Source organism: Meriones unguiculatus, chromosome 6, assembly GCF_030254825.1.
Source record: "Meriones unguiculatus strain TT.TT164.6M chromosome 6, Bangor_MerUng_6.1, whole genome shotgun sequence".
NCBI lineage: Eukaryota > Metazoa > Chordata > Mammalia > Rodentia > Muridae > Meriones > Meriones unguiculatus.
Genome location: NC_083354.1, coordinates 31,572,666 through 31,641,420, shown reverse-complemented (window position 1 = coordinate 31,641,420; position 68,755 = coordinate 31,572,666). Strand labels below are relative to the sequence as shown.

At 56.3% G+C, this 68,755-nt stretch overlaps 2 protein-coding genes across 4 annotated transcripts; one reads left to right on the top strand and one right to left on the bottom strand.

Annotated features, from left to right (window-relative positions):
- Positions 1 to 19,933: 19,933 nt before the first annotated feature.
- LOC132654837 (collagen alpha-1(I) chain-like) lies at positions 19,934 to 39,523 on the bottom strand. Its single transcript, XM_060386120.1, has 3 exons — positions 39,328 to 39,523; positions 38,637 to 39,274; positions 19,934 to 23,796 (listed from the first exon to the last, which is right to left on the bottom strand). The coding sequence occupies exons 1-3, from the start codon at positions 39,521 to 39,523 to the stop codon at positions 23,575 to 23,577; spliced, it is 1,056 nt and encodes a 351-aa protein (XP_060242103.1). The 3' UTR covers positions 19,934 to 23,574.
- Vipr1 (vasoactive intestinal peptide receptor 1) lies at positions 39,418 to 67,075 on the top strand. Of its 3 annotated transcripts, none has more exons than XM_021647426.2 (13): positions 39,418 to 39,599; positions 48,703 to 48,808; positions 52,726 to 52,830; positions 54,690 to 54,796; positions 55,473 to 55,576; positions 55,886 to 56,018; positions 59,028 to 59,181; positions 59,600 to 59,660; positions 59,898 to 59,964; positions 60,290 to 60,381; positions 62,696 to 62,825; positions 63,004 to 63,045; positions 63,526 to 67,075. In XM_021647426.2, exons 1-13 carry the CDS (start codon positions 39,522 to 39,524, stop codon positions 63,715 to 63,717), a joined length of 1,371 nt encoding a protein of 456 aa, XP_021503101.1. In that variant the 5' UTR covers positions 39,418 to 39,521; the 3' UTR covers positions 63,718 to 67,075. The 3 variants fall into 3 exon arrangements, with proteins under 3 accessions (XP_021503101.1, XP_021503102.1, XP_021503100.1); XM_021647427.2 differs by having other exon boundaries at positions 55,470 to 55,576; positions 59,061 to 59,181; XM_021647425.2 differs by having other exon boundaries at positions 55,470 to 55,576.
- Positions 67,076 to 68,755: the final 1,680 nt, after the last annotated feature.

The window sequence follows — 68,755 nt, the reverse complement described above, 5'->3', positions numbered from 1 at the left end:
AATGGAAAAGCCTCTGCCAGGAGTGAGATAGCTGACGCTAAGCCAGTGTCCCCACCACATCTCAGTTAGGAGCACCCACGTTTGGACAGCACGCAATTCTCTGACTCCCACACTTGGCACTGAAGGGGCAGCTGGCACCATCACAGCCCCCTCGAGAAGCCAGGCTTCTGGCGGTGACGGGCGGGGGAGAGGAAGCTGAGAATGGCCAGTCCCCTGCCAGACACAGCCTGACAGCTGTGACAGCGGTGCCCCGGCGGCCATGGAGACATACGCTGCAGGAGGAAGAGGGCTGGGCAGGGGGGGACCCTGCCTGGGCAGCGGGGAACCACTGGGACACTTGGGGACGTCTTCCCCGAATCTGAGCTCCCTCCATCAAGAAACCCTGCAGGGATCTGAGCAGGACCAGGAGCCAAAGCCTGACCCAAGTTTTGAGTTTTTTATTTATATTTGTTTTTTGAGACAGGATTTCTCTGTGTAGCCCTGGCTGTCCTGGACTCACTTTGTAGACCAGGCTGGCCTTGAACTCACAGAGATCCACTTACCTCTGCCTCCCGAGGGCTGGGATCACAGGCGTGCCCACCACCGCCTAGCTTATTTTATCTGCCAGTGTCTCACGTGGCCCAGGCTGGCCTCACGCTTGCTATGTAGCCAAGGATAACCTTACATTTCTGATCCCCTGCGTCTACCTCCCAAACACGGAGGTTGTGGGCCTGCACCACCACTCCTGAGCTTACTTGGTGCTCCGCGTGTGCTGGGCAGGAGCTGAATCCGAGCACGGAGGCGCAGGGTTTCTGCAGAGTTCAGGAAACGCCAGCTGGTGGCTGAGGTACAAGCTGGGCGGGCGTGAGTGACGGTGAGTGACCAAGCTCCTTGTAGGACACCTCGTCATCGCAAGGAGCACCTAACAGGTTCGCTGGAGCCCAGATCCCTCCAGGGACTAGCTGTTGGTAGAGTCAGCAACGGAATAAGTATGGCTGCCCACCGATTCCTCAAAGCTGACGGTACTGGGGGCGTGGCACCGTCTGCGGAATGCTTGCCTAGCCCTCACTGCCCCTAGGCTTGATCCCTAGCATGGAGTAAAATCAGATGTGACAGTTCAAGTTTGCCACCTTCATCAGGCTCAGGGCCATCCTTAGCTACAAGGAATGTGGCCATCCTGGGCTACTTGAGACACTGTCTAAAAGAAGCAGGGAAGGAGAGGATGCAGAAGGGAGAAAAGAAAAAAAAGGGAATGAGGGAGGGAGGGAGGGAGATGAAGGGAAGGAAGGGGAAGAAAGGAGGAAAGGAGGGACGGGGCGTGAGGGAGGGAGAGAGGGAGATGAAGGGAAGGAGGGAGGAGGAAAGGAGAGGAGGAGGGAAGAGGGGAGGGAGGGGGGCAAGGAGGAAGGGAGAGGGAGAGAGAGATGAAGGGAAGGAGGGGAGGCAAGGAGGGAGGAGAGGAAAGGGTGCTAGACTGAAGGCTGAGATACAGGCCCGCAGCCACCTGTGGTGCACGCCCAGACTCAGCAGGTAGGGATGTGAGGCAGGAGGACCTCAAGTCTGAGCTGCACAGTAAAGGCCTGTCCCCTCCTATCCATCCCCCACTCTGATGACACTGCCACACACCTTCCCTCTTCTAATTTTTGTTACATTTACTTACTGTGGGCTCATGCAAGTGTTCCAGGCCCGCGCATGGAGACCACACGGCCCACAAGAGTCGGTCCTCCTTCCAACATGTGTCCTGGGCACCGAACCCGTGTGCTCAGGCCTGGTGGATGGCGCAGCTTCTGTCACCGTAGGTGGGGCTTTTTTTTTAGGGCTACAAAGAAGTAGAAGCACAGAGTCCTCTCCCCAGGCACTCGGTCCCCGCAGAGCGGCCTCTTGCCCACTGCTGCTCAGGTACAGTTTGCTTGCGGGTCCATTCGTGTTCCGAGCGGCTTGTACACGCTCCCCATCTCAGCTGCTCTCACGTTGAGCTCATTGCTTTTCACCACTCTTGGCTAAATCACAATTAGAACCACAGGACAGAGAGACCTGAGCCGTGGGGCACAGAGACATCCGACGTCCTGTGTAACTGTGAAATTGTTCTCTAAATGTGGCTTTGTGTCTTTTCTCACTCCAGAGGCGGGCGTGCACGCACCCCGCTGCTCACCCCGGGAGCTCTGGGAAGGGCCTGACTGTCACTCTGTCCTCTGGACCTGGGGGCCAGGCAGGATGAGGAGGTGGAGCTTCAGCCTGCGTGTGGAATGCTCTGGGGGCTCCGGTGTCTGTGGGGTACCACCAGAGTTCTGGATTGGAGCCCAAGAGTGGCACAATAGCCTCCCATAGCAGTTAGGTGACATGGCACCGAGCAGAGCCACCTGGGATGCCGGAGCCTCAGTAAAGAAATTGCTTCCTCTGGCTTCCCTGTGGGACGTCTTGATTGCCGCCTGGTGTGGGCTGTCCCGACCACTGTGGGCAGTGCCAGCCTAGGCAGGTGCTCCTGGGCTATGTTGGAAAGCTATCTGAGCAGGAGCCGGGGTGGGGCAGCCAGTCAGCCTTTCTCTGTGGTGTCTGCCTCAATAGCCTCTGAGTCCCTGGCTTGGCTTCACTCAGTGACGGGCTGTGACCTGTCCATCTCAGCCTACTTTATCTCTGCCCAGAAGCCCCTCCTCCCAAGTGGATCTGGGTCACGGTGTTCATCACCAAAACAGAAAGCAAACTAGGACACCAGCCGTGACCCCAAGAGCCCAGGGCTTGGCAAGGTCAGCAAGTAGAACCTCAGGACCTGCAGAGCAGTGAAGAGCAGTGGAGAGCAGTGGAGAGCAGTGGAGAGCAGTGGAGAGCAGTGGAGAGCAGTGCAGGGCAGTGGAGAGCAGTGGAGAGCAGTGCAGGGCAGTGGAGAGCAGTGCAGGGCAGTGCAGAGCAGTGGAGAGCAGTGCAGGGCAGTGCAGAGCAGTGGAGAGCAGTGCAGGGCAGTGCAGAGCAGTGGAGAGCAGTGCAGGGCAGTGGAGAGCAGTGCAGGGCAGTGGAGAGCAGTGCAGGGCAGTGCAGAGCAGTGGAGAGCAGTGCAGGGCAGTGCAGAGCAGTGCAGGGCAGTGGAGAGCATATGGAGAGCAGTGCAGAGCAGTGCAGGGCAGTGGAGAGCAGTGCAGGGCAGTGGAGAGCAGTGCAGGGCAGTGGAGAGCAGTGCAGGGCAGTGGAGAGCAGTGCAGGGCAGTGCAGAGCAGTGGAGAGCAGTGGAGAGCAGTGGAGAGCAGTGGAGAGCAGTGGAGAGCAGTGCAGGGCAGTGGAGAGCAGTGGAGAGCAGTGCAGGGCAGTGGAGAGCAGTGCAGGGCAGTGGAGAGCAGTGGAGAGCAGTGCAGGGCAGTGGAGAGCAGTGCAGGGCAGTGCAGAGCAGTGGAGAGCAGTGCAGGGCAGTGGAGAGCAGTGGAGAGCAGTGGAGAGCAGTGCAGGGCAGTGCAGGGCAGTGGAGAGCAGTGCAGGGCAGTGGAGAGCAGTGGAGAGCAGTGCAGGGCAGTGGAGAGCAGTGCAGGGCAGTGGAGAGCAGTGGAGAGCAGTGCAGGGCAGTGGAGAGCAGTGCAGGGCAGTGGAGAGCAGTGGAGAGCAGTGCAGGGCAGTGGAGAGCAGTGCAGGGCAGTGCAGAGCAGTGGAGAGCAGTGGAGAGCAGTGGAGAGCAGTGGAGAGCAGTGCAGGGCAGTGGAGAGCAGTGGAGAGCAGTGCAGGGCAGTGGAGAGCAGTGCAGGGCAGTGCAGGGCAGTGGAGAGCAGTGCAGGGCAGTGGAGAGCAGTGGAGAGCAGTGCAGGGCAGTGGAGAGCAGTGGAGAGCAGTGCAGGGCAGTGGAGAGCAGTGCAGGGCAGTGGAGAGCAGTGGAGAGCAGTGGAGAGCAGTGCAGGGCAGTGCAGGGCAGTGGAGAGCAGTGCAGGGCAGTGGAGAGCAGTGGAGAGCAGTGCAGGGCAGTGGAGAGCATATGGAGAGCAGTGCAGAGCAGTGCAGGGCAGTGGAGAGCAGTGCAGGGCAGTGGAGAGCAGTGCAGGGCAGTGGAGAGCAGTGCAGGGCAGTGGAGAGCAGTGCAGGGCAGTGGAGAGCAGTGCAGGGCAGTGGAGAGCAGTGCAGGGCAGTGGAGAGCAGTGCAGGGCAGTGGAGAGCAGTGCAGGGCAGTGGAGAGCAGTGCAGGGCAGTGGAGAGCATATGGAGAGCAGTGCAGGGCAGTGCAGACAGTGAAGTCTTGCAGTTGCACACCCCTTCGTTATGCCCGGGTCGGGGCTGTGGCAGGGGCAGGCTGTGTGTGCAGGGCAGCCTGAGGGAGCCGCACTGTCCTCACTCCTCCTGGCTTTGCAGCCTTGTCCCTGGAAGCAGCCTCTGCGTGGTGTTTAATGACAGTGGCATGGAGACGTGTAGCTCCCCAATGTCAGAGACGCTTCTGCAGCCAGCCTGGTTCCTGGTTCAAATCCCAGCTCTGCTTAGCCCAGGGTACCACCCGTGGCTCTGAAATTCTCTGTGACCCAGTTTCCCTGTCTAGAATATTGGGGTGATAACAAGATTCCATCACAGGCTTTTCTGAAGTCAACATGAATAGGCTGAACATATGTGAAAGTTTGGGAGTAGATAAGTCTTAAAGTTTTTGTGTGCATGGATGCACAAGTGTGTTCAGGTGCTCACATATGTGTGTGTGTGCAGATGTACATGTGTGCATAGATGCTCACATATGTGTGTGTTCATGGATGTACATGTGTGCACAGGTGCTCACATATGTGTGTGTTCATGGATGCACATGTGTGCACAGGTGCTCACATATGTGTGTGTTCATGGATGCACATGTGTGCACAGGTGCTTACATATGTGTGTGTTCATGGATGCACATGTGTGCACAGGTGCTTACATATGTGTGTGTTCATGGATGCACATGTGTGCACAGGTGCTCACATATGTGTGTGTGCAGATGTACATGTGTGCACAGGTGTGTGTGCATGGATGTACCTGTGTGCACAGGTGCTCATATATGTGTGAGCGCATCTGTGTTGGGCTCGGGTGCTTGTGGGGATCAGAGAAAGCCCTGAGTGAACCAAGAAGTGGATGGAGGCCTGGGGGAGTGGGCACAGCCATGGCAAGGACCCGGTGCCCCAGCCTGGTGGGACGTGGAAAGCCTCCCTCTGGCCCCAAGTGCAAGCGTTTATTAACAACTGACAGACAGTGCAAGAACTAGCGAGTGCTCGCCTCCCGGGAGGACGACTGCTGGCTGGGAGTGCTCCCTCGAGAGCACTTGGAGGCCAGCCCCTCCTCCCCACGTTGCACGGATGAGTGTGGAGTGCGCCAGGCTTTGTGAGAGAGAGAGAGTCCACCTGACCCCAGCTTCTCTGCACAGGCGTCCCTGTGCGGCTTCCTTCACTCGGCACCCCGGGCGGTTTCAGGACCAAGCACGCAGGACAGCTCCTCAGGAGCCACCGCCTGGTTTTCTACACAGACTCTAGCTGACTGCCTGGAACCGCAAGTGTGCACCATCACGCCCAGATTCTTGTCTGGGTTCTGGGCGTGCAAAGAAACCTGGCCACGTGGATAACTGTGCTCACTGGCATGCCAACCTGCATGCTGGCCTCCAGGCTCACCACATCCTGCCGCTCCTCAACTCTTTGCCCCTCCCTCCCCTAAGCTCAGCTGCTGGGCTTCACTTCCTCAGCTTCTCATTCCTGCACAACCCTGCCGGTCAGCCGCTCCGGCTCCTGCTGCCTAGGCTCGCTCGCAAGGGCCCTGTTGTCTGTCCTCTCTCTCTCTCTCCCTCTCTGTCTCTCTCTCTCACCCTCTCTCTCCCTCCCCTCTCTCTACCAGCCCCCATCTTGTCTCTCTCTTTTTGCTCTTGCTCTCCAGACCCTCACCCCTACCCCTCCACGGCCCAGTTCAGTCCACCAGTCATGTTTAGTCTGCTATATTCTCACCCTGCTCTGGACTCCCCAAAGGCCTCTGTCTGTTCTCTCCCTCAGATCTACAGTAAAAACCGTATGGCAGAGAGACCATGTCCTCCTCTCATGCCTTCGTGCTCTTGCATCAAGCACGTGAACTCCTGGACTGTCTTCCTAGTCCTCGGGACAGATCTACACAGGCGGGAGAGACGGCTGGGGGCTGATAATGCACACTGCCCTGCAGAGTTCAATTCCCAGCACCCACACTGGGGGGTCCACAGCCAGCTGCAACTCCAGTTCCGGCTACCCAACAGCCTCTTCTGGGCTTTTCAGGCACCGTGCACACATGCACAAACCCACAGGAGTATACACACAATGTCAAAAACGTTTAGAACACAAACTACGCAGAGGCTGAGAGCCCGTACAAGCCCTCAGTAAAGCATGAGCCTGGATGTGCATAAAACTAACGTGCACATACTTGTGACTGGCACTCCCTGCTGGCCACAGAGCCTGGCTTCCTGGGGACTTACGAGCAAGGTGACACTGCCACCTGCTGGGTGTCCTGCCACACAGCCAGCGCTGCCTCTGGGGACAGGCACAGGGATGCCCTCAGCACCAGGATTGCATAGGCTGACACGAATAAAACTGAGTCCCTCGTGGAGGGCAAGAGTGGAGACAGGGCTGTGGGCAGCCGGCCATGCTGGTCTCACAGTGAGGACGCAGACAGAGACAGACGCTGCCATCCCCCAGGCCCAGGTAGGTGCCAGACACCTGCAAGGTGGGTCTTCCTCGGCCAAATCCCTTCACAGGACGTGTCTCCCAGGTGACTGCAAATCCAGTCCAGCTGACAAGGAGGAGCAACCAGCTCAGGGCACTGAAGTGACGGACAGCCCTCAGTCACGTGTCATCTTTGGCTCTTCTATGACAACTCCCCAACTCGGGATAGTACAGGAGGGAGGACATGACCCTTTGGATCCTGCCAACATGCTCATACTCATATCCCCCCCCCGCCACCTCACACCTAGGACAGTGCCACACTAGGGATGTGTGTGATGCAGTGGTCACTCGGCTTTTAGCTCACAACCTTTGCCCTCTGTTCTCCCTGTGTAGCCTACTGCAAAGGAATTTTGCATTCAGCTCCCTCACAAATGCCACCTCTGGGTGCAGCCTTCCGATTGGCACTTGGTCAGTGGCTCTGCAGATTGTGCCACGTGGCACTGACTGCTTTGCCAATCACCAGCACAAATGGGAGGTGGACCTGGCCCCCTGGCCAAGGTTGACAAGACTGATAGAGATTTTAATTGCACAGCTAATCAGCTTCCACCTTCAAGAGACGTCGAAGGAAGCAGTCCTCAGCCTGCAGACACTCCGGGTGTGTCTGGGTGCCCCGGCCCCACCCCCCTGCAGGGCGGGCGTCCACCCCCAGGCTCCATGCCACATTCTCAGGCTGCCCCTTCCCTGGAAACTGCACAGCAGAGTGCCCCCTCCCAGCCACCCCAGCTCTCAAATACCCTGTCAACAGTCTCCTCCAGACAACCCAGCACGGACTCACACTCCGTCTGCCCTAGGAAGGGCCGATGCCGTTAACATTGTTTAGCGCCTTGGTGGGACCTAGAATCACCCTGGAGACAGCTCCTGGGCATGACAGTGCTGGGTTATCTAGACCACGTTAACGTCTGTGCACTCCTGTGCGTGAGGGGAGAGTCACAGCAATGGCAGGAGGTCCAGTTCCTGGGCTGAGAGCCTGGGCCGCTAGAGCGAGAATGGGGCTGAGCAGAGGTGTGGGCATAGTGACCAGCTGCTTCAGCTGCCGCCATGCCTTCCTCACCACGGGGGCTGTGCCCCAGGGCTGTGTCACAATCAGTGTTCATTGCTTTGACGCAAACCAAGACACAGCTGGAAAGAGGGACTCTCCACTGGGAAGCAGCCTCCATCGGACTGGCCTGTGGGCGTGGATGCTGGTGTCTTCTTCGCTGCTGTGGCGTGAGAGGGTCCAGCCCGCTCCGTTTCCCATGAAAAGCCACACAGCAAGCACGTATAAATTGTCACTCTCAATAGGACGAAGATAAAATCTGTAAAGCAAAACTCACCCGGAGAGTTCGACAGAGCGCTGGTTTTCCCCTGGAGGCTGGACGGTTGGCTGAGCATGCTCAAGGAGGCGGTGTGTCTTTGTCAAACTGGCACGTCGGTGAGGGCTGATGGGTTCTTTGTGGGTGTCTTCGAGGACCCGAGGCCTCTGCTACGGCATTCGTGGCAGCTCCGCCAGGGTGATGGCAGCGTCTGTCCGCTGGGGTCTCTACCACTGGTGGCTTCTCAGCTATGTCATCCCCCCAGGCTACCCACAACAGCAGCTCAGTCTCTGTGTGGTTGTGCTGATCTTCAAGGAGCTGGGAAAGCCGCCAGGACCACCAGGTGTAATCAATGCAGACGATGGATACAAAAAGAATATATATAGATTGTCATGTGAGTGTGTGTGTGTGTGTGTGTGTGTGTGTGTGTCCTTGGTTTTGTTTTTTGTCAACCTGACACAAAGCTACAGTTACTTGGGAAGAGGAGCCTCAGCCGAGAAAATGTCCCCATCAGATTGCCTGTAGACATATTGTGGGGCGTTTCCTCGATTAAAGACTCACGTGGAAGAGTGCAGCCAGCTTGGGCAGTTTTGACTCTGCGCAGGTGGTCCCGGGGAAGAAAAAAAGTTGAACAAGCCACGGGCAGCAAACCAGTGACCCCGGCTCTGCTTCAGTTCCTGCTCCAGGTTTCTGCCACGAGTACCTGCCCTGACGTTCTGGATGATAAACAGTGATGTGGAAGTGTGAGAAACCAAACCAAAGCAAACCTTTGCCTCCCCACGTTGCCTTTGGGCATGGTGTTTTATCATAGCAATAGAAACCTTAACTAAGACAATCACACATGCGCGCACACACACACAGAGGCACACGCACATGCCAGCCAGGTCCACTGTCACAGCTCCTTTTCCACACGGTCCCCGTGTCAGCTTGAAATAACTGAGAGGGCAGATCAGACAGACGACACTCGGCAAACGCATGAGGAAAATGATGCCCGCTTCCTCGCCTCATGCCTGGGCTTTCTTCTTCCAGGGCCGCTGCTCATTTCATGGTGTCGGATAGTGAGGTGGGCACAGACTGCATTAGGTGTGACTTCAGCTTGTCCTGACGCACAAACACCCAGAGGATGCTCTACACACTTGGGAAATGTCGTAGTCAGCGTTTCTATCACTGTCAAACACGGCGACCACACAGCTGGGGAGGAAAGGATTTATTTCACCCTAAGGCCTGAGGTCAACCAGCCGAGAGGTCAGGAACCTGGAGCTGACTGCTTACGGGCTCACTCCCCATGGCTTGCTCAGCTGCTTTCATATGGCACCGGGACCACCAGCCCAGGGGTGGCTCCACCCACAGTGGGCGGGCCCTCCCCCATCAGCCATCAATGAAGACATCTACCACAGGCTAGCCCACAAACAATCTGTTGGGAGCATTTTTCGGCTGAGGTGCCCTGCTCCCAAACGACTCTGGCTTGTGTTGAGTTGACATACAACCAGACAGTACAGAAAAGAAGGGTCAGCCTTGACCAAAGCGTTGGCCTGTTGCCTCTGGCTTCTGAAAGGCTCTGCCTGAGTGTCCTTGCTCACCCTGGGATCTGTCGCCCACTGGGTTGTCCAGCCGCCCCAGTGACTAACCTGGGGAACCTTGGGTCACAGTGTCACCTGTTGAGTGCGAACAGCCATGCCAGGTAAGGGTGGTGGTTGGCACTGCTTCTTGTTGTTAGAAATGAGCACTGTCCGTGTCTCTCCTGAAGGAGCACAGCGAGAGCCCCCCTCCACCCCACACGACCTCTCTTGGGCTTTGCTGCAGACATCTCTCCCTATTCCTGATTATAACCTGTACCTCCTCGCTGTGACAAAAGACAGCCATGAATGGCAGAGCTTTGCGGATCCTTCCATCAAATGAGTGGAACGGAATGGTCATGGAGCTTAATCATTTCCACCTGCAGCTTCCTCCTCCCACTGTACCCCGGAACCACCAGCATGCCCCGCTCTGACCCACTGACCCACCTCTACCCAATTATTTTCTCTCTCTCTCTCTCTCTCTCTCTCTCTCTCAACCAACTGGTCCAGTCAGTGCTGCATGTTAGAAGATGACTCATTGCCTGGGCATAGTGGCACATGCCTTTAATCCCAGCACTCAGGGAGGCAGAGACAGGCAGATCGCCAGCCTGGTCTACAAAGCAAGCCCAGGACAGCCACAGCCACACGGAGAAACCCTGTTTCAAAGAAAAAAAAAAAAGAAGAGGAAGAAGAAGAGGAAGAGAAAGAAGAAGGAGGAAGAGGAAGGAAAAGGAGGAGGAAGAAGAGGGAGAGGAAGGAGAAGAGAAAAGGAAAAGGAAGAAGAAGGAGAAGAGAAGAGGAGGAAGAGGAAGGAGAAGAAGAGGGGAGGAAGAAGAGGAGAAGGAGGGAGAAGAAGAGGAAGGAGAAGAAGAGGGGAGGAAGAAGAGGAGAAGGAGGGAGAAGAAGAGGAAGGAGAAGAGGAAGAAGAAGAGGAAAGAGAAGAGGAGGAGGAGAGGGGGAGGAAGAAAAAAAGGGAGGAGGAGAGGAGGAGAGGAAGAAGAAAGCTGACTGGTCTTGTTGCTGTACTCTTGTGCAGGTGACCACAGCTGCTTAGATGTGGCCAGGTCTGAGTCCCTGAAGAGGTGGCTGGAAATAGCTGTGCAGTGTCCTAACGGCACCTGATGGCACCATCATCCCTCCCCGGCCCCTTTCTTAAACTTAATTTTATTTATGTACGTGAGAGTTTTGACCGCATGCATGTCTGTGTACCGCAGCATGCCTGGTATCCATGGAGACCAGAAGATGGTGTCAGATCCCTGGGGCTGGAGTTGCAGACAATGGCAAACTACCACATGTATGCGGAGACTGAACCCTGGTCCTCTGGAAAGCACCCGCATCATCTCTCTAGCCCTCTATTCTTCTAACCGGAACAGAATGCAAGACTGGAAAGACGCTGGAAGGAGGATTGAGGAACGCCCGCAGTGAGTCCTTTTGTTCCCTCATTGGCTCTCACATCTCCTGGACTGGGTACTACAAACATTTCCAACCCGAGCTGTTAACAGGCACAGGCAAACAATTCCAAGAAAAGTCTTTTCTCTGTAGCGGAGAACCAGAGGCTAAAAGTGGCTTAACAATAGAAAACTTTAGCAATAACCTCCTCACTCCAGCCAAACACAACCTGCCCTTGGCAGTTTCTGCAGAACCACTTGAGGGGGGCTGTTTCGCCCACCGCCTCCTTTCACGGAAGTCAGGCACAATTGGGTCATCATGTTAGGTGACACTAGTAAGAATGAACAGGGATAGTCCCCTCTCTGCCCCGCAGGAGCAGGCAGCACTCCAACTTCCCTAAAAGGTAGCGTCCAGCTGGGAACTGAAGCTCTGCCACGCAGCAGCAAGACTCAATGAGGTGGTGCAAAGCGAGGCTTGACACCAGGAGGCTTCACCTCCCCTTCTGTGCCAGGCAGCTTCAGAAGGGCACTGAACTCCCAGCCGTGTCCCGAGTCAGTGAAACCCAACAAGCCCTTGTGAGATGGAGGTTGTCACCATTTGGCTTCCCTTCCATCTCTGGAGACTGTGAGGCCTCCCTGGGAGTGGAATCGTCGCTTGTGCCCAGCAGCCATGAGCCTGAATGAGGCTGTGTGGAGGAGAGCAAGGAATGTGTGTCACCACTGTGCGCCTCCTTAGAGCCCAGGGAAGAGGGAGATCCACCTCTACCCCCAGCAGGCTACTATGGCCAGTGGGACTAGGGCGTGGTTTGGAGGTAAGATGCCTGTTTCATATGTGCGGGGACCTTGGTTCACTTCCTAGAATGAAGAGAGACGAGGGGAAGATAGAGAGAGAAAACCGCTCTGCTCTCGCATCGGTGGGGAACTGAGCTCAAACTCTGAGCGAGGCAATGTGAGCTGGTCCCTGCGGTGATCACTTCTCCATTGCCGTGCTGAAACCCTGCGACCACAGTGAGAGAAGCGTTTGTCCTGGCTGATGAGGGTTCGTGATGGTGAGAGGCAGGCAGCTGGAGCAGGATGGTGGATGCGAAGCAGAGAGGGCACTGGAACTGGCAGGAATCTTCTGGCTCAGAAATCCGCGCCCACTGACATGTCTCCTCCAGCAGGGCCACACCTAAACATCCCCCAAGCAACACCCACTGTCTCAGCCACTGCTCCGTGGCTGTGAAGAGACGCCATGACCAAGGAAACTCCCACAAGAGAAAACACCTAACAGGGGCTTGCTGACAGTTCCCGAGGGCTAGCCCGTGAGCAGGGTGGGAAACGGACAGGCAGCAGCTGAGACCTTGGCCTTCTGCTCCACTGGGAGCATGCAGACTCTGGGCCTGGCAGAGGCTTTTGAACCCTCAACGCCCACCCCGGTGACACGCCTCCAACAAGGCCATGCCTCCTCTGGTGAAGCCATACCTCCTCCAATGAGGCCACACCTCCTAATCCTTCCTCAAAAGTTCTACTACCTGGGGACCAAGCATGCAAACATATGAGCCTATCGGAGCCATTCTTCACACCACAAGCACAGATAACTGGGGGCCAAGTGTTTTAATGCATGAGCCTATGGGGGACGCTTTGATTCACACCACCACAGCACCAAACTTTCCCTTGGTTAGATGTCAGTACCCATGTCTGGGGTGGGATTATGGTCCACGTGTGTCCCCCCAAAGATTCGTGTGCTAGAAAGTTGGTCCTCCATATAGCAACACTGAGGGGTAGAGCGGTTTGAGAGGCAGGATGCAGGGAAGGGTCATGGAAGTGCTGAGTCTGGGGACTGAGAGAGTTCCCTCAGGCCTGGGTTAGCCCTCATAAGAACGGGTCCACTCACAGGCATGTGCCCTCTTGCTGCTGCTGGTCCCTGATCTCCTTGTGTTATAGCAATGTCAGTTCCAAGCTGCTTGCCTCCTCCGGCCAGCAAAACTGAGCTAACTGAACTTTTCTTTGTAAATAACCAGGCCCTGGAAATTTTGTTATGTCAAAACAAGATCAACTAAAACTCCATCTCTACAAAAAGTCAGTGTTCTGTTTCTGCCAGGGTTGTGCGCTGTAGTCCAGTAGGAACTAAATAGACAAAGTCATGGAGGTCTTTGTTACATCCAAACCCAGGGGCTGCCTTCTGAGAGAGAGGGAGACAGAGAGGGAGAGAGAGAAACAGACAGAGAGAGAGACAGAGAGAGGAGGGAGAGGGGGAAGAGAGAGGGAGGGGCAGGGAGGGGGAGAGAGAGGGAGGGAAAATGGGGGAAGGAAAGAGAGACAGGGAGGGAGAGAGAGAGAAACAGATCGACAGACAGACCTACTGACCAGAGTGTCAGGGCCTGAGAGATGGCCCAGATTAAAGTGCTGCCACAAAGCCTGAGACCTAAGCTCCTTAAGGGGCTTGCAAGAGGGGCCAGCAGTTGGCAGCCCTGGCTGCTCTTGCAGAGCACCTGCTTTTGGTTCCTAGCAGCCACACTCCAGCTCAGTTTGTTCTGATCCATAAATGAATGACCGCAACCTAAGAACACCTTCTAGGGTTGCCCACGATGACGTGGCCCTGAGTGGAATGGATCGCATCAGCTTTTATAGTCACAAACCAAGTAAGTCATAAATCGAGGCATTGGACAGATTTCTTTGCAGGGACATGAAGTAGGTGAACCTCAGCTCAGTGGGGATATCTCCGTCCCAGGTTTAAGATACGGTCTGCTGACACTCGAAGCTTCCGGGCTGGTGAACGCTAGCTGCTTGCTAAGAATCTATTCCAGCGGTTTTACATTGTAGCCACGGAGACATCAGGCTCCCATTGTCTTGTCTGCGTGGCCTCTGGCTTACAGAGGCGAAGGCTGGATTCAGATACCCCAACTGTAGAACACTGATCCCACACATTCCCAGCAGCAAATGGAGCTCTAGTCTGCTGTATCTGCTTTCAGAGCCACGCTGACACTCTTGAAGACTTTGGGCTCTTTATAACCTCTTCTTATAATGTTATAACCACACACACTTGCATGGTGCAGCTGCCCTGGCTAAGGCAAAGGTAATCTAAGGAGTGACATTTATGCTGCTGTTTTGGCTAGCAGACTTTTAAAACAGAGATCCCAAGAAATTATAATCTGCCTGAGGATCTCATAATGTGGAGAGGGACGCCAGAGGCCAAGTGCCACCCAGAGGAAGGCTTGTTTCCCAGGAGGAGATCACACGCAGCTCTGGGGTCCTGCAGACCAGAGCCTGGGCGAGGATGGGTCAGTGGAGATGGGACACACCTTGACACGGTCTGTTGAGTTATGTGTACCTCCAACCGATTTAAACCGGAACTTCCTGTCAGGACCCGAGAACAGGCTTGTGGGGGAAGGAAGGGGTAGCCACAGAACCGCTTCTCAATGTGGCCACGCTTTTTCCAACATTTTTATTGAATATTTGGGAATTTCACAGTGTGCGCCCTCATCACAGTCCCCAGCCCTCCTAGGCCCATTCCCTCCACGCTTGTGAACTACTCACACACACACACACACACACACACACACACACATACACGCACACACACACAAAGAGGAGGAGGAGGAGGAAGAAGGAGGAGGAGGAAGAGAAGGAAGAGGAAGAGGAGGAAGAAGAGGAAGAGGAGGAAGAGAAGGAGAAAGAGGAAGAAGAGGAAGAAAAGGAGGAGGAGGAAGAGAAGGAGAAGGAGGAGAAAGAGGAAGAAGAGGAAGAAAAGGAGGAGGAAGAAGAGGAGGAGGAAGAGGAGGAGGAGGAAGAGGAGGAAGAGGAGGAGAAAGAGGAGGAGGAACAAAAGGAGAGAAGAGGAGGAGGAAGAAAAGAAGCCACAAGCCCACTTTGTGCTGTCTGTGTACTCATGGAGCATGGTTGAACCCCAGTAACCAGCCCCTTAAGAGACCTGAGTTCTTCCCACCTGCACCCCCACCGGAAGCCATCAACTGTGGAGAAGCTACGCCACAGCTCAGCATCCTTGCCACAATTTTCTTTAGAGTTCTCCTCCTTGGTTTCCGGTCTAGGCTGTGGTTTTTGGAGGGGTGGGGTAGGGGTTGTCACAGAAGCCTCCTGTGTCCCTCTTTCTCGACTGTGAGTCTGCAACCATCAATACCACTGAAAAAGCAGCTTCCTTACCCCTTACAGTCAGCGGAAGCATGGGGCGTGCACTTCTATGTGGTCTCCAGTGCCACAGACCTCAGCGTGGTCTGCAGTGGCCGCACAGATCGCGGGACGTCAACTCAAAGGTGGCCACACTTAACAATCTCCTAGCTCTGCTTTCACTACCCTGTTGAGGAAGGTGGCAGAGCCTGGCACGTTTGGGCTGCCAGGGTCCAGGCCCTGACTCTAACATCCATGGTAACAGCAGTAGCACCGTGATAGATACAACTGTGATCAAAGCAGGAAAGAAAAGAGGCAGCTCCTGCTGATCCATCCACAGGCTTGGTCCAGGCCCACCCACAGGAAAAAACCCGCCCCACCCCCCTGGGCCTGCTGGGTAGATCATGTCTTTCAAGGTGAGACCCCATCCCCCTCTGCTTGGTCCTTGGATAAACTCTTCTGCCTGTTCCTAGAACTGGCTGGTGATTGGGAATATTGCCACAAAGGCCGAAACGCCTGAGACTCCAGGAGGTCAACGCTCCCAGGCCTAGCCAGCTAACGTGCACCCGGAGTCTCAGAACAAAGCTCTGCCCCGTCTGTTCCTAGACAAACCAGGGCCATTCATCTTCTACAAGGAATCCAGGGGCAGTGTCCTCTCCCACTGTGGAGCACAAAGAGGCTGTTGACTCATCCCTGGCAGTGGGAGCATTCTGGCCTTGGACGAGACACCTGGGAGGGTGGGTCCGCCCCTCCCTCCTCCCAGCTGGGCCTCTGGCAGCACAGCACAGCCCCTCACCCCATGACACACCTGAATCATGCCTGCTACTTCCAGCCAGTGCCCTCAGGCTCCAAGAAAAGCCTATTGTGCAATTGCAAGCATTGTGTTCCTTTGCAGGGGACGAGCCAGGACGATGCTCAGCAAGGCCAAATATGGGTGCCTGCTGTCCAGGGCAGATAACCTCAGCCCACAGCCCGAGAGGTTAGATCTGCCTCTGCTCCAGAGGCAGCCAGATGTCATGCCTCATGGGATCCCAGGTGTCATGAGGATGCTCACCACCCAACAGGAAGTCCAGCCCTCCTCCAGGGCCACAGGTCAGTGCTGGGCTGTATGTCCAGCTACAGCTTACACAACAGTTCCCTGTTAACCAGGCATCGGCTACCAAGAATACCCCCTGGCATCATTGGGGAGCACCCCGCCCAGGAAGATGGTTTTGTAGGTGAGTCCTGGATCCCCGTCTCCCACTGCCTCTTCCACTTGTGATTTTCCCATCAACATAATGGATGCACGCATGAGCCCAGCAGGGTCCAGACCTAACACCTCCTTGGGTCTGTCCCCTGCCTGCAGATCACTCCTACATGCTCACCCTACTGCCCGCCAGCGGGAATCAGGCACAGCCCAACTGGTGGAGGACAGGACCCCCCTGGGGGCCACAAGGGAAGTGGGGCTGAGAAGCTGCACTCCCGCCTTCATCCTCCATGAGTGGGAAAACGAAGTGCTTGCGCCCAGGACAAGCACTGTGTCAGAGAGAGGCAGGGCCAGGTCATCTGCTTTTATGTGACTGGAAAGACCTGCGCTGCTTCTGACGACAAACCAACCATTTCTCACTGACAAACCTGACAACAACAACCACAAAACAAAAAACAAACACAGTCCAGGTCCAGCACAGGAGGGGGTCAGAGCTCCACACTCGGGCCTAGACTCCACACAAGTGCTGACCTTGACCCAGACTCACGCTGGAGCTGTGGAGGCTGGGATCCATTGAGACGGTGTTTACACCAACAGTGCTATTGTAGGGACAACAGAACGGGTGTCATGTTTTACAGACCAGCAGAGAGTCACGGGCGCTGCTGAGGAGCTCTTTGGAGGCACTGCCTCAGTGGAGACTGGGCTACTCACGGGCGCTGCTGAGGAGCTCTTTGGAGGCACTGCCTCAGTGGAGACTGGGCTACTCCTTTAGTTACTCCAGAGGCCAGCACAGGACTGAGCACAGCAAGGCTCCAGAGCACACGGCTCATGCAAAATGGAGCTTGAATGCTGGGCGTGTAATCCCAGCACTCGGGGGACTGAATGAGGAGGTTATAAAATTATAGTGTGGCCCAGACTGTGATAGCTAGACAGTGTTTCCAAAACACAAAAAGAAGAAAGAGAAGGCTGAGGAAGGAGAGGGAGATGGAGAGATGGAGAGAAAGGGGGAAAGAAAGGGGAGGAGGAGAAACAGGAGGAAGCGGAAAGAGAGGAAAAGGAAAAGGAGGAAGAGAAGGAGAGAAAAATGAGGGGGAGAGGGAGAAGAGGAGGAGGGAGATCTTAACACACAGAAAGCCTCCCAGGCAGGAGTGAGGAGCTGGGCCCAGGACAGACAGGGACCCCACCACCCGTCTGCTGGCGTTGATGCTTCTGCGGCCTGCCCACCTTCAGCACGCGCTGACCCTCACACAGCCCCTCTCCTGAGCTCGGGCGGCTTCTGCCCCTGCTTCTGATGAACGATGCACAAAGTGATGAGGTAAGTGAGCTTGTGCAAACAAGGCCACGTGCTTGTGACCTGCGATTGTGGTGCCTCTTGCTAACGTCCCCCACCCTCCCTGGCCCTGAGGAAGCACGCAGCCATGCTGGAGAGCCCCCATGGCAAGCAGCTCGGGAGCCCAGCCCTGAGCCTGCAGCGGCAGCAGAGTGAGGCTCCGAGTCCCGCAGCCAGAAGCGGCTGGAGAGAAAGCCTGTTTGCGCGGTGACGGGGCTCCCCAGCCCTGGGACTCTGTCCACATGATGGTTGTCTTAGGCTGCTTAGCCCCAGGTCATCCGTTACACAAGAGTGGACACAATGTACACCTGTACTGGGAAGTTCTGGTGGAACTTGGGGTCACTGGAAACCATTAAGATGACAAAATATTGGGCAGCAGGGGCAGAAGCAGGGCGTGTGGGGAGGTCGAGCAGAAATGGCTGAGTGCTGCTGAGCAAGCCTTTCCTGGTCAGGCTTCCGCTGGGAAAGAAGCACCATGCTAAGCACCCAGGCACTGCGTCAAGCACTCTCCACATCTATTTCATTCAGTCATCAGTCACAGGATTTGGGGACTGTTACTGCACTCTCCTCCTCTTCCTCTCCTCCTCTCCTCCTCCTTCCTCCTCCTCCCTCCTCCTCCTCTCCTCCTTCCTCCTCCTCCTCTTCTCCTCCTCTCCTCCTCCTTCCTCCTCCTCCTCTTCCTCTCCTCCTCCTTCCTCCTCCTCTTCCTCTCCTCCTCTCTTCCTCCTTTATCCTTTTTCCTCCTCCTCTCCTCCTCCTTCATCCCTCCTCCTCCTCCTCCTCCTCCTCCTCCTCCTCCTCCTCCTCGTTTTCCTCAGAGATTGGGTCTCAGGTAACAGAAGCCAGACTTAAATTCACTATGTAGCTAGGCTGACTTTGAACTCCTGACCTTCCTGTCTGTAACCTCCAAGTGCTGAGATGGCCACTGTGGGCCATCACACCTGCATTTGTCCCTATTTTACAGATAGGAACTCTGGGTGCAGAGGAGTTGAGCCCTGCCTGCCCAGATGGCAAGGGGCAGCAGAGTTGGCACAGGAGCCAGGAATCCGAGCTCTGCCTTTAAGGAGGCTCTGTGGTGAGTGTCAAGAGTGAGACGGTCAGGAGCAGATGGCAGACGAGAGCCGGCGTGAGACCCTCCGAGCCTGTGAGGCACAAGGCTCAGAAGAGACCCCGGGCCTGAGGGAGCGAGAGCGGAGGACCGAGGAGCAAAGCGGAAACAGAAGCTGCCCTGGAGGGTAGCCTAATCAGTGCTCGGTTGCTGGTAGGGACTCAGTCAGTGCTCACCTATGGTCCAACCCTGAACCAGAGGACACAGAAGCTTGCTGCCTGGCTGCCCTCACCGAAGCGAAAGATCTGTCCCCAAAACCGAAGTCCAAAGTGAGACACCTGGTGTCAACCTCTGGCCTCTCTGAGTACACACAGACACAGACACATGTGTTTTCATGAGCAAACACATGCACATGTCTATGCACACACACACACACATGCACACGACATGTCTGTGTAGCCCTCTTCTGCTCCTCCCCGTCTCCAGATCCCTGGGGCAGTGGAGACTAAGCAGCCAGTCAGGACAGCCGGTCCCTAAACACCTGGTTATGCTCTCCAAGTGCACTCAAAAATGAACCTTTCATATCAGCTCTTAGAAGGCAAAGGCAGGAGGATCTCTGTGAGTTCAAGGCTACAGAGTGAGTCCAGGACAGCCAGGGCTGCACAGAGAAACCCTGCCTCAAACAAACAAACAAATAAACAAACAAACAAACAAACAAACAGCAACCAGGGTGAGTGTGATTGTTGCCTAGCACACAGGGACTGAGCAGGCACAGTGTGAATCCATGAGAATCCAACCTCTGTCCCCAGCTGAGGCTCAGGCTTTCCCAGGGTCCCAGCGAGCCTCTCTGCAGCGTCTACCTACACTCGGCGACAGACGTGAAGAGAGCCGGGCACTGGGCAGGATGAGCCAGGCCCCTGGCAAATGCCGCACTTAGGTTCTTACACCTCAGGATTTGCAGGCGCCTGGATTTGTAACACCAGGACGGGAGCCCTGGAGTGGCTAAGCCCACTGGAATGGAGAGGACACTGGCTTCTTGCTGTGCCTGGCTGCTGGTGTGCACTCTCAGGAAGACATCCCAGAGCCAAGCCTGCTGGCTGGACCGGCTCGCCCAGTGGCCTCCGCAGGAGGAAATGGCCCCGGCTCCGGTGGAGAGAGCTGGGACCCAGCCAGCTGCCCAGTCTTCAGCCTCTGCCCTTGTCTCCGTGCCCTGGCCATGCCCTCCTCCTCCTCATGTTCTACCTGCCGGGTCCAGCTCCAGTGGCCCCCCTTCCTGTGCCCCCTGTGGGACATCCTTGCCGCCCCCTCCGTTACCTCAGTCCCATCAGAGGTGGCTCCCTCTCCCTGCTGCTCAGGCTTGGTGTTCATTTAAAATGCCACGCACACAACAGCGCTGACACGGAAGTTTTATTCAGGGGAAGGGAGTCAGGGTTTGAGTGAGCCATCAGGGCATACAGACAGAGGGGCAGAGGGATGGAGATGGGGGAGGGGAGGGCTGTGGGGCCTAGGAGCCAAGGGGCCTGGGGTCAGCCCCCACACACAGCTGTGAAGATGTGAGGAGGGGGTGCGTGTGCAATGAACATGCCCAAGGAACACATCCTAGGGAGCCCATCCCCCGGGCACAGCAGAACCCTCCAACAGGACCTGAGCCCACAGGGGCAGGCAGAAGAGAGCCCACAGCTGAAGGGCTGCGACTTCTTGGAGGAATCTTTGTTTCTATTTTCAGAGGGGTCACAAACAGTTGCTCTCAAGTCGAGCTCAGCGTGCCTGCTGGTGTGGGGGGTCACTCACAAGAGCACAGGGTCTGGGCCAGCTGCTTCTCCACAAGGTCCACTCCAGCACGAAAGCCAGCTCCCAAATGCTGATCGGTGGACTTCTGGCCACAGTCAGCCCCGCTGCCGGAGCGGGATTCTGTTGTTTTGTTTGGGCTTGCTTGATTTTTTATTTAGATTTTTGTTTATTTTAACTTATGCGCATGAATGTTTTGCATGCATGTATTTAGTGTGTGACTAAATGTGTGCCTACTGCTCACAGAGATCAGAAGACGGCACTGGATCCCCTGAAACTGGAATTACGGATAGTTATTGTTGGGTCCAAAGGAAACTCCACTTCCCCAAATTCTGGCGTTAGACAAAAGCCGGCATTCCTCAGGACCTTGTGAGGCAGGTTCCCCTCTGCCGAAAGCAGACATTTCACTGGCAGAAGGGACAAATGGTTTTCTGTGGTGCCTGTGGGCAAGCCAAGCTCATGCTGCCTGCCAGCCTCCCTCAGTATCACAAGCCCCTGCTGCACAGTTCAAAGCCCACGCTGGCATCCTGGCCCTGCCCTGCCCACGCTGGCATCCTGGTCCTCCCCTGCCCACACTGGCATCCTGGTCCTCCCCTGCCCACACTGGCATCCTGGTCCTCCCCTCTCCAGCTCATGGGCTTTCCTCCCCCAACTGCACATTCTCCTCATAACCCTGCTGGTTTGGCTATGCAATCTTTCTCTCTCTCTGTCTCTGTCCCTCTCTCTGTCTCTGTCTCTCCCTCCCTCTTTTCTGCCTGTCTGTCCTTATCTCCCAATCTCCTCCTCTCCCTCTCTCTATCTCTCAGCTTTGCTGCTCTCGTGGTCCAGTCTGCTGGCCATGTGCAGTCCACTGCTTCCTCTCCCTGCTCTGGACTCTCCTGGATGCCTGTGGCCGTTCTCTCTCTTACATCTACACGAACAATCTCCCCCTCAACGATACCATAGCAGCCACGTTGGCAGTTTATACAGTTGGGAGCAGCCACGTGGGCGCTGGGACCTGAACCCAGGTCCTGTGCAAGAGCAGCAGATGCTGTTCATCACTCCACATCAGGCTCCACTTACAGGTTGTATAGGCAGAGTGTCATGTTGGCCTTGGGCTCAACATGCATCTGAGGATAATCCCAATGCCTGATGCTCCTGCCTCCACCTTTGCAGCGCTGGGGTTACAAGCTTGCGCTGTCACGCCCAGCTTGTGAGTGCTAAGGACCAAACCCAGAGCTTCAAGCATGCTGGGCAAGTACTCTACCAACTGAGCCACACCCCGCCCCCAAGGGCACGGTAGTAGTCACAGCTGTAAGAGGGTTTGTCAGGTAGGCCCTGCAGCTCTCACTTTCAAACAGTGCCCCGTGGTCCCTGGAGGACAGAGTTCGGGACACCCTCTGGCCTCAGCCCTCGGAGCCATGGTCCTGTCCACCGCAGGCCCTGGCCTGGGAAATACCAGGTCTGCACCTTCCACAGCTGGGACGAAGGCCTGGGATCCACAGTGCCGACCGTGGAAACAGCTTCCTGTGCAGTGGAGCGTGAGGGCCAGGGGCAGCTGCTGAGTGCACATTCCTTCCTCCTCTGCTCTTTCAAGTCCTCACCAAGCTGCCGGGACTGAGGCAGGAGAACGGGCCAGAAGCCTCCATGGGTAACCTGCAAAGATGGCATGCGAGGAAAGCAGGTTGGCAACGAGACAGGGTGGAAGAGCCCCAGACACACGCCTCTGAGAGCAGCTGGAGGTTGGGGCTTCCGTGGGGTGCTCTGAATCTCGGGCATCAGCTGGTATCAGGAGCTATCTTGGCTCCCACGGCTCCTGCCTGGTGACCCCACCTTCGATCAATACAAAGGTCTCTGCTCCTTTTGGGGTGCAGAGCTTTCAGAAACGGTCCAAGAAGAGGCCATGGCTCTGTCTCCCTGGGTAAGAGCCCTGCTGGTGGGCAGTTAGGGAACTCCCGGGTCCTGCTGGAGCTCCACCTGCCGTCCCCCTGAAGCCCTGTGCTCCTGTGTGGAGGCCAGAGGGCCCTGTTCTCACACAGAGCATCTGGAGACCAGCTCCACACGCTGGCAGACCCTCAACCCTCCTGGCTCACCGCAGCCAGCCCTGGCAGGAGAAGGGTCTCTAACTGGGCCTTGAGGCCTGAGAAAGTGTCCAACCTTGGGTCAGATTCCTCGTAGATCAGACCATAGCCCTGGGTCCACCAGCCTCATGAAACGCAGGCTTTCCGATGTCTGAGTGAGAAAATGGCCACTTTAGCATCTTCTCTTATATGAGCAGAGAACATGAGCCAGAGCTGCGGCTCCATCAATAGCGGAGACCTCTTTGTCACTGGTGGAGGTCTCAAAGTCATTTGCTGTCATCACTCCAGCAGCACCCATTAGACAGGTATACAGTCCACAGCTGCTGGTGGGTGCCTGACATTTCAGACAGAACTGAACACACACACACACACACACACACACACACACACGCACACGCACGCTGTAATGAGCATGCTGTGCCGTGGGCATCCTATGGTGTCGGAATTCAGTGATGACAAATGTGAGGGTTATGCTGCTGTCGTTGGCCGGAACTGACCAGATCGTCCAGGTTTCTCCTGATGGCTGGCCGCTGCGATCCCATTTTCTTTTATTCACATCTTAATCACTAATATCAACTCTCCTATCAGATCTTAACACAGCAGCGTGCACACAGGCTTCGAAACAGCTACAGGCAGGTTAAAGGGGGCTTGCTGGAGGCAGAGGCGGAGCTGGTGGAGCTGCCGAGAGCCACCTCAGGCCTGAGGGAAGACAGGGTGCAGGAACGGAGCCAAGCTGTGGGGTTGGGCTGGGGAAGAAAGCTGCGGAGCTGGTGGGAAATCCTCCGCCTGCTGGTCCCTGACATGCACACCGTGAGGTCAGATGGCGGGCCATAGGACCATTGCACAGAGGTAGGTGTCCTTCTCTAAGGGGCACCCACCGGTGCGGTTTTGCACTCCTGATGGTCTGCTGTGTTGGGTACATTCTCCGGCTTTGCTTTTCTGAAACAGTGTTAAGCACCGCCCCTGGGCTGGGAACGTCCCAGTCCCCTTTGATCGGTTTGTGTCATCCTCTCATTTTTAGGACTACGTTGTTCGTCTCTGCCTCCTGGGGTCTGCGAGCAGGGCGAGGTGCGCGGTCGGTCGTCTGCCTCACAATGACTCGGGGGTGGGGGGGACACAGATGGAGTCCCCAGGCAAGGCCCAGCCTGGGAGCTGGCATTTCACTTGGCTCACCTCAGCTTGCACACCTAGAAGTTGAGCCCAATAAGCCGTTGGCAATAACAGTAGGGCGACGAGCTGCCGTAATGTTGTCTTCCCTTGTCTCGACCCTCCACACTCCGGCTCCTTCTCAGGGGGTGTGAGACGGCAGCATGCCGACCAAAAGCTGAGACAGGCTGAGTGACTGGATGTGGTCGCTCAGCCCAGAGCAGAGGCTGGCCTCGTGCTTGGTCAGAAGAAGGTCGCTGAGCCTGAGGCAGAAGCACAGAAAGCAATGGGAGGGGCCACTTGTCTGGAGATCAGAGTTCCTAGCCTGCTGCTGGACCCTGCCCTGTCACGAGAAACACATACATAACCAAATTCTTAATGTTGTTTGAGAGCTTCACACAGGTGTGTAATGTGTTGTGTTAAATCCTCCCCCCATTCCATCTCCTCCAACCCCTTCCCTGAACCCCCTACTTTTCTGTTTTGTTTTTTAAGCTCACTGAGTCAACTTGGTGCTATTGTATGTGTGGGGGGATTATATTTGTTGAGGCTTGCTTTGAGTTCTAACGTGTGGTCCGTTTTGGAGAGGGCTCCACAGGCTGCAGGAAACATGTGTATTCTTCGGTGTCTGGGTGGAGTGTTGTGTGGACATTGTAGCGATTCAAATGAGAATGGCCCATTGGCTCATATTTCTAAATAGCTGGTCTACAGTTGGTGGAACTGTTTGGGAAGGATAAGGTGTGGCCTCATTGGAAGAGTGTGTCACTAGCAGCATGCTTTGAGGTTTCCTAAGATTCTAAGTTCTCCCTCTCCCTCCCCCTCTCTGTCTCCTCTCTCTCTTTTTCTCTCTCTCTCTGTCTCTCTCTCTCTCCCTCTCTCTGTCTCCTCTCTCTCTCTCCCTCTCTGTCTCTCTCTCCCTCCCCCTGTCTCCTCTCTGTCTCTTTCTCTCTCCCTCTCTCTCTGTCTCTCTCTCCCTCCCCCTCTCTCTGTCTCCTCTCTCTCTCTCTCTGTCTCCTCTCTCTCCCTCTCTGTCTCCTCTCTCTCCATCTCTCTCTCCCTCTCTGTCTCTCTCTCCCTCCCTCTGTCTCTCTCTCCCTCTCTCTCTGTCTCTCTCTCTCCCTCCCCCTCTCTGTCTCCTCTCTCTCTCCCTCTCCCTCTCTCTCCCTCTGTCTCCTCTCTCTCTCTTTCTCTCTCTCCCTCTCTCTGTCACCTCTCTCTCCCTCCCCCTCTCTGTCTCCTCTCTCTCTCTCCCTCTCTCTCTCCCTCCCCCTCTCTGTCTCCTCTCTCTCTCCCTCTCTCTCTCCCTCCCCCTCTCTGTCTCCTCTCTCTGTCTCCTCTCTCTCTCTCTGTCTCCTCTCTCCCTCTCTCTGTCTCCTCTCTCTCTCTCCCTCTCTCTCTCTCTCTCTCCTCTCTCTCTGTCTCCTCTCTCTCCCTCTCTCTGTCTCCTCTCTCCCTCTCTCTGTCTCCTCTCTCTCCCTCTCTCTGTCTCCTCTCTCTCCCTCTCTGTCTCTCTCTCTCCCTCCCCCTCTCTGTCTCTCTCTCCCTCTCTCTCTCTCCCTCTCTGTCTCCTCTCTCTCTGTCTCCTCTCTCTCCCTCTCTCTGTCTCCTCTCTCCCTCTCTCTGTCTCCTCTCTCTCCCTCTCTCTGTCTCCTCTCTCTCCCTCTCTGTCTCTCTCTCTCCCTCCCCCTCTCTGTCTCTCTCTCCCTCTCTCTCTCCCTCCCCCTCTCTGTCTCCTCTTTCTCTCTCTCTCTCTCTCCCTCTCCCTCTCTGTCTCCTCTCTCTCCCTCTCCCCCTCTCTCTCTCTCTCTCTCTCTCTCTCTCTCTCTCTCTCTCTCTCCCTCTCTCTCTCCCTCTCCTCTCTCTCTCCATCTTGGCTGTGGATCAGGATGTGAGCTCTCAGCCCTTCCCTCACTCTGCCGTCATGGACTCTATCATTTAGCCAAAGGAAATGCTGCCTTTTACAAATTTCCTTGATCATGGTGTTTCATCATAGCAATAGGGAAGTAACTGAGAGATGTCTGTTACGTCCATCTGGTTTACGATGTCATTTAATTCCAATGGTTCTGCGCTTAGTTTTTGTCCAGGTTACCTGTCTGCTGATGAGAATGGAGTATGGGACTCACCCACTATCGCTGGGCAATCTGTGCTGTGTTGCTTTATACTCTCTTAGACTGGGCACCCCTGTGTTTAGGAGTGTAACAAGGGTGCCCTTGGTGGACTCTCCTTGTCTCTTCTGACTAGTTTTTGTTTGAGTCTATTTTGTCAGCTCCTAGGATAGCTCAGCCTGTCTGTTTCTTTTGAATTTGCCTGGAATACATTTCCATCCTTCACACTATGGTGATGTCTGTAGTTGGTCATGATGTGTGTTTCTCAGAGGTAGCAAACAGATGAATCGTGTTTCTAATCCAACCTACTAGTCTGACTCTTTGTTGAGGAGTTGAGACCATTAAGAGTTATTATTGAAATATTCATACTAATTCCCATTGCCTCGTAGTGTTTTCTTAGCTCTCTTTCTGGTCAACTACTCTGGACTTGTTGATCTATTCCCTGTGACTCCTGTGATGTGTTTGTTCTTATCTTCAGACTGGATGTCCCTGTAAGTGTACTTTGTAGAGCTGCAGTCGTGGTTGTAAGTTCCTTTAACTTCTTTTTATCACAGAAAGTTTTTATTTCTCCTTTAAGTTCAATAAGTAACCTTACTGGGTGTAATAGCCTAGGTTGACAGTTATGGTCTTCTAGAACATGGAACATGTCTTTCCAGGCCCTTCTGGTTTTAAAAGTTTTTGTCAGGTGATCACGTGGTCATCTGACCTTTATAAGTGCCTCAGCCTTTCTCTCTTGAAGCGTTTACATTTATTTTATTTATTTAGTCTCATGCGTGTAAATGTTGCCTCTCTGTGTGTGTATTGTTGGTAAATGTTCTTGTGAAATGTATACAATTTACCCTTGTTCATTCAAATGCTGATTTCTCTACCTCACTATCTAGTTTCAATCTGGACATTGTATTGTGATGTTTATTCTAAGCATCACCTGTCTCAAGTTTGTGTGAACATGCCACTGTTTGTTCTCTGCATTTTCAATAAAACAACCAGCCAATGCTGAGCAATGGAGAGAATAGGGTGGGACATCCTGTCCTGGGGGGAGGAGAAAGAAAAGTGTGGGAGGGCTCAGAGAGGTGAGCTCGGGAGGACAGGACTTGGAACCACATGGAGAGATGAACTGGACCTAAGATGTGACTAAAAGCAAGTATAACGTGGGAAATCTGAATGGGAGGAGACTATGCAGGCTTGGAGGTTTAGGATGGAGTAATCATTGCCCAGCATTGTACTCTAGGTTAATTAAGTAAATCCTAGTCTCTGTGTGGTGATTTGGGTATACAGCTGGTTTAGGAATAACTGCTGGTTAACTAAAAGATAAATCAATAATAAATATTGATAACAACAGCAATGTACGTACGTATGCACACCACAGGCATGCACTGCCTGCGGAGGCCAGAAGAGGGTGCTGAATCCCCCTGAAATTGGTGGCACAGACAGTTGTGAGCCACTGTGTTGGTGCTAAGAATTGTCTTCTACAAGAACAGCCAGTGCTGTTAACTGTGCTGTTAACAGTGCTGTTAACCATCTTTCCAGCTCTCCTCCTCCTCGTGACTTTAATGCCCTTTCTTTGTTCTGTGTTTTTAATGTTTTGTGCAATTTCTTTTCTGTTCTTTCCTACTGGTGTGGTTATAGGCTCTTTATACCTAGACAGCCACTTTTTTCTCTAGGTTTAGGAATTTTTCTTATACAATTTAATTGAAAACAGTTTTGAAGCCTTTGCTGTGACATTCTCCTTGTTCTATGCCCATAACCCAAAGCTTTTCCTGGTAACCCAGAGTTTTTCCACCTTCTGCTCACATTTCTTTAAATGTGTGTTTTGTATAATTAAGATTGATCATTCGTCTTTACTTGGGGATCCAAGTCCATCCCTGGTTCTGTTTTCTGCACGGCCCCATTCCACTGAGGTGTTTGTCTTGTCAAATTTCTCATGTCCAGCATCTTCCATTTCAGTTTTCTTCAGCAAGCCTATATTGTTGTCTGTTTTCATATCTTGGATTGATCCTTTAATTCATCCTTCTTTTCTTTTTCATTCTCTTGGAGTATGCTTATGACTTTCTTGAGTTGTTTGACCATACTTACAATTTGGTCTTTTGAATTTTGTCTGGTAGCTTTTCTAGGTCATTTTCATAGGTGTGGCTATCATGAGGCTGTTGTTTGTGGAGGTGATAGGTCTCAGTTTTTTACACTCTTTACACTTAGAATTGCATATCTAAACATATATCAGAAGTTGGTTGGTTGAGGTTTTTCTTTTATACTTTGTATTTTTAAAGTTCGAGTCCCTTTTTCATTTCAATCGTGCTTGCTGCCATCTTGCATGTAAGGCTGAGGTGCATTTTCCCCTGTGGAACTGTACTCCTGGCCTGAGGCTCCCCCTGTGGAACTGTACTCCCGGCCTGAGGCTCTCTCAGGTTTTCCTCTGCAGGACACATACTGTTTACTCCTACCCCGTCTGCCGCTTTCTACTGTGGAACTCTAGGTGCTCTGGCCTTACCCGGAGTCGGAGCCAGTGTCCACCTTGTCTCTGCAGCATCCGCTGCTGCTGTGGGGGATGTGAAAGCCTTGCCTAGGCTCAGGCTGGTTCCACCCCAGACTTGCAGCTTCGGCTGCAGTCACTGTAAGGTGTGATAGCCCCAGTGCTCACAGGCTTAGCCCAGACTCAAGTGTGGTCTCCACCCCGGGCCCACAGCTTCCTAAGAGGCCACTTTGGGTGCAGGCCTCCCCAACACCCTTATGGCCAAATTTTAACTATTTTTTAATTAAAACACTTTTATTTTATATTTTGTGTGTGTTCTGCCTGCATGTCTGTCTGTACACCACATGTATGTAGAGCCCATGGGAGCCAGAAGAGGGCATCAGATGTCTGGAACTAGAGTAGCAGGTGGTTGTGAGCCACCATGTGGGTGCTGGGAGTTGGACCAGTCCTCCACAAGACCGGCCAGTGCTCTTACTGCTGTGACAGCTCTCTGGCCCCCGGCTTAAGGTTTTTATTAGTGATGTTTCAATCGTCATCCTTCATGCTTGGTTTGTGTGTTTGAAAACATGCTGGGCAGGGAGCAGCTCACAAGTGGAACATATGCCCAGTATGCAGGAGCCCCAAAGCTCCATTCCCGACAACAGAGAGAATAAATTCTAACACGAATCCACAGGCTTCAGAAGATCCACGGCTGTGAGCTTGGAGCATGCGCACACATCAAAGCTTCTGCCATGGAGAGACATCCCCTTCCCAGAGGAGGGAAGGACACACCTGCAGCTATGACAGATCCTCAGACGGATCCCCTGGCTGGAGGGCTTGGCGCCAAGCTTAGAAAAAGCTTACTCCATCCTGTGTCCTCACCCTCCCCGTTTTCAGGAGCCTTATGTATGGCTTCCATCTGCATGTTTCCTCTCTGCCTGGCACCCAGCTGGACAGGAGAAGGGCTCCTGGCATCAGAACCGCAGGGCGAGGGCCTGGTAGGCACAAGCTGTTCCCTCTCTCTGGATCAGGTCTGGGCATTGTTGGGAAGCATGTGGCAGCCCTCAGGCTCCCTGGGGGCCCAGTACTGATGAGTGAGGAGAGCAACCATGTGGGTTGTCCTTCAGGCTGATGAGCAGGGTGCAGGGTTGGCCTCTGACAGTGGCTGACATGTCCTGAAAATCCCCATGCTGGTGGTCAACCTGTGTCAGGGACGCCCGGTGACCCGGACTCTGCAGCAGGTGCTCTGTTCCTGCTGTGACATCCATGGGGTGCGGAACGTCCATACACTCTTTTGGGGTCCTGTTGCCAGAGCACATGGTGGTCTCCCTTTATCCACCCCAGTCAGCTGGCAGAGGTGGGCTGTGGCCGGGAACTTCAGGAACCCTAGGTAGGAGCTATGGAACATCCTAGAGTCTAGCTCTTCCTGGGGCCTCCTGCAGCCTGAGCTGAGCCTCTGCCTGGCAGAGACGCCATCCCTCCCTCCATGCTCCTCTCCTCTGGTCCTCACTGTCAAGTAAAGGGCTCTCGCCCCTCGTCCCGACTTCTGCCCTCAGAGAAACCCTGTCAGCAGTGTGGGCATGCCAGTGGCTGCACCACTGAAGCAAACAGCCTTCCCAGCAAACACTAACTGCCTGTAACCCCTCAAGGAGGGGCAGGGCCTCGGAGGCCCCTTCCTGATCCACGAGGCAACACTGACAGGCCTGGTCCTGCCACAACCTCATGACTCCAAGAGCACAACAGCTGTGCCCGGAGAACAGCGTTCCCAGCACCTCCCTCTGGCCCTGACACATTCTGCCCTTCTGACAGCTCCCTGAGCCCTGGAAGGGTGATAACATACCTATCCCAGTTTTTATGTCTCAGCACGCGCGAGTCACTTATTCTCAGCACTTTGACCAGCTATGCGTCCCTCCAGGAACTGCTGCCCTGGAAAACAAGCTTCTCTGACCGAAGCTGACATGACCACCCATAGGCGTGAGCACAGGTGTTTGGAAGGCAATTTGACCAGCACGTTTGTGTCCATTTGGTGAGACAGCAGCAGCTGCTGTGCCAGCAGGGGCTGTGGCTTCCTCAGGCAGATTTTTAAGTCCCTGACAAAGGCTGTGCTTCTCAGCTGTGATTTCATCCACACAGGGCCACGTGAGCACTCACAACAAATGAGACACAAAAAAAAGGTGTGAGCTGGGCATGATGGTGCATGGCTGTGATCCCAGCACTGGGGGAGGCAGAGGCAGGTGGATTTCTGTGAGTTCGAGGCCAGCCTGATCTACAAAGCCAGTCCAGGACATTCAGGGCTACACAGAGAAACCCTGTCTTGAAAAGCCAGAGAAAGAGACAGAGAATTAGAGATAGAGAGAGGTCACCGTGAACTTTCAAGCCATCTCATTCCTGGGAAAAGACGTGTTCTTCCTTTTCCCGTGACCTTTTCCTCCTAGTTGGAAAGCAGAAGTGGTGGCCAATGGGGCCAATGGGGCCGTGGGGACAAGTGTCTCCTCCTGGCACTCACACCCTTTGGTGCCTCCTCCCACCGTGCGGTGTGGGAGCTGAGGCCTTCTGTCAACAGCCACGTGAGTGAGTCACCTTGGAAATGGCTCCTCCACCCGCCTCGCCCTCGGAGGACCGTCCGCCTGCAGACTGAGGCCAGGGAGTCTCCAGCTGACATTGCTAGAGTCACCTTGGTCCACAGAAGTGGAGGCAGACAACAACGACTTAATAAAACTATTCAATTGTGCCAGACACAGTGGTTCACACCTGTGATCCCAGCACTCGGGAGGCAGAGGCCAGCGAATCTGAGTTTGAGGCCAGCCTGGGCTACAAACTGAGTCCAGGACAGCCAGGGCTACACAGAGAAACAGTGTCTTGAAAACAAACACAACAACAACAAAACCTATTTAATCTTAGGGTTATTTGCTAAAGCAGATAACTCTTGCGGTTATATAACTATTCTTCCAAATTTCATATGTTGAAGTCTTGCGTGATCCCCGGGACCTCTGAATGTGGTGGCATTTGGAACAGTCTTTAGTGAGGTGACTAAAGTGAGATTATAGGGCAGGCCCCAATCCAATATAACCCTATAAAAAAGGTGCTGTTAAGCTAGGGAGATGGCTCCATCAGAAAAGTGCTTGCTGCACAAGAATAAAGACATGAGTTGTAACCCCAGAACCCAGAGGGGAAAACAGCCGAATGTGGTGCTGAGCATGGGGGACCCTGGTGACAGGCAACTCCTGGGCCTTAGCACCCAGCCAGCCTGGCTAAACCGGTGAGTAACAAAACCTGTCGGAAAAAAGGAAAGATGGACAGGTCCTGAAGGACACCAATATTGACTGCCCCCCATCCACACATGCACACATGCACACTCACAGACACACACAGAAGAAAATGAAAAACTCTAGCAGGAGAATGTTAGTGTTCATACGCAGCTGCGCCCTCTCACACCCACAGAGTGGCCTCTGTCCATTTGCCTGGGGGACTCGCGTCCCTGGGGATACTCAGGACATTTTTCAATGCTGTTTGTCGAGTGCAGTTTCAACCGGATGTGGCGGAGACCAGCAGATGCAGCGTGTAAAGCCAGACCCTCGTTTCTTTATTCCCGAGCCGGCAGGGAGACTCCTGCCAGGATGCTGAGCACCCTCCTGCCTCAGCGCCCCTCCTGCCGCCCTTGGGTGTCACCCGACCCCAGTCGCCTCCGTAAGCTCCAGGGTTACCATGACAAAGGACCAGCAAGAGGGTGGCTGAAACAACAGGCCTTAGCATCTGAGAAGCAGACACCTGAGGTGGCCTTCTCGGTAGACTGAGCCAGGACCACTGCCCTCTGCCCCGTCCCTCTGGGCACTGTCCTGTTGCCAGGAAAAAGAAGCCTCAGGCCAGGAGCAGCTGGCACGTGTCCTGGACCTGGGGCACCATCCAGGTCGCGGAGGAAGTGACAGAGGTGTGCGTAGACGAGGCTATTTTTACCAAGACCTGTGCAAACAGGGGTGCGGGCTGGCCCAGCTAGTTTCTCCCTCCCCTGGCATCTGGCCTGGGCCATTACCAGGAGGGAGGCAGTGCCTGCTTGGTTGGGAGGCAGGATGGACAACTAGAGGAAGGCACTTAGAGCTGCCCCAGACGCCCCAGGGGCTTTCTTTCTGCAAGAGCTAGTTCTGTATGGGTGAGGTGGGCTCAGCCTTGGCTACTGCCTGCCAGGGGCCAACTGGACCCTCTCAGGTCCCCTATCAAGCATGTGGGCTGGGCTGCAGTCAGGGAACAGGGGTCAGAAGTCAGGGTGGGTAGAGGGATCACAGTCAGGTGTGGTTCTGGGTTCATGGGTCGATGTGGACTGAAAGCCTCGAAGTTGGGGTCAGGGGTCCATCTGAATTAAAGCCTGTAATCAGGCCAAGGGTCAGGCTGGGGTCAGAACACAGACTTTCGGATAGCTGGGTGGAGGCCTGGGATTACAGCTGGGGGTTAGCCTGCAGGCATGAGAGAGGCTTGGCTGTGGGCCAGTCAGAAAGAACAGGCTGAGAAAACTCCCAGCCCAACCCTTTTCACGCCTCTTCAGCCTTAACTGACTGCCACTCTGGGCCTAGCCTGCCCAGGGAAGCCGCTGTCTGTTCAGAGGCATGGCCGACACCGATCCCAGCTCAGAACCTAACACGGAAGCTGGAGGGGGGTGAGGGTAGAAGGGTGGAGGTGAAGGGGGCCTCCCAGAAGGACCTGTCAGGGCAGAGCTGAGTTAGGTGGAGAGTGAGTATGAGCTCCCCACACTGGACAGAAGAAGCACTGAAAGCCTGAAGGGAGGTCTGCACAGGAGAGGGCCCCCTAGCCTGCAGACAAAGGGGGAGTAGAGCTGGCCCTGGGTCCTGTGATAGCCACTGTTAACCCTGTAACTCAGCAATCCAGGGACTCAGCTTGTATTCCTGAATCTCCGCCCTCTTGGAGCTTATGTCCCAGAAATGGAGCAGAATGAAAAATGTTCTGGTTGGGAATCTCTGAGTTCAAGGCCAGCCTGGTTTACAGAGTGAGTTCCAGGACAGCCAGGGCTACACAGAGAAACCCTGTCTGAATAAAAACAAACAACAGCAGAGGGAGGCCGCCAGCCAGCTTCTGGTGGCTGATGAGTAAGATGAAGGGGAGCTGGCTAGAGCCACCCCACCTGGGCTCTGTCTAACATGAAGCTTACTCAAACAACCCGTTTTTAAAAGCATTGTAAGGTAGGGAAGGAAAGTTAAAATTAAACACTGGCTGTAGATCTAGAGCTGTGAAGGAATGCCAGCGTTTCACCAGTGTGGAGAGAGGAGAGCTGCCTGGCTCAGCGAGGTGGCAACCTCAACCTCTCCCCAGCTCCATCTTCAGAGGACCACTCCCCAAACTGGGTTGAAAATCAGGTGTCAAAGAAAGGGTTCAGAGCTACTGTGACCAAACATTACTTCAGAATCAAATGTGTCACAAATCTGAGGTGTTTCTGGCTCAGCCACGTTGCATGAAGTGGCTTCACCCCAGCTTTGATTCTGAACACACACACACACTGCTGTCTTGCCAGGCAGTGACAGTGAATGCTAAGCATGTACACGAGTTATGACTACTCAGCCCCGTTCTGTGACTGCAGAGCGGGACACTGGGGGAAGCTGACGGCTCCCAAGAAAGCGGAAGTGCAGGTACGAGAGATCAAGGCTGTCTGGGCAGAGCGTGGAGCAGAAAGGAGGGGACAGAAAAGTCGCCCCTTGCTTCAGCCTCCGCTTCCTCTTCCTTCTCTGACGCCTGCTCCTTGTTTTCCCCTCGAGATTCCACCCTCTGCTCACCAACCCCTCCCCACCACTACTTCCTTCTCTCTCTTCCTCACTCCACTCCACCTTCCAGGCTCACCTCCCAGCCCTGGACAGAAAGTCCCACCCTGCAGCTAGGCAGCGCCGGTGTGAGGCCCCTGACCCCCACCTGGGGCCCCCAGACCCACTCTCTCCAGAACAGCCTGGGGAGAGTCTGGAGGTGGGCACGTGGGGGTGGCTGGCAGAGACCTATGCTGGCACAGAGGCAGAAGAGGCTAAAGACATTTCCTGTCCAGGCATGTTTGGGAGTGCCAAGCCTAGGAACGCGAGAGCAGTGGGGGACCTCTCTGTGCCCCTCAGCTGCCTCCCGTGAGCAGCTCTGGCCTGGCTTCCTTCTTCTACCTCAGGAAGTCAGCGTAGGTATGGAGACCACCAAGCCTCACTCTCACCACGGTTCTAGGCCCTGAAGTTTGAGCTACTGCTCTTGCTCGAATCTTGCTCCACGGAAGGGACAGATGAAGGTTTGCCTTCCGTGCAGACCACCCAGGGACCAAGAATGGCTGAAGTTGTTTTTTTTTTTTTTGTAACGGATCGAGAAGATGGAGCCAGATGAACTTGAACTGTAGAAGATGAAGGTAAAGCTGCCCTCAGATTCACTCCATGGAGCAGAAGCACGGGAAGGAAGTTACGGCCAGACCGGACGCTTCGGCTATGCCAGGGCCAAGTCTGGTTCCTCCTGACTCAGACGGCAGAGCGCAGTCAGGGAGCTTTCCGATTTTCACACTGCACTGGGACCGCTGGCAGATTCAGCCTCTGGACGGAGGGGCTAGCAGAGCGGCATCGCTAGGTCAGCCAGCCCAGCACAGTAACGGCGTAAGCCATTACAACGGAGCCCTCTTCCGATGTAGGCACGTTTTATTGGCTCCTCTACAGAGCCCTGTGCACAGTCCTTTGTGCTTTTTTTAAATTGCTTTTCCACCTTAAATTCTCACTCCTTCACACTGTCTAGGAGAAACTAGCCCTAATCTCTGTCATTATGCTTCTATAGACAGCATAGTCTTGGCTGAACCCTCTGTGCAGTCTTTCATTGGACTGTTAGTCATTTCAGCTTCTTTTTCTCCTAATCTGCTTTCTTCTCCTCCTCCCCTTCCTTCTACCCTTTCTCCTCACCCTCCTCTTCTTCCTCTTCCCCCTCCTCCTGGTTGTTTTGGAATATCATGAGAATTTCCATTCCCCAGTGGATAGCTATAAATTTTAACGCTCTTTAATTTCTGGTGACATTAACTACATTGCTGGAACTCCATGTGTGTTTTGCCCTACCCACTGCATATCCCTCTTCTGGACTCTCTGCCCGAGGGCATTCGTGCACTGGCTCACAGGAGCACAGGCTTATAAAGCGGAGGGAAGTGTGACTGAGTTCTCCTGGGGTGGGGAACGAAGCAGGGCTCCACTGCTGCAGAAGTGAGAGACAGCCTTACACTGTCTGCCCCCACCAGCTTCTCCTGGCACACACCAGCCACCCCCTCTCTGAGACCCTGCCATCGCTTGAGCAGGGCACAGAGGGATCTGTAGTCCCGCTGAGGAGCAGAGCTCATGGAACTCAGGGCAGGGGATCCCTGTAATGGCTGGTGGGTGCAGCAGTGAGGCTCAGGGCCCCGTCATGAAGCAGCCATGCTTGGTCTGAAGGCTGGGGCCTAGGGCTCTGGGAGGGCCGGTGCTCCTGACGCCTGATCTTACTGAAACTCATATTCACTGTGCTGGCTAGTCTTACGTCAACTTGACACAGCTAGAGGTGTCTGAAAGGAGGGACCCTCAATTGAGGAAACGCCTCCATGTGATCAGGCTACAACGCATCTTCTTACTAATCAGTGACTGACTGGGGAGGGTCCACTGTAGGGGCTGCCATCCCTGGGCTGGTGTCCTGGGGTCTATGTGGAAGCAGCTGAGCAAGCTGTGGGGAGCCAGCCAGTGAGCAGCACCTCTTTGGCCTCTGCGGCAGCTCCTGCCATCAGGTTCCTGCCCGGCGTCAGCTCCTACCCTGCCTTCCTCACGCGATGGACAGGGATGTGGAAGTGTAAGCCTAACACACTTTTCCTCCCCAACCTGCTTCCGGTCGTGGTGTTTCCTCATAGCAATAGTGACCTAATGGGCACTATTAGGTGGATCACTTGGTCCTTCCTCGGGGAAGAATCGGAAGGGCTGGGGGTGTGTCTTCATCGGCAGAATGCTTACACAGACCGCACAGAGCTGGGGTCATGCCCCAGCACCGCACAACCCAGGCGCGACGTAAGACGGGCATTCAGTAAGTGGAAGGAGATCTGAGCTATACTCAGCTACACAGCTCGTTCAAGGCCGGCTGGGCTACGTGAGACCCTGCTGAAGAAAGGGGGAAGGGGGTCTTTGAGTCTCATCCCTCCAGCCTGAAGATCTCACCCAGCTTTGCTTTCTCCTCCTGTACTGTCCAGGACACGATAACCTTCCATCCTCCAAGATCCAGGGCAGCACCCACTCCCTCGGCCACCCGAAATGACACAGGCGTCAGGAGCACCGGCCCTCCCCTAGCCCTAGGCCCCAGCCTTCAGACCAAGCATGGCTGAGCGTCTTCACTGCTGCACCCACCAGCCATTACAGGGTTCCCCTGCCCCGAGTTCCATGAGCTCTGCTCCTCAGCGGGACTACAGATCCCTCTGTCCCCTGCTCAAGCGATGCCAGGGTCCTAGGCATGGTCCATGCTTCCATCAGTGACGAGCCTAGTCCATCACAGGGCCAGACATGGGGACACATGAGAGAGCGGTGAGTGAAGGGAGAATGAACGAATGATACCATTCTGTTACAGAAGACACATAGGAGATGGCCTCCCTGCTGCCCTGCAAACCACGGCTGGTCCCCAGAAGGGGCCACTGAGGAGCCACTGTCAGCACCTGGCGCTGATGCAGACCTAAAGCGTCGGTCCCTTCGGCTTGGAAGCTCAGGGAAGGGAGCGCTGTCTTCATCCAGACAGCGATGTGAGCTGTGAGCAGACCTGCCCAGGAGCGGTGGCCCAGCCTTGTCTCTCACCTGGCCTTGACTCAGCCCCATCATGCAGGTCAAGGGCACTTCACAGCCGCCCCCACCCCACCGCGCAGCAGAGCCTCAGCACTGACTCAGCAGCACGGCCTGAGGCTGCTGAGTGGTGGCTGCAGGAGAAGGCGAGGGCGGCACACCGCACCGGGATGCCGCGGGCGGGAGGCCAGGCGGGCTCGCATGAGTAACCGCACTCTTTCCGCAGCGCTGGTTGTCACGGGGAATGGCAAGTGACTGTCTCCCTCTCCCCCGCATCATCCGCTGCACACCCCCCCCCCCGTGATTCTGACAGCTAGAAAGGAGGTGAGGGACCGAGCCAAAATCTGGGAACAGGTTGCAGGGTTCCAGGGCAGATCAGCTGAGCACAGAACTCAAGCAGGAAGGGCTGCAGAAATGGGAGCAGACCGTGGCTCGGGCTCTCCTCTGTGTTGTTCCAACATAGATTGTGAAGCAAATGCAGACACCACAGACACTCCTCAGGACATGTGGAAAGGTCACTACAACCACCATCACAGGTGGATGCTCTGCTCCCTCTGCCCAGGTGCCTGCTCCCTCTGCCTCAGGTGTGTGCTCCCTCTACTTCAGGTGTGTGCTCCCTCAGCCTCAGGTACCTGCTCCCTCCGCCTCAGGTGTGTGCTCACTTAGCCTCAGGTGTGTGCTCCCTCAGCCTCAGGTGCCTGCTCCCTCCTGCTCCCTCAGCCTCAGGAAGCCATCTGCTCCACCTCCACTTCTGACATCTCTTCCCTCCTTAAGCCTGTTCTATTGCCTAGGAAAACAACAGATGGCCTCCTCCTCCTCCTCAGATTCCACAAGGCTCCCCAAGAGTAGGCATATGGTTGACCTCCTAATGCCTCCGAACACAGGATTTGAGAGACAAGAGTTGACAGGTGGTATAGCCTGGGTTGCGTTTTTAAGGTTCTGCTTTTGCTGTTTCCCTGCTCCTTTTCTTTATCAACGTGTCTTTCGTCCGTTGATGTTAAGAAAGGATGGATCCCCCAGAAAACAATCCAGAAAGCGCCAAGAGTGGCTTTCCCGGCACAACATTGGAAGGAAAGTGCTCTCCTGAGCCATCTCCCTCTTCTGGGGGCTGGGGTGGGAAGACACCAGATGCCTAATGGGCCCAGGCTGGCCTGAAAGCCACAGCAATCCTCCTCCTCAGACTCCAGAGGGCTGGCATCAAAGGCCTGGGCCACCGTGGCCCACCTGGGCTATCAGCATTCCCCCGATGCCTAGGCGACAGGTGGGGGTGGGCAGGGCACAGAGCCACCGCCTTCAGGCTTAACATTCACATCTAGGACTTGAGCAGGCCACCCCAAGAACTGATATGACCCAGCGCCCCGTTAGGGGCCTGAGCCTGAGAGGAGGGTAACAGAGCTGCAAGGGAGGCAAGCTGGCTCCTCAGCTGGCAGTGGCTCTGGAAACCCTGATGCTGAAGCGCCGGATGGCAACTCCTGAGCAGCTCCCTCCCAGGCGCCCCCACGTCTGGAGAAAGGCCCAGAAACTGCAGGGAGGGCCTGGTCCCCTTGCCGGCATGCCCCCGGCAGAAACAGAGGAAGGCCGGGGTCGCCCCGAGGCCACGCCCACGGCCCTGGTTTCCCGCGCCGCAGGTCGGGGAGGCCGCAGAGTCCTCGGGGAAAGGCCAGAAGGCGCCGGATTCCGACCTCCGTCAAGCGGACCGCACAGTCCACCCCGCGCCCAGCCCCGCCCCTCCTCCCTTCCCATCCCACCGCGCCACCAGCCGCCCGCATCACCTTCTCACGGTGACCCCTGGAGCTCTCGGAAAGCCGTCCGTCGGCGCAGAGGGCTCCGAGCCGGTGACCCCGCGCCCCGCGCGAGCACCGAGCCCCACAGACGAGCGTGGGACGCAGCGCAGCCTCGGCCCCCTCCCCGCTCGCAGCCGGCCGGATCCTGCAGAGGCCGCGCGGGACGCTGGCACCCTGTCCTAGCCTCCGGGGCCCTCGGCGGGACTGGGCTGTGGACAGTCTGGGCCCGCGGAGCGCTACAGGCTTCGGTCCCCGCGCGGGGGCGCCGGAACGGCGACTCCGCGGGCTGCGCGTCGGGCTCCGAGCGCGCCCTGCGGAGGACCGCTGCGCTCCACCCGGCCCGGAGGGACCCCGAGCCGGGGCTCCCCTCGGCTTCGCTCTCATCACAGGCGGCCCCAACAGCGCGACCCGCCGGACGGAGCCCCTCGAGCCCGGCCCGCAGCCTGGAGAGCCGCGGCCCTTCCCGTCCGGCGGCGTGGGAACCGGGGAGAGTGCCGCTGGCGCCCCGGGAGCAGACGGCTGGAGCGGCGGGCGCGCAGCCGGGAGCCGGGGACGGCGCCGAGCCCAGCTTCCTCGCCGCGGAGCCCACGGGACGCCGGCCGGCGGCTGCTCCGGACCGCGCGCAACTCCGGCCGGACCCCGCGCCCACGCCCCCGGGGCGCCCAGGCTCCGCCCCTACCTGCGCCGAGGCCCCGCCCCTGCCGCGCCATTGGCCAGCCCCGCCGCCCGTCCGGCGAGCCCCCGCCGCCCTCCCCCGGCCCGGAGCTGCGCCTCTTAGCGCCCGGGCCGCTGGCCCGCGCCACTCTCCCGCGCAGCGCCAGCCACAGACCCCGGAGCCGCTCGTGGGCGCCCGCCGCGGGCTCAGGGCGGACCATGCGCCCTCCGAGCCCCCCGCCTGTCCGCTGGCTCTGCGTGCTGGCAGGTGCCCTCGCCTGCGCCCTCGGACCCGGGGTGAGTGTGCGCCCCTCCACCCCGATCCTGGGGATGGGGGAACTGCGGGGGCGGCGGATCCGAGCCCGTCTGGCCATCGGGGGGCAGCAGGAGCGCGGTCTTCTCTCTTCGCCTGGGACCGGATCTAGCCCGGAGGCGTGGGAGCTCGGCGGCGCTGGGTTTCCACTCAGCGCAGCCTAGAGCGCTCCCCGCGAGGCGATCCCAGGCAGCGGTGGAGAGGTTGGGGGCGAGAGGGAGCCCCAGACGTGCCTTGCAAGAAGTGCTTGTGGGGGTGCGTGGGAGAGGAGGGCTGTGGGTGCAAGATCGGGCGAGATGAAGGGTCCGCAGTGCGGGGTGGGAAGGAGGCGTGAGGGACTGGGAGCGTCTCTGAGAACTGGTGCGATGAAGCCAGCACAGCGACAGACTCAGCGTGGTGCCTGAGGCCTGGGAAGCGGTCCTTGGGATCCGCTGGACGGAGCCAGCCCTGTGCCCTGCCTCCTCTAGCTGTAGGCTGATGGTGGACAGAGAGAGGTCAGGGTTGTCTCGAGGACAGACAGGCGGGTGCTGGGAAAAGCAGGGGCTTCGCTCACCTCCGTCCTCTGCTTCCTCCCACACCGACCTTTGTGTGTGTGCGCGCTTGTGTGTGCATTGTGGCAGGATCACCGGGGCCGTGGGGCAGTCGCTGGGTCACCTCCTCTGAGACTAAGGAAGGCCGTAAGACTCAAGAGTCCTCCTAAACCCGTTTTGCAGAAGGGCAGAATGAGGCCACGGGAGCCACACCTGCCTTGCCAGCCTTACTGGGGCAGAGGTGCTCTTCGCCCTCCCTTGCTCAGGCCTGTGCAGCTATTGCTTCGAGACCTGCTTGTCCTGAGTGGAGTCTGGCCTGGAGCCAGCAGGCTGCCTGGAGGGCGGGGGCAGTGTGGCGGCCAGTGGGTTCTATGCCATGGTTGGCTCCACCAGGGCAGCAATAGGCCCTGGATCTGTTTCCCCCTAGCTGCCCCGGGAAGACTCATGCCCTGGGCAAGGCACAGCCCTCTGAGGACTGGCAAGCGTTGCCTGCTTCCTCCCGTTAACGGTCCCGCCACACTCTCCGGCGCTCGCTGCCACAGGCTTCAGGCCATACCAGCAAGACCCCGGCTTTCCCAACTCTAGATGTCCCAGCTACACTGGGATTCGTCTTGAATGAGCCAGGGGTCTCTGGGCCGCCGGAGGTCTCTGACCCAGGTGCCCTCCATCTAGATGCAGCTTAGCCCCTCCAACACCTGCTCTTCCCTCCTCCCAAGTCTATTCACTCAGAGCCAACTCTGACTCCTCCTCCACGGAGCCTTCCTTGGTTGTGTCTTCCACTCCGGCCCCATCTTCAGTCCTGAGCTGTTCGCCCTCTCTGTGGAGTTAGCCTCACTGTCCTCTTGGCCCAGTGCAGGACTTGGCCCACAAAGCAGGGGGAGGGTACTTAGCCTGGGCTGGAAGAGGGACCTCCTGCTGATCTGCCCCTCTGTCCTCACTTGGTCCCTCCTGGAATGGGCACTCAGTGTTCCTGCCCCAGCCGGACTTGGGGGGACACGTTATCAGAGTCATAAAATGGCAGCTGCAGAGTTCATGTTGAAGGCACAGAGCCTTATCATGCTGTTTATGGGGCCCTGCCTCAGCCGAGGAAGGAAAATCTTTGAACGGGGAAGCCAAAAGAAAAGAAAGAAAACCTCCAGTGTCCCAAAGGAGGAAGTAAAGTGTGTCCCAAGGCCTCCCATAGCTCCTGCCCCCTGGCAGCAGACAGGTGCCCAGTGCCCGGCTGCTGGAGACACTCAGACTACAGACAGGTCGAGGTCCTACCTTGCAAGGGTCTCCACTGGAGGAGCAAGTGACCTCAGATGGCTGTGGGGCACAGCCTCTCAGAGCTGAGGGACAGGGCTGCTGTGACAGACAGACAGGAAAAGAAAACCCATGGAAGAAGCAATGCCCTAGAGTTTGGCTACACTGGCCGACCTGTACCTGCAAACTCTGAACGCAGCCTTTGCTCGCCTGGCTCCAGGTAAGGAGAGCCCCAGTCACCAGCTTCTATGAGAGCCTGTGTGGTGAAGGGCAAAGCTGGCCCCGCTGAGCATGCCCCAGGCGGCTGGAGGCCACACCTCAGCAGAGGAGTCCTTTCTGGCCACTACTGCCAGCTTTTCCCTGGGTTGCCAATTACCACCCAGGAAACATGGCAGCTACTGGGACAGACCACCCTCTGGAATAGAGAGAGCCTCAGCTAGGCCTGCCCAGGACTTGCGTGGGAGCCACAGGTCAGGACAAGAGCCTTGGACCCTGGTCCACCCCACAGTCACAGCTTTAATCTCCACAGAAGGACCTGGTTTCCTCATCTCTGAAGGGACAAAAGAACCCTCGGCCCAGTGTGAAGGGGAATTGGGGAGACAGGGCAGGGCTGGAGCCAGTCCCACTTTCTGGCTGGGGCCTGATCTCTGAGCCTGGCAATGCTAGGCGTCTAGACAGGCCCTGTGTGGACTCTGAAGGAAGGGAAGAAATGAAGGGGTTCTGTGCCCATGGGACAGGTCATCCTGCTTTTTGGTACCAAGCTTGGACCTTTATCAGCTGGGGCAAGCAAGGTCCGTGAATGGGGTAGAGTGGCCTGTCAGAGGAGAGGGGGTAGTGGTGGGTGAGACAGCTCACAGTAAGGGGAGCCTTGATGCATCCAGCATGGTCACAGTACCTGCGTTAGGCCCCTACCCTCCTGCCGGCACCAGCTCCTCCGCTTGGCCCCTTGGCTTAGGGGTGAGGGTTGGATGCTGGGGGCTAACGTGAGCCTGGCCGTTTTCTCAGCCTCCCAGACTCTGTCCTCTGAGTTGGACTCCCGACATAGAAAGGTTGCCGTGGTACAAAGCAGAGATGCAATGCGTAGAAATTCTCTCCTGCTTCCCAGAACTGCTTCTGAAGAAAAGAGCTCAACTTCTCCACTCCCTGAATAGGGCTTTTTCTTCCTTTAACTGTAAAATGTTTCAAACATAAGCAAGTAGAGAGAACATTTTGATAGCTGTGAGTGGTGGTGGCTCTGCCTGGAATCTGGCCCTTATGAGGCTGAGGTCGGAGGACTGAGTTCAAGGCTGCCGGGCTCCACAGCGATGCGTAATAAGATATGTCATATGAGATATAATCGAATAAGTAATGAACCGCACAATGGGGACTGGAGAGATGGCTCAGTGGCTAGGTGCGCCCCCTGCTCTTGGAGAAGACCTGTACTGGTGCACTCGCTCACAACCACATGTAACTCCACTTCCAGGGCATCTGACAGCCCTGGTGCCCTGCTGCGGGCGCCTGCAGGCATACCACGCACACACATGCATTAAGAAACACACACACGCACATACGAAATTCAAAACTATTTGTGAAAGGGTGGTATAATGAACGTACAGTTATTCCCCGGGCTTGACCTTGGGTAACTTTAATGTTAATGTTTACATCACTTGTTTATTTTGGCTAAAGCATATTCAAGTCAATTAGAAGACTGTTGCCGTTTAACCCATCGGTTCAAAACGCATCTCTAAGATCAAAGACCCGTTTCCTGTAACTGATATTCTGCCCACACCTCACAGTTTGCACTCTCGCCTCCCTCACCCAACGCTGAAGTTTTCTCCAAGCCCAGGCCGAACAGTGGCATTCTCAGAGGCCGGCCTGCTGCAGTGACTCTTCCGCCTGACGGGGGTGGGGTCGGGTGGCCCGCCAGTGGGCATTCGGGGTGAGAGTGAGGGCGCAGCGGGCTGCAGGCAGGCCCCCGGCAGGACCAGCCTTCTGTGCATTCCCTCTCCTGTGGCTTCAGACTCTCAGATCCGCATCTCTCAGGAAGTGCCTCCTCCTAGCTCCCTCAGAACAAGTTCTTCCTGCATGACAGGTCATTGGGGGAGGGGAGGAGTCTGCAGGCTGGCATCCGAAAGTCAGAGACCTGCAGCCCCGGGCGCCCCGGGCGGCTGGTGTACGGTCTTCTGCAGGTGGTGGCAATGCTAGCAGCAGCCGCACACCTGGTCCTCTCCCCAGGGGTGCCTGGGACAGCAGGGCATCACACGGAACATGACCCAGCAGGTTCGCTGAGATGGCACAGGCTGTGCTGAGAGTCGAGCAAATATGAGAGCTCTTGAAAGCTCATGCTGTCTGTCTGTCTCTCTCTGCGCGTATGTGTGTGCGTGTATGTGTGTGTGGTGGTGGTAGTGGTATTAAACAGAGCTGGGCATGGTGACACACCTGTAATCTTAGCACTGAGGAGGCTGAGGCGGGTACAGAACCAGCCCCTGTGAAAAAGGAACAAATGAGACTGTGTGTGTGTGTGTGTGTGTGTGAGAGAGAGAGAGAGAGAGAGAGAGAGAGAGAGAGAGAGAGAGAAGAGAGAGTTTAAAATGAGCTGGGCATGGTGATGCACACTTATAATCTCAGCACTCAGGAGGCTGAGGCAGGAAAATTGCCAGGATGGTTTCCAGTCTGGGCAATTGTAAATGGCCACATACACTCACAGAAAAGCTTGTGTTGGGGCACAGGTTCTGTTTTCTTGGGCAAATGCTTAGGCTGGCTAGCCAGATGTGCACACCAGATGTGCTGAGGGTGCAAACTCAGGTCCTTGCCCTTCAACAGCAAGTACTTCACAGATGAGCATCTCTTCAGCTCCCCGGGGAGGTTTTAACCCCCAAGTGCAACTCTGTGCCCTGGTTTTCCTCACGTAGCGCATGCACACTCACACCAGCTCTCGTTCTACATTTTTCACTGAGAGCAGCTGTCCTCAAGAGGAGCCGTGATTCACAAAATGTAGATTAGGAGGGAAGGGAGGCCCATGTTCTTGGGAAAGATGCACGGAAATCCAAGGAAGGAAAAAGAGCCCAGACTTTCTGTGGATGGAGGGACCAGACGGCTCACGACCTCCTTATGATCGGCTACAGCTGCCTCTTGTCAGCTCAGACTGTCCAGGCATCCGAACGGCATAACCACAGGGACATAGGGCCCAGGCCAGGGCTCTGGTCATAACTGCCGCCCACTTAAGGAGTTCCCTGATGCGAGGCTGGTGTCCTCGGCATGTGAGATGCTTGTGCCACTAGGAACAGGCGTATTTTGGGGCACGGGCAGCCACTGAGGGGAGTGTGAGGTAGACTGAGTCAGGAAAAGTGTGAACTTAATGCATTGCTGCCCTCGGCTGTGCAGATGTGCTTGTAAATCATCCCATTTACCCACCCAAGCAGTGGCCATCAGTGTGACCCAGAACCTGTGGCCCTCACAGGCTCTGCCACCCCATGACCGAAGCTTCCTCGGGGCCGTGGCTGTGCCATGATCTGTCCCAGTGTTTGAAAAGATTTCTTGAGCTAGAAAAAGTGCATATCTGAAGTGGCAGTTCAGCAAATTGCTCTGGTGTGTGTGGTGGTGTGGTAACCACACAGGTAAACTTACTATGCCTTCCTGCCTTCCTGCCTTCCTGCCAGGCTTTCCCATACGCTCACCGATAAAATCAGGTCTTTCTTTGCTCTTCTACAGAGCGTCTCCTCTCCCTGGGTCGTCCGTTTCCCTCTCTGCCTGTCGTCACGTGATCTGGGGCTCTGGGCAGCACTTACACGAATTGTCTGTAGGGCAGACATCAAGTGCCACCAGCTACCGCCAATTCCCGGTCTCCTCTGAGGGGCCCAAGTTCCAGAGCAGGTCACAACAGCATAAAAGCAGGTCACAACATCATACTTCATTTGTAGTGATTCCTGGTGCTTGGGATCTGCAGGCAGCAAGCTTTTCCTGCCTCGGCCCTCTCATAGTCCCTTCAGAGGCCACCTGCCCCACAAAAGACTCTTGTTACCATGTGTCCAACCCCTATAATGTGACAGGTCTTTGCTAAGTGGGTGTCCCCTACCCTCATCCTTCTGGATCGCACCTTTGAGAGGCCCCCGTAGCCTAGGAGTCAACGCCCATTCTTCAAAACCAGTACTCGAGGCCCTTCCCAAGTCTGACCCGGCCTCGCTTCCACAGCTCCTCACGAGATGTCCCTGGAATGCTTCATAGTGTCTACACAAGGCTTCCTCAAACACGGTGGGACACCATGTCTCCCCGTCTGTGTGTAGACTGGCATGCTGACTCCACCCCAGCCTCCTTCTGTATAAACTCTCTGTGTGACCCACCCTGATGCCCACTGTCCGCTAGACCCCATCCTGGAGCTCATCCAGTGATCCACAAGCTTGGCTGTATTTGGCCAGGGAATTTTCCAATGTCCACTGTGTGTCTGAAGTCCAGAAGGATAATGAGGATGTTTAGAAAAAGGAAACAAATGGGAGAGGAAGTTGAAGGTCTGCCTGAATTCCTCAGTGATAAGGGCCAGAGGGAGCTGCCCTGCTCTGTCCTCCCAAGGGCCGTGGTTGACCAGATGGCCAAAGGCAAGGGTTTGGCAAAGGATTAAGTCTGCATGGACTAGGGTCAGAGACTTGGGTCCTATCTGGGGATGTGACTCCCTCTCTGGGTCCCTGTTTCTTCTCCATCCCTCCAGACATGAGTATTTCACCTCACTAAATTTTGGCAAAACCCTTTAGCTCTGGGTACCATACTCTCCTTGATTCCCAGATGCTTAGGGTTCTAGACTAACCTGGGGACTCTGGATGCAGGCTCCATTCCTCTCCCTAAGCAAAGCCATGCCCTGGGGTACTTTCCCTGGAGGGACGGTGGCATACTGGCAACCAGAATTCTATGAGAGTAACCAGCCGAAGGGACCGAGGACTACGTGCCCCACAACAATTCAAAACGAATGTCTGGGGAGATGGCTGCTGGACACCTGCGGGCCTTGCAGGCACAGTGCTTGAGTTGGAGCCCTGGAACCCAGACAAGAAATAAAGGAAGAAATCGGGAGATTAAAGGAAGGAACGGAGGAGCCCAAAACTGAGTGGCTGTCTGGAACGTGAAATGCAGTTTGAGGGCAGAGAGAGGTAGACCCCTGGGGTTTGCAAGGCAGCCAGCCCAGTCTGTTTGGCACATTCTAAGCCAATGAGAGCCCCTGCCTCAAAAAATAAGGTGGGTAGTACCTGAGGAACAGTACCTGAGGTTAGACTCTGACTTCTATGTGCACATTCACACATTTGCACCCATACACACACAAACACACACACTCTCTGTCTCTCCATGTATATATGGCTAAAGGCCAGAGGGAGCCCTAGCTCTGTCCTCCCATGTATATATGGAATACCGCCTGGCAATCTGTATGGTCAATTCTCTGGCCTGAGAGGAACCCAAAAGTGAGGGACAGCCATTGTTCTGTCCTCAGACCACAAGAATGGACTCACTGGGTGTAACTCACTTAAGCCATGAACAAGGCCTTGGCTCTTGTTGTGGGAAGATCTTGTTTCAGACAGGCCTGCCTTCACTGTCAAGCAGCTCTGGGTTTTCTCTGTCTCCATCCTGCTGCCCCTCGGTGGCCTTCATCATCGTGTTCTGTTTGTCAACAAGATTACCACAGAAACCCCAGCCTCTGGTTCTTTGGGGTTTTTCCAGTCCAGTGGGGAGAATTAAACCTCCTAGCTTAATCCGAAGTCCCAGGAGTGTGGGCTCCTGCCTCAGATGAGTCTCATTTGGGCTGGCCGCCAGGCACCGAGGCTGGGAATGCCGACTGCCTGAAGTCTCAGTCATAACCAAAGCCCCTGCAGGGGGTTCGCCAGGAGCAGTGGGGGGAAGGCTCTTGCTCGTGGGAGCAGCATGCGCACAGAAAGAGCAGGTATCCGTGAGGAAGGTGCTGAGAGTCTGGGATGAGCCCACAGCCCGAAGGCATCCAGCTGGTGGTAGCCTGGTGCCTGAGAGGATGGAAAGAAGGAAAAACGGTGAGGGACATGGTTCCCCGCACCCTGACTTCCTCTTCCAGAGGGCGAGCCAGCTCAGCCCCTGAGCCACACACCTCCGCCAGCATGGCCTGAGGCAAAGCATGCTGTCCCCAAGGGGTCTCTTTGGAGCCACCTTGTGTTTCTCTCAGCAGTACTGCAGAATGATGCCCTGTGACAGCCCCCGCCCTGTCCGAGTCTACTGTCCGAGTGCCAGGCGGAAAAGGAAGTGCTAGCCGCGTCTGGAGTCCCGCTGGCTGCGTACCTGTGTTCACTGTGTGGCTGCCAGACCCAGACAAGTGAAGTCTGGGCAGCAGGGACGCGTGAGGGAGGAGGTCTTCCTGTGGACCTGGGCTAGGACAACCACAGTGCTGGGTGGACACTGGTGACCTGGGAAATGACAAGAGAGCCACCGTGGTGGAAGGGACAAGCCTCCGCTTAGACCTCTCTCTTGGTGGTGGAGAATGCCCTGCCGCCTGGGTGCAGGCCGGTCACCAGTGTTGGCTCACTTAGACCACTGGTTGAGTTCATGTTCTTTGATGCCGCTGGCCAGGAGGTCCCCTTAGAGGGAGCAAATACAGGGAGCCCCGGAGCCATGCCTTATCCACCCTGATCCTGGGCTCTGGCAGGCTCAGGCCAGGGAGAAGGTGAGGAGACTCGGAGGTCTGGCAGGAAGGGATTACTACGCCATCATCATGAGCAAGAATGAACAAAGGCTCTGCCTTTGAAGGAGGTGTGGCCGGGCTCCTCTGTTCTGCCTGGCTTGTCCCCAGGAACCGGAGGCTGATACCCAACATCCTGTAATGGGGCCCTGCTAGCATGGCCCCACCCACATAGGGAGACTGAGGCAGGCCAGGGTGGCAGAGCCTAGTGATTGGCTTAAGACTTTAGGGAAAGGCTCTTTGCCTCCCAGGGTCAGAATCCTTACAGCAAGAGCATTGCTTGGGATCCAAGAGGCCTGAGAGGGTCCTCAAGGCAGAAGCGGGATCAGTGAGACCATTTGGAGCACACAGGTCAGGATCAGGCTGCTGTCGAGGGCTGAGTAGGGGTACAGTCTGGGGTTGAGATGCTGCCCAGTCTGGGGCTTTTGTGAGGTACAGACTGGAGCTGGGATAAGGGCTTATCTGGGCCTAAGATGAGTTATAGACCGAGCTTGGGGTGGCAGTTCAGAATGAGGCTAGGGTGAAGACCCTGGCCAGAGTGGACATCAGTGTGGAAGTCAGACCCCCAGGCTGAGAGCTGGTTCAAGCTCGACCCAGCTCTGGCCCCTGCTCAAGTCTGTGGATGGGCCTAACGTCTTCTGTCTGCTTTGTCCTCAGGGCGTCTGGGCGACCAGCCCCCATCACCAGTGTGAGTACATGCAGATGATTGACAGGCAGCGCCTGCAGTGCCTGGAAGAGGCCCAGCTGGAAAATGAAACCGCAGGTGAGCCTGGTGGAAACAGGGGAGTCCTAAGACCCCTCAGGTCACCAGCCCAGCCTTCCAGAAGAGCCAGTCACATGAGGCTCAGGGGCAGAGGTCATACCGCCGAGCTCTGGGTAAGGGCAGCAGGACCTCCATGCTTCCCTGACCCCACCCAGGTCTGGGAGTTCCCAGCCCTTGTGTGTGAACAAGGCGGTTAACCAAGGCTCCGAAAGCACAGAGGCAGCTGTGCTCCTTAGGGTCCAGACACGATTGTTGCCCACCCAAGGAGGGGAACGTAGGATGCCCGGGAGCCTGTCCGCGATGAGGCCGGTGAGTTCCATAAACCCAGGCCTCTCGCTCGACCACCTGGGGGCACTCCAAATCAACTTCCTTGGCCCCTGACTTACCTAGAGCTCAGATGAGACCGACTGGCCAGACCCTGCCGCAGGCCATCAAGACAGACAGCTCTGCTTGGTGTGGTTGTTCAGGGTTGAGCAAATTTGCAGGGGTGGGCAAGTCCAGGGGAACAATGGGGCTGAAAGGGTGGGACACCCAGGCTCCCTGTGCTGGGAGAGAGCTGGTGCGGCAGAGGCGGAAAGGCAGCTGGGACTCCATCTGGGTCTTCTCCCTCGGCTGGGCTCACGGGTACAGAATGGAGCACCTGTGCAAGGAGCACCTGTCAGCCTCACAGGCCCTGGCTCCTGACCCCACTCTGAAGCTGCTGTACAACCTTTGGTGGTCCTTCCTGAAGACGGGTGCACAGGCCTGCTGTGCTCATGAGTGTATGTGGGCCTGGCAGGGGCCACGCTCTGTGGCAGGGTGGCCCCTGACGCCTATAGACCAAGGAGGCCTGGGTGGCTGGCTTACTAGACCTGCCTGTGTGCCCCGCTCTGCACTGCCAGGCCTCACGATAGTGGGGGAGCCAGAGGAGCTTGGACCCCAGACCCTGGGTCCCAGAGGGGGCCTGGCCACCGCCATGACCCCAGTGAGGTCACTGTTGGCACAGGGTGCTTGTGGAACGCCAACGCCCAGCCCACCAGGCAGGCATCTGGAAGAGGGCAGGTGCAGGTGTGCACACTGGGGGTCTGCCCTGGCTGCGGCTGACGCTCTGCACACACTCACATCGGTGCAAGAGGGCATGCCTGGCCCGTGTCTGTCGGTGCCTTCCCTGTGCCTGTCTCTGTATGGCAGAGGCCTGTATCTGTGTAAACCTGTATGTGACATGTGTGTGCGGTCCCTGAGTGTCTGTGTGAGTGCTTGGGGGTGTGGTCAGACTGTGTGTTGTGTCTCTCTGTGTCTGCTCACTCGGTGGCCTTCCCGTGGCCACACACGTATGTTTGCATGTGTGTCTGGAGTCAGTATGCCCGAGAATACGTGTGAGTGTGCATCGTGATATATAGGCAATTGTATAAAATCAACCCATTGGGGCCTTCGTTCGTGCCAGCTTCTCCATCCCTCATGTCAGCCTCTTAGGTTTTGCTGCTGGGCTCTCAGCCCTGAATGGACACACCAGGAAACCGCACACACACATCATTTCTAGAACTGAACCAGCCTTCCTCATGACTGTCATTACTCCATGACTTCCCAGCCCAGCTGCCCAGCAAGCCAGGCCTGAGGTGCTCGGCAGGGAGCCTTCCCGCTCCTACAACACGCGTCTCTCCTCCTCCGTTCCCTGGCTTGCTGGCTGACCAAGGCCCAGGCCCAGTGCACCGCTCGGCCTACTGTGCTGCACTTCTCTGAGGCCCAATGCTGCCTCCGCACCGGGCAGAGCCCAGTCCCTTCTATTCTGCCCCACCTCTGCTGAAGCTGAGTCCAGGACCTGGCGCACGCGCGTGCGTACACATACACTCACGCACGCACGCACGCACGCACGCACATACACACACACACACACCTCTTCAGCTCAGGCTGGCAGCTCTGGAAGCTTGAGGCCTGGCGGAGACCCAGACACAATAGCTGGCCTGCAGAACAGGGCGTGCCCAACACTGTCATTCAGGGTACATAAAGTCCAGTGGCAGCCAGATTCCCAGAGAAATGCTTCTGAGCCCCGAAAGCCCGGAGGAATGTGTGACTGGGCGAGAGGCGGGCCACACCTCGTCCGGCCACCTTGCCTCGTTTCCTCATCTGTGAAATGGACTGGTTACATAAGCTGAGACAGTGTTGGGACATCCCAGAGCTAGGGCTCGCTGGTGTTAACTGAGCCAGGCAGGGGCTCAGGGGCAGACCTGCCTGGCCTCAGGGGCTCCTCGAGGGTGCCACCTGGCTGCTGTGGCTGCAGGAGGGCCTTCCCCGCCACCCCACCCCTCCTCAGCTGCCACAGGACCACGGCACTGAGAGCATGAGGCTCCTCCCCCTCCCCTTCCCAGGCCCCCTTCTTGAGAACTTGTGAACCTTCGGACCTGGGCTGGTCTGGGCTTGGCCCAGCTGGCATCGACTTTGCCTCTGGGGTGGGGTTTCCTGAGCAGGTCTGTGGGGCTGGGATTGGCAGCACTTCGAAGAGACCAACTCACTCAAGAGAGGAGTCGAGGGGAGTCCTCTTATCACAGGGCATCCACGTTCCTAGAGACCCCGGAGGCGCCCCTTGGCAGCCTCAGCAGCCAGACTCCCAGCAGAAACAAGTCTCCACTCAGCGGGCCTGCAGTGCTTTGCAAGCTCCGTGACAGGCTCGCTACCGCCAGCCCGCTGCCCTGTGCCCAGCACTGTAGAGCTAACCTCCCAGCGCTGCCTTTCTGTGAGAAAACAGGATCCACAGGCACACTCCGTGTTTTCCAACAGTGGTGGTCTCTGACAGGGCCCCTGGGTGGACCTTGCTCTTTTTGAATGTGGATTATTAGCCTTGTTTGTGTGGGAAGGCAGGCTTGAACCGTGGGGCTGAATGACCTGAAGCTGCTGCGGTGATTTGGTAAGATAAAGTTCTGAAATCTAAATGCATGTTTTCTTACAAACCCTAAAAACGAAGGCCACTTATTGTACTGCTAGAAATACACATGAGGCTCTATAAAAGAAAAAAAAAAAAAAAAAACAGGCAGGGAGCAGTTTATAATCCAATCTGGGCGCATGTGCAGGCGTGATGGCAGTAAAAGAGGAGACAGCCGAAGGCCGTGCCCGTAAACACAAGCTCCGGGAATGAGAGCCATAAGCGTAGGTTGAAGTGTGCAGCCGGGCTCACAGGCAAGCGCTGCAGAAGGTGACACAACCTTCCTCAACTTTGACCAACTCTCATTAAAGTCCAGAACGAAATGAAATACGGGCTTTGCTCCCTCTTCCCGGTGGCTGCTTTGCCGGAATGCTTCACAGAGTCAGCTCCTTTGCTCTGAGGACTTGGATGCCATAGCCTTGGCTCTTGTCATTCAAAAAGTGCCCAGGAGCTGAGCCAGAATGAAAGACAGTTTGCCATTGGGCAGAACCAGCTGGGCTACCTGCCTGGTACCTACCTGTGTCTTGTCTTTCAAGTGTGGCAGTCCGAGGGCACAAGCCCTGGGTCTCATCCCCAGCACTGTAGAAACTGGGCATAGTGGCGCATAGTGGCGCATACTTGTGATCCAACGACACTCAAGAGGTAGAGACAGGAAGATCAGACAGATACTCAAGGTCTCCTTTGGGGCCAGCATGACCTACACAAGACCCTGTCTAAAAGAGATAGGTAGGTAGGCAGGTGATGGATGGATGGATGGATGGATGGATGGATGGATGGATGGATGTGTGGGTAGGTGGATGGATGGATGGACAGACGGACAGACAGATAGATAAATGATGCCATGTTGGGAAGTTCTATCCCTTACGTAGAGAGGACCTTCTTTCCTTCCCCTCAGCACAGGACCAGTGCAGCCTGGGCAGGCACAGTCTCCACTCTGACAGGAGGCACCTGAGGAAAGGAGGAGGGAGGGGCAGTCGCCATGCTCATTTGGTGACACGTGTCCTGTGCCTTCGTCCCACAGGCTGTGGCATGATGTGGGACAACCTCACCTGCTGGCCAGCGACTCCGCGGGGCCAGGTGGTGGTCCAGGACTGCCCCCTCATCTTTCAGCTCTTCTCTGGTCATGGTAAGAGGCCTTTGCAGAAAGCTGGAGGCCGGACCGTACGCTGTGAACGGGGCCGGCCAGGGGGCTGGGACCAGGAGAGCTGTCCCAGGGGCTAGAGAAACCTGGAGGCACTGAGGCCAGGAATGGCACTGGGCCCTGAGAGGGCTCGACTGGGCCCTGAGAGGGCACGAGGGGTTGATTAGCTCTTCACAGGGAGATAAGCATGTGGGAAGGGCTCACTAAATGTTTGTTCAGCAATTGATAACCGATTGACTGGCAGGTCTGAGTTACGGCTCCTGCGCTCCTGTGCCTTGGTTGTGACTGTCTGCCATGGCCTGGGACCGCCGACCTCTGGAGCCCCAGCACACAGCCTTGCTGTCACACCTTGTGTCTGTTTGCTCAGACATTCCATGAAGACAGAAAGGGAAAAGGGACTCCCTTAGGAGCCACATTCAGTCAGTAGCTGGGGCGCCTTCCGTTACTGAGCTCTGTGCTGCGCAGGCAGTGGGGAGGGACTTTGGGAATGGCCTCCTGCCCTCTGGAGTCCCAGCACGAGCTGAGACACCGCTAAGAGAAAATAAACAAGTGTGTAGTGAAGGGCAGAGGTTCTGGGAGGGGGAGGGGAGCTGGTGGTGCTCTCCCAGAGGAGGGACTGAGGGGATGCAGCAGCTAGCTGGGCACCATCATCCTCACCCCGGTGTGCACCTGAATACCAAGAACCGCCCGCCCCCGTACCCGCTGGGTAGCCTGGCGCCTGCACGGATGCTTAGCGGGGCCCGCTCTGAACTGACGGAGAGAAGGGTGAGACTGCAGCTTGCTAGCTGGACGTCCAGGAGAGTGTGCAGGGAAGGGTGTAAGCAGTCGGCCTTCAGGCCCAGGAGGGGCATTTGCAAGAGCGGGCACGGCTGATGCCAACCCATGCCTTGTTCTCATGGAAGGTAAACCCACAAGTACAGAAGGGCTTGTGCTTTGGCTAGATAAACACCTGCGCGGGAGTGGGGGGAGAGCTCTGGGGTGAAGGTCGCGCTGTGCACGCGTGAGGACGGGAGCTCAGGTCCTCAGCACCCTGGCCAATACAGACACACTTGCGTCTGCACTCCCAGCATTCCCAAGTCAGAGGCTAGTTAAAGGTAGAGCCGACAGATGCAGAAGGGATCTGGTGGGTGGAGAAGTCAGCGAGGACCCCAGTCGCCAGGCCACTGGGTACAGAGCCCAGATGCGACGCCTGGAGGTACCTCTGAGGCACGTGGTACAGATAGATGTATGGACCAGTGGGTGGACGGACAGGTGACAGGATGGAAGTTCCGGCAGGCTGTGCCATGCAGTGGGAGCTGAGCTGAGCTGCAGCCCCAGGGACAGCGAGGCATTCTCTGTCCCTGGACGCACACACTGGGTGTTCAGGTGACAGGTGGGGGCCACCCACAGTTAGGTGTCCTGCTCTTTATGTGGCTCAGGTGAAGGGTCTTCACACCCTGCCTTGGTCTGGTGTGTTTGACACGTTCTGGCTCTCCTGATACGGGCTGCTGGTGTACTCTGGTGAGCATGGCTGTGCGTGACGCCGCCTGTGCCTTCGGGTTGGTGCTGGACAGGTGGTGACTATGTAGACAAACCAGAGTCTTTCTGCCCTGGTTTGTGCTGAGAAAAGGAACCTAATTCTGCTCTATACAACGGAGTCCCAACAACACCAGCTCTTCGTCTGTCCCCAGGACGACGGGCCCCGGCAGCCCAGCAGGATCCTTTCCTCTCCTCACGGGAACCCAAGGGGCTGTTGGAAGAGCTGGAGCCTGGTGGCACCACGGCAGTAGGGAGCGAGAACAGGCTCTGTGGTGCCTCCTGGCTCGAGCCTCTGAGCCTCCTCTCCCTCTGTTGCCTGATTCCAGGCCATAACGTCAGCCGGAACTGTACCGAAGAGGGCTGGTCAGAACTGGAGCCAGCACCCTACCACACTGCCTGCGGCCTGGATGACAGGGTGTTTGGTGTGGATGAGGTGAGGGCAGCTTGTGCTTTTGTACGCTCTGGAGTCCGCCCTCCGAGAGTTTGAATCTCCCAAGGCCCATCCCCTGACTCCCCCAAAAGGGTGCACACAGACTTGATGAGGATCGCACTCATGGAGGGGGTGTCCTCTGAGTGCCAAAACTGACCCCCCCTGAGCTGGTTCGCCTCTGTATGTCAGTAATCCCAGCACTTGGGAAGCTGAGGAAGAAAGAGCACAAGTTTGAGGCTAGCCGCCTGGGCTAACCCCCAAGCTGGTTTGCCTCTCTACATCTATAATCCCAGCACATGGGAAGCTGGGGCAAGAGGACATCAAGTTTGAGATCAGCCTGGGATATACAGGGAGACTCTCTCAAAATTCTGTTTTAAAGATGTGAATGAGTGGTAGACAAGCAGAGCTGTGAGGTCCCCACCTTCCCCATGCTGGGATCTGCCATGCACAGCAGAAAGAAGACTCCATTTACCCCGTCACCCTCTGGCATGGTGCCCATGTGTCCATGAAAACCGGGCCTCAGGCACCACCCAGCTGCTCTTAGGAGCCGTGGGCACATCTTCCCGTTGTGTGTGTGTAGGGGGGGTGCAGGCAGAGCAATAGCCCCTCCTCATCAACAGCCCCCAGCTGAGTACCCCGCCCACTCCCACCCAACATCCTCGCCTGCCTCCTGCAGCAGGAACAGACCGAGTTCTACAGCGCTGTGAAGACTGGCTACACCATTGGCTATGGCGTGTCCCTCGCCAGCCTCCTGGTTGCCGTGACCATCTTGAGCCTGTTCAGGTAAGGCCCAGCCCCAGGCAGCCATGCCCCTGTCCCTGCCCCTGCCAGACCATCAATGCCAACCCCAATAGTGGGTGGCCAAGATGAGGCCTTTAGAACGTCTTGTCCCCTTCCCTGTGTTGGGCACAGAGATAGAGTCTGCCAGAACAGTCTGGATTTACAGGAGGCCAGGGCTGGGTATGTGTCACCTCAGAGGCAGGGCCTGTGCCCTGGAGCACCCCCCCCCTTGCCTGAACCATGGCACCATGCCAGCCAGGGGGGTGGAGTCCAAGGCCCCTTCTGCATCCCAAATGTGCTTGCCCCTTGCAGGAAGCTGCACTGTACCCGAAATTACATCCACATGCATCTCTTCATATCCTTCATCCTGAGGGCCACTGCTGTCTTCATCAAGGACATCACCCTCTTCAACAACAGGGAGGTGGACTACTGCTCAGAGGCCTCGGTGAGGACCCCTCTGACCCCCACTCCACAGTTTCTGCATGCCTAGGTTCCTCACTTTCCTCCTCTTCCCCCTCCTCCTCTTCTCTCTCCTCCTTCCCTCTCTCTCTCTGTCCTTTGTTTCTGTGTCTCTGTCTCTTCCCCTCCCTCACCTTGTCTGTCTGTCTCTGTCCTTTGTTTCTCTGTGTGTGTGTCTCTGGCTGGCTGGCTGTCTCTGTCTCTGCCCTCCTCTCCTCACTAACAGAACGACATACACTGGTCAAATCCCACTTATGTTGAATCCCACTTTCGCTTGGTACAGCTGCAGGTGTGGGCCTTCTGAGAGTTCATATATCTGTGTCTGTTAGGAGGGTTCCTCATAGTCAGTGTCCAGAGCCCCCATCTGGCCTCATCCCTGATTTCTGATCACTGCCTCAATTTCTCCATCTGTGCACATCCTCCCCACATTAACCCCAGCTCGCTGCTCGCCACAGCTAAGAGTCTGTTCCCACACACTCCTGTCCGTCCCCCTGTGCTGACTGTCTCCTCAACCCCATCCCAAGCTTTGCTGGACTCAGGAGGTTCAGGGGACCTCTGAGGAATTCATTGCCAGGCACTGCAGAGTCTGTCTGTTTTCCTTATTTTTGACAAAATACCTGACAAACAGAGGCATTCGTTTGGCTTGTGGTGTGAGGTGCAGTCTAGCCCAGTGGAGAAGGCATGGAGATAGGAGTGTGAGGTGGCAGGTCACATGCGTTTGCAGTCAGGAAGCAGAGATGAACTCGGGGGCTTGGCTCACTTCCTCCTTTTGCTCAGTCCGGGCCCTCAGCTCCTGATGCTCCTCAATCACTGAATCTAAAACCTCCCTCTCAGTCATGCCCAAGTGTGTCTCCTTGGTGTCCTAACTCCTGTCTAGTTGGCAATATTAACCGTCATGGTCTCCAAGGAGCTGAGAGGACCTCATTCTTGGGCAGAGCTTGAAGCAGCCAGGACTCCCACGCTGTGCTTTTGGGCGAGGCCAGGAAGGCACCGTGCTGCCTCTGGATCAGCAGTGCCTGCTTCCCAGAATGGCAAGGTCTTGAATAGGAAGAAAAGACCAGAGTGACTCCACAAGCTGGGGCCAAGAGAGGACCAGAGAGAGGCCTGCAGCCTCCAGAGCACTTATAAAGCTGGACAGGGTGGGCAGAGCAGCAAGAGTGTGGCTCAGAAAGGACTTTCCCCGTCACAGGGAGGAGGGGGAAGGCTGCTCCGTGAGGATGCCTCGCAGCCAAGGCCTGAGAGGGAAGGGAGGCAGCCCAGCTCATGTGTTTAGAGCGGATGAGAATAAGCGGTGCCCTTGGGAGGGGAGCTTGCAGCTGGAGAGTGTTTCTGCAAGGAGACAGAGGCCCAGGCTATGCCCACCAGGGCACCGGAGCCCCTCAATCACTGGCTCATGGCTCTCCTGTTGTCCTCACCGCACGCAACACTCTTCTCCAGTTCCTATAGACCCCAGAAGGAAGACTTGCCCCCGTTCTGCTTCCCCTCCTCTCTTAGTTCTCTGCTGCTGTGGTAAATGCCATGGCCAAGAGCAAGTTGAGGAGGACAGGGTTCATCACATCCCTCAGTGCATCTTTCGGGGAAGCCAGGGAAGGATCCTGGGGGCAGGCTGAAGCAGAGGCCACGGCAAAGTGCTGCTGCTGGCTTGTTTCTTGTGGCCCAGCCTGTCCTCTTACACGGCTCGGGCCGCAGGCCTAGGGATGGCCCTGCCCACAGTGAACTGGGCCCTCCTGCTTCCATCAACACCCCTCAGCCTTAGCAGGCCACATGGTGGGGGCGCTCTATCAGTTAAGGTTCCCTATTCTGAACAGACACCAGTGTCTGTGAACCTGACAGAAAACTACCCTCCTCTCAGTGTCCTCACACCATTTCTGGGTCCCGCTGAAGCCTCACCTCACACTTTATGGTCAGGGAGCTCTTGTCAAAAATTCACCCCCAGGCTCCTCACTCCTGCCAGTCCTCCCTGGAGGACGGGGAGTGGGGAGCAATTGGCTGTCTGTGGAGAGGGTGAAGAGGTGTGGGGGTCCCTGGGAGGGGTAGAGAACAGAATGGAGGGAAAGAAGGCAGGGCTGTAAGAGCTGGCAGGCGAGTGAGAGGCAGAGCTGTTTCCTGGGCTGCCTCAAAGTGCGTGGACAAGATGAATGGCAAAGCGAGTGCCGTATGGGGGAGGTGGTCAACAAATGGGGAGCTAGCTGGCTGGGCGGAGGGACAGCCGAGGTGCGTGGGTGGAGAGACAGCTTAGTCAGTGGGTGGGTTGATGGACAGCTGATGAACGGTGCCTGGATGGCTAAGTTGTCATGAGTGGGGAGGCCAGTAAGGAGCAGTGGCCAGGCATGCTGGCCCACACCTGTAATCCCAGGATGCGGAAGGCCGAGGTATAGCTATGAGTTGGGCGGCAGACAGGACTACATAGGGAGTTCTAGACCGGCCCGGCTGCAGTGTGAGAATGACTGAAAAGCCACTCAGGCATACATCACGTGCACACACAAATCGACAAGGGCCTGGTGGATGGATAGGTAGGCAGGTGGATAGACAGGAAGTGTGTCTATACCTTTGTAAACCTCTTAACATTGTGACATCATGCTACTAACCAGCTTCTTGCTGGAGAACCTCAAAATCCAGTTACCAAAAATATGACAAAAAATAAAAAATAAAAAAAAACCTAACATTTTAAACACGCTTACCATTTTGCGTTGGACTGTATCCATGGCTATTCTCAGCCTCATGCAGCCAGCCACGGGCTGAGGATTGGACATGCCCAGAGACACTGGGATCCATAGCCAGAAGACGTGCAGAAGACACACTGACAGATGGGTAATTTAAATTACCCCATGATGGAAAGTCAAGAGCAGGGATTGCCACTATATTTATCCCAAGAGCCTGGTTGGGAGCTGACAAGCATGAAGTTGGCCAGGCCACAGCTGTGTCCATCCCTACAAACAAAGGCTTCGTAACCAGGGACCTGCCATCCCCCAACCTCCCTCTGCCCCTCCCGCAGGTAGGCTGCAAGGCAGCTGTGGTTTTCTTCCAGTACTGCGTCATGGCCAACTTCTTCTGGCTGCTGGTGGAGGGCCTCTACCTACACACCCTGCTGGCCGTGTCCTTCTTCTCTGAGAGGAAGTACTTCTGTGGATACATTCTCACCGGCTGGGGTACGGGGCACCGGGGCGGGTGGAGGCGAGGCTGGGTAGGCTCCCCCGGAGGTGGGAGGGTGCAGTCCTGGCTTAGGAAGTCCTCAGTGGAGAGTGATGTGCCCCCGCACACATGACCCTGGGGCAGACCTACCTCTCTGCCTCCTACAGCTGCTCCACGGTGTGGGTGGAGGCTGAACAGAAACATCCATTTCCCCTTTCTGATCCTGATGCAGGCTACAGGGGGTTCAAACTAGAAAAGCAAACCCAACTGTCTAGGCAGTCCCAGCCCTCCAGCCTCCAGCTCCCTCCTGGAGTCTTCACAGGGTGAACTGCATTTGTGACTGTAGGGGCAACCCTAAGCGTGCACCCTGCTTTCCTCCTCCCTCTCTCTGGCTCCTCCTCCCAACCCTGCCCCGCCCTTCTCTGGCCCTAACAGGAGTGCCCATTGTGTTCATCATGATCTGGACCATCGTCAGGGTCCATTTTGAAGACTTCGGGTGAGCTGTTGTCCCAACCCCTCCCTCTGGCTGCTGTCACTTGGCGGCAGAATCCCTGGCTTTGCTGCTGCCGTCCAGGTTTGGCAGGTAGACACCACAGCACCAAGCCCAAATCGAGAGGCTGGAGGGGGACGTGGGAAGGGACAGAGCCAGAGCTTGGGGGCAGAGCCGGGACACTGGGAAGATGGCCAGCTCTCAGGCTGAGGACTCTCACCCGAATCCCCGCGCTCTGTCCAGGTGCTGGGACACCATCCACTCCCCCCTGTGGTGGATCATAAAGGGCCCCATCCTCGCCTCCATCCTGGTAAGCCCTCCTCCCCCATCCTCACCTCCTTCCTGGTAAGCCCTCCCCTCGCCAGGGAGCTCAGGGTAGGCAGCCAGCCTCAGAGCACGTAGGAAGTGAGTGTTTAGGTCAGAAAGGAGCCTGAGGTCTCCATCACTCACCCATCTGCCAGCCGTCCCTCTAGAGCAGGCAAGTTGGAGGCAGGTCCTCGGGGATGCAAAGGGGAGTTCCCAGATGATTTGCCCCCAAGGGAGCAGGTGCCAAGAGAGACTGTAGGCAGAGCACCGGGGAAGCCCACCCCAGCTCCCCTCTCTAAGTGACCAACATTGGGGTCCCTCTTCAACAGGTGAACTTCATCCTGTTTATCTGCATTGTCCGGATCCTGGTTCAGAAGCTGCGGCCACCTGACATCGGGAAGAAGGACAGCAGCCCATACTCGTAAGTGTGGGCCCAGCTGCACCTGCTCCAACCTTCCACCTGGTCCTCGGAGCACCCCTTACACTGCACTCACGCCTCTGGACTTACCCACAGCCAGACATTACCCTCACCCACGGCCAGGCTCGCATCCCCTGCCCATCAGCAAGTCTGCAGCACCCACATCTGCTATCCCCGCACTCAGCTTCCTTCAAGTTCAAGCCTGCTGCCACAGGGAGCTTGAGGGGCGTGCAGGACCTGTGCCTTTTCCGCCCTGTGCTCAGCCCTTGGCCTGTACCTGGTAAAGAAGGGGATGCAGTAGAGAGCCAGCGGGTGATGCTCCAGGGAGCCCCCAGTCCACATTGCAGCAACCACAGTACTCCCCAGTGATAACAGCCACGCTGGCAGAGTTCATGACAGGCACAGGCCGAGAGGTCACACTCAGGGACCCTTGGAAAATGCTCCCCACTCTGCACAAAGGACAGCTGCACACTTCCTCTCCCTCCAAAGTTTGGGGTGCGCCGCTGTGGGCAGGAAGGACTGTTAGCTCACGGTTTAAGGGTACAATCCATCATGGCAGAGACATGGCTGCGGAAGTGGGAGGCAGCAAGCTGTACTGCTGCCACAGTCTTGAGGCTGAGAGATGGACAGCTCGCTTTCCCCTTTATACTCCGAGTGGGAACCCAGCTGTAGGATGGTGTCATCAGTAGTCAGGGTGCGTCTCCTGCCTGAATCCCATCCAGAAATCCCATTTCGAACATGCCTGGAGGTTTGTCTCCTCCGTGATGCTAAGACCTGTCAGGTTGACAATTGATATCAATCACCGAAGTACCTCAGTTCATTGCTTAGAAGGAGAGGAGGCGTCTCCCTGTGCTAGGCCCTGGGGAGACCAGCAAGCTCTGTGAAAATCAGAGTTTACAGGCAAGTGAGCACAAGACATGAGCAGGGCACCTACGCGAAAGCCCATAGGACCTTCACACTCACGGTGGCAATCGAGAATGGACCCACCATACAGACCAGGGAGGCCTGGTGGACTGCCAGGCCATTCAGTCCTGGAATCCTGAGTGTTCCTAAACTGGCTTCTGTCAGGGGAATCTCAGGCTGGAAGACTCCCTGCCAGAGTCACGAGCCGCCGGATCTGGGATTCTGTTCTGGAACCCTGTGACTGTCGGGACCGAGGCTGATGCTTCCTCCCATTGCTAGCATGACAGCATTCTATCCCCGGCAGGCTGTGTGGGCAAAGCAGCCCTTTCCTTTCCAGAAGAGGGTGCGTGGGGCTTGCTCGCTGCCGAGAGACAGCACTCCTGAGCCACACAAGAGGTGTTCCTCACCTCGGCAGCCTGGTTTCCCAAGTCCAGCTGCAGTGGGCTAGGATCTGGGGGACAGAACGGAGACTGGCCATGGCCAGGTCTGTGTGGGTGAGATGAAGGAACAGCTGTCGGAGACAGAAGGGAACTGGAGCTGCTGATCCCCAGGGGGCTGTCAGTTCCCACTCTTCACTTTAAAGAAAGCCTCCATCTGTCAGCCTCCAAGTGTGGGATGGGTTCATGGCCAAAGAGGTGTGGCTGGGAGCCAGGCCCAAGAGGAAGGGGAAGGGCCGGGGTGCCTCAGCATAGAGCTTGGGGTAGGATCTCAGGACGGAGGCAGGAGAGGCAGGGCAAACGCGTGCCCAGGGAATCAGGAAACCGTGGCCATCCCTACCTGGACCTGCTCTGAGGTCAGTAGAGCATCCACAGTGGGGGGACACAGGCGTGCTTGCAGGGAATGCTGGCCCTGCTGGCAGCAGGGAGAAAGCTGGTCCTCTGGAGCAGGACACTGTGCTGCTGTGGTGAGGCAGGAGAGGGATGCAAGCTCAGGGCAAGTAGCGACTCCCAGAGACAGGGCCACAGGGGGAGAGCCACGCGTCTGTCTGTCTGTCTGCACAAAGCCGGGTACTCAACACCCCCCTTGGGCACAGGTGGTCAGCCCTGCAGTTCTCATTCCCCAAGGAGCAAAGCTCTTCCAAGGAGACAGCATCTGTGGCTGTGCTGGGCGTATGCCAGCCCGCTCTTCCAGCTGGGGGACAGACTAGGAGCCGTCCGGGAAGCCTTGCCTTCCATAACCTCAGCGGCCTTTCTCCAGGAGGGGAGGGTGGGGGAGTTTAGTTCTCTCTTGTGCTCCCACTGGCCAGGAGGTAGGGCACAGGAGCCCCAGGACACTGACAGGGCACAGCAGTTGGGCATGGCACAGAGCGGCCACTGTTCATCTCAGAGGATCTGGTACTGTGGGCATCTTGTGTGCCCGCACACGCCTACACAGTGGATGTACGCACCCACGCCCTGCCTCTCCCTGTCCCCAGGAGGCTGGCCAAGTCCACGCTCCTGCTGATCCCGCTGTTTGGAGTTCACTATGTCATGTTTGCCTTCTTCCCGGACAACTTCAAGACTGAGGTGAAAATGGTCTTCGAACTTGTCGTGGGGTCTTTCCAGGTACGAGCATGGGCTTTGGGAATTTACCTGGGGTTGCGGGGGCCAGGATGGGGGGGGATCCAGTTTTGTCATTGTCACGAGTTCTGGCTAAGCACCTGCTCTGTGGGGAGCCTGCTCTGTGGGGAGCCAGGTGCAGCACCAGCGTTCCCTTTGCCTCACCTCTCCCCTTCCTCCTCAGGGTTTTGTGGTGGCCATCCTCTACTGTTTCCTCAATGGCGAGGTGAGCGTTTCCCAGATCTGGGCGCCATGTTCAGGGCCTACAGACCTGAATGGGATCCTTGAGAGCCAGCGCGGTCTAAAGCTTGCCTCTCTCAAGCATGGTTCTCAGACCGCAGCACCCCAGTTGCCTAGAATCCCATTCTAAACTGCGGGCTCCAGAGCACTTCACAGGTGGAGAACACTTCCGGCTTAGTGGTGCTGCCAGAACTGGGGGTGAGACATCGAAGGAAGTGCACGTGCTGCCATTAGAACGCCCTCAAGTGGGCGTCTGGATGGATGGGGTGCACTCCGCAGGCAGCATATACTGAATCCTGTGACCTTGTGCGTCCCTGTTGCCCTCTCTCCAAGATCCTGAGGCAACTCGCTGGCTCCCAAGCCTCCCAAGATAACACCAGGGCCTCAGTGTAGCTAGGGACCGGCTGGGGCTAGCTCAACAAAGCTGCGCTGTGGTATGGCGCCTGAGCGCTCTTCCCGCCCCTAGGTGCAGGCCGAGCTGCGGCGGAAGTGGCGGCGGTGGCACCTGCACGGCGTCCTGGGCTGGCGCTCCAAATCCCAGCACCCGTGGGGAGGCAGCAACGGCGCCACGTGCAGCACCCAGGTCTCCATGCTGACCCGCGTCAGCCCCAGCGCGCGCCGCTCCTCCAGCTTCCAAGCCGAGGTCTCCCTGGTCTGACCGCCAGAGGCCGCCAGGCCCCTCCGCAGCCTCCACGCCGCCCGGGAGCGGAGGTTGCAGCGGCGCGGCTGGCTCCAGCCTTGGCCGACGCTCTCCTTCGCTGCGGCCAGGACTGGGTCCACGTTCCCGGGAGCAAGGAGGCCTGACCCTGGAGGATGCCGGGAGGAACCAGCATCCCGCCCCGCCTCCGCAGGCCGCTCTGCCAATCGTGCGCACCAAATCTGCATACACCTCCTGAAAAGCAGCCGTCTGTCCTTAAAGCTTTGGAACCCTGAGGGCGGGAAGGTTCCGCCCTGATCGTGCCTAGAATTCTGATGTGGCCCTCACAGCGCTCTGGGTTAAGCGTTGCCAGCGAGGCTCCTCTCTGAGGACGCAGCCCCCTCCCTAGTGCCCTGCTTTTACTTGGCAGCCGCCCCGGGGGGGGGGGGGTGAGTTCTCTACCTCAGGCAGACACGGTTGCCACCTGGAGTTTCCGTTTGTGGGTCCCAGCTGGGGTCCTCCCTCAGGATGGAATGGCCCCGGTGTGTCCTCCGACCTGGTTGCTCAAGAAAGGGAGAAGACGGCCCCAGCCAGCGATCACCCAGCGGCTTGTCCATCACGTAGGACCAGTCACGCCAGCCTTACGCACAACCAAAGCAATACGGAGCTGCCCGCCCTGGCGCACATCTGCAGGCCAGCGACTGCCGCAAGGGCCCGAGACCGAGAACACATGCCTCTTGATGCTGAGGCCTCCCTGACAGCACTGGTGGGGAAACCGAGCCTGGGAGAGAGCAGGTTTCTTTCCTGTCGCTAGTGCAAACATGAAGACTACCTTTACACAGATGTTACTGCCCTCGCTCCCCACCTGCTGTGCCTCCCGGGGAGAGTGGCTGAGTGTGCTGCTGACAAAAGCCTGGGGGTCAAGGTTATGCCTCCCCTCCACCCTTGGCCTCTAACCCAAGCTGGTATCAGCAGGCCCCCCTCAGAGCCGCACCCGGCTTTGTGACAGTAAATCCTGGCTCTAACGCCCTGGCTTAGTTCTCCTGCTCCCTCTAAGCAGTTGTGTGACCTCTGCTTCAGTGAGAGGAGCCACTGAAGCTACCGCCCTCCTGGCTTTGGACAGGAACCCCACATTTCCATGTGAGGACTTACCCCAAGAGCCTTTGATTCACACCCTGAGTGTGAAGAGGTTGTAACAGGTTCCACTGTGACCCTCTTCCCCCTACACCCAGCTGGAAGGAGACAGACTCTGCCTCATACCAAATCAAAACAGCCAGCGGAGCTGTCGGAAGCAGCAAGGGTTCAGTCATTCCTGGAGACAAAGCAAAGGGAATGCGACAACCAGGTCTCGGTTGCCTGGGGGCCAACTGACATGCTAGTGAGTGCAAACCCCCAGCATGAGCCAGTGGGGAGAGAGGCTGTGTGCTGAGTGGAAGGTTTGCATGGCCGAGGGGCAGGCGGGTGGCACTGGCCGGTCGAGGGACAGCCTGAGAGGGTATATGCAGACGCACCTGTAAATGTCAGGGTTGTCTTGCTGGTGAAGCCACATGTAGATGCCAGGCTGTTGTAAAGAAGCCAGGATGGGCTAGCAGAGGCTTGGATCTGTCGTCAGGGCCCCTTCAAAGGCTGCTCCCTCAGTACGGTGCCAGGACAGATCAGAAATACCTTCCGAGGCCAGAAGGGCCCTGTGCCTGAACGAACAGGCCTGGGATTCCCCCAGCAGTGGTGTGTTGTGGCATCAGGGTAAGGCACAGAGCCCTGGGTGGGCACCAGTGTCCAGCCAAGAGGACAGAGAGTGAGTGAAAGCCAAAGTGCGGCCGAGAGGGGAAGGGCAGAGGTGGGCACTGCCCAGAGAAGGCAGTGAGCAGCTCAGCGGAGGACGTTCTGGGATGAAGAGGCTGGCAGCCTGGGTTAGTGACAGGCGAGGGGTGCTAGGCCTCCTCATCCCAGCCCGCTTTTCCTCTGCCAACACCAGGCCCTCAGGCCTGCCAGGCACCTGTCAGGCCAGGCCGATTCATCTCTATCGCCATCTGGTGGGCGCTTTAAAGACTTTACCAATTTGGACCGCCCTAGCTTACAGCGATCAGGTAGCTCTCACAGCGGGAGGCAACAGACGGAAGGCAGGCCTCCGCGCTAGGCTTCCGAGTGTGAGAGAAAGGTTGTGGTGGGGATCACCCCTCCGGCCAGCCCCACACCTCTCCCTCAGTCAAACCTACCGGACCCGTGTGAGTCAGGCCTGATGGAACCCAGACTCTGGTACTCCTTAGAATGGAACCCTTCCCACACCCTCCAAGGCAGCGTCCAGCTAACTGAGGGGTTATGGAGAGGAAGCTGCGCCACGTGAGCTCGGAGGCTCCGTCAGCTCCGTGGAAAGACTTGCTTGCAGGTGGTCCTCCCACTCTGCAGCACTGCCTGCTCCAGGAGGCGGGCCACCTGCTAGCAGAACAGCACCCAGGCATTTGAGGGCCAGGAGGGTGCTGGGGTGCCAGGGACACCAGAGTCCGGCTGGTAGACATTGGGGCTCTTGCCAGTAGACATAAAGAGAAGGTTTATCAGATGAGGTCAAGAGATGGTGAGAGGTTGATGCAGAGGAGGACCCAGGGTGGATGTCTGCAAAGGGAGCCAGGCCATCAACAGGAAAGGGAGGGAGTCAGTTGGTGAAACACGCAGAAGGGCAGAAGAATGGCTGAGAGGTATAAGGCTGTTGGAAATAGGACCTTAAAGGGACAGAAGGTGGGAAGAGCAAGGCAGCCCCTTTGGAAGGAACCGTGAGCGTAAGGCAAGTCTCCAGGCGTCCCATGGGTGTGCTGGGCACAGCGGGGTAAGGAGTGTGACTCAACCCCTCCGTCTGAGCTCCGTCAGTCTGTTGGTCGGTCTGTTTTAATGAGCAGTGGCTGGGTTTCCCTCCCCCCATGTGGGAACAGGAAGGACTCTTATCTCTGGGGGAAGGGGAAGGGGCGGAGCCACAGCTGGCAGTCATTAAATGTCCTGCTCCAGCCAGGGATGGCCAAGATATTATTAGCCCCAGATCGGTGGCCCTGAAGTCACAGCGTCCCAGGAAAGGGACGAGTAACCTCGGCAGGCAGGCCAGCAGATGGGTCAGGAGGCCATCATGGTAATGCCCCGTCCTCTGCAGGAGACAGATGGGGTGACCAGAAGCCAGAGAGGGGAGTCATTGTAGAGGCTGGAGCTGAACCCAGCTCTCCAAATCCCATAGTCGTGCCTCAGCTATGCTACACAAAGTCAAGGATGGGCATTCGTGTGCCCTCCTGGGGGACCATTTAGCAGTCCTGATTCTGTCTTGATACATTGTTTATCCTGTATTTTTGCATTTATTTTGATATTTTAAAATACTGCATTAAAATATTATTTACCTTGACTCTTGAGCTGCTGTTTTGTTCACCTGCTTAGACCCTGCACCTGCCCCACACGTGTCACCCTGGTCCTTGTCCAATCCCGTAGTCCCAGCATCCCTGAATTCCAGGATGGCACTTTATGGAAGCACAGAAGAGCTCCAGGCTGTCTTCTGTGTGTTGCCACAGGGCCTGGCCAGTGTGCCAACCAGACACGACAGCCTCAGGGCTATCCCAGCAGCCCCCAGGGTTTCCATTCAGTGTGCTAGACTTCCTCCTCCTCCTCCTTCCTCTCTCTCTCTCTCTCTCTCTCTCTCTCTCTCTCTCGATGGTAAGATGCCTGTCAGTGCTCCAAGCACCCTGTTCTCAGAGGCCCTTATCAGGAAAGAGAATCCATCTAGGGCTTACCTCCTGTAGACCACAAGGGTAGGAGGACAGGTCACAGAGCCATCTTGTCAATGCCCCAGCCTCCACACAAGACAGAAGGGGTAATGAATATCAAGAGAAGGGAGTCAGCTTGATACAAACTAGAGAGATGTGGGAAGAGAGCTCGGCTGAGGACTTGCCTCCCCTGGGTTGCTCTAAAAGCGTGTAGTCTGTGGGAGCACTTCCTTGATCCTCCACTGATGGAAGAGGAGCTGGCCCACTGTGGCGTTCTCCCCTGGGCTGGCAGGCCTAGGCTGTCTACAGAGCAGAGCAAACAGAGGCAGGGAGCAAGCCAGTGAGCTTCGGGTCCTGCCTCAGCTTCCCTCAGTGACAGACTATAGAGTATCAGATGAAATAAACCATCCCCCTCCTCCAAGCTGCTTTTGGTCAGTGTTTCATCAAAAAACACTGAAGCAAAAAGCAAATGAGGACAGCGAAGCTTCCACAAAACAAGCTGATGTACTTTGAATCTAGCTCAGTCTCCTTTCGAAGCTGTCTTTGCAGAATGAGAGTCCATGGTGTGTGTTGTGGGGAGGGAATAAGACAGTAGTGTCAGGGCGCACGTCTGAACTCATGGACCCAGCACCATAGCACCCGTTCCCCAGGAAACTCCTTCCAGTGTCCCTTAAGCTAGCGGCCAGGAAACACTGTGACCCACCAGGGCCTGCCAGGGACCACCGTACTGCAGCAAGAACTGTCTCCGCCTTCCTGAGGCTTTCCTGACCTGGCAACACACAGGGACACAAAGGGGTCCTGGGGAAAGGCTGAAAGGCAGTGTGGGTGGTGCTGAGTCACACATTCCCACACCAAGACTAAAGGTCTAGCCAGGAAACAGGAGTGAAGCTCGGAAGTGAAGGAAGGCCTGACGGAGCCTGCTGCTGGCAGGGCAAAAACTGGGGCTCATTACCACTGGGAGTCTGAGGAAGTGTCAGCCCCCGACTGCCTGTCTGTTGCCCAAGGTGTGGCCATGTCAGGTTATCACAGCTGCAGTCCAGGGTTCTGATTAATGACTCCCCCTGTTGCTGCAGTAAAACAACTACTGACAACACAGGGAGGGAAGGGCTTGTTCAGTTGGAGATGGCTCAGCAGGTAAAGAACACTCGCTCTTTCTGAGGACCCGAGTTCAGACCGCAGCGCTCACGCCCAGCGGGCTCACAGTTGCCTGTATCTCCAGTTCTAAGGGCTCTGGTGCCCTTTTCTGACCTCTGCAGGGACCTGCACACCTGTGGCGTTCCTTTATACACACGTAAATAAATAAACAGTTTAAAAACACGTTTTAA

Bases quoted from the DNA above. Each gene is read 5' to 3' on its own strand.
- Vipr1 (XM_021647425.2), top strand. From the start codon at position 39,522: ATGCGCCCTCCGAGCCCCCCGCCTGTCCGCTGGCTCTGCGTGCTGGCA. The intron at 52,831-54,689 runs GTAAGAGGCCTT...GCCTGATTCCAG, and splicing joins TCAGCTCTTCTCTGGTCATG to GCCATAACGTCAGCCGGAAC. The intron at 62,826-63,003 runs GTACGAGCATGG...CTTCCTCCTCAG, and splicing joins TTGTCGTGGGGTCTTTCCAG to GGTTTTGTGGTGGCCATCCT.
- LOC132654837 (XM_060386120.1), bottom strand. From the start codon at position 39,523: ATGGTCCGCCCTGAGCCCGCGGCGGGCGCCCACGAGCGGCTCCGGGGT. The intron at 39,275-39,327 runs GTAGGGGCGGAG...GTCCGGCCGGAG, and splicing joins GGGGCGGGGCCTCGGCGCAG to TTGCGCGCGGTCCGGAGCAG. The intron at 23,797-38,636 runs GTGATGCGGGCG...CTTCTGCCTCAG, and splicing joins CCAGGGGTCACCGTGAGAAG to GCTCAGCGACCTTCTTCTGA.